Genomic DNA, 60,948 nt, shown 5'->3' with positions numbered 1-60,948 from the left:
AAACAGCTCGCCGTTATTCCCTTTGTCGTCTGCACAAACTGGCACATCGGGGGGGCAAGGTAGCACCATCATCTTGTCGTCGTGCTCCTTGTGGAACGACAGGTGGGGCTCGTCCCCTTTCTTCAATCGAAGAACTGTCCCAGCAGAATTTACTGAGGAAGTTTCCTTCAACAAAGTCGGGGTGGCCCATGGGTATAGTTTTTTATAATCTGGAGTGGGGACGGGAGCTCCTCCGGCGACCGGTGGAGTAGCCTGAGCCAGGTCAGGGCGAGAGGTTGCAGGCCTCTCAGCCTGGGAAGAAGAAGCACCAGGTGCTCGTGGTGGGTGGTGAGCTTGAGATGAAGGGTTTCGTGACGAGGGAGGAGGATTTGGGGTGATTTTTGAACGAGCCATCGCGGAAGCTGCAAAGGAAAAAGAAAGGGAAAGGTGAGCAGGGTTTGCAGAGGCTGACTCGATCGTGAAAGAAGGATGAAAAAACGAACGAACGAAGGTTCGTTGTAATGGAGACGAAGCCCTAAGTTACGAGAAGGGAGAAACAGAAGAAACAGCCCACAACGTATGCACCAGACAGTTAATGGATGATGCGAATCGGTTAAAATGCAGGAAAACTCAGCAGAAGAAGTAAAGGGAGTACCTTTCTATGATCGGAAGAACGATGAAGGAAGTTGAGAATCCAGAAGGTTGAAGAGCGTCGTGGGTTTTCGCAGAAGAAACTCAGAGCGTTTGAGAAAGCAAAGAGGTGATGGAACGGTAGAAGTGAAATGGGTTTAAGGGTTTTTCGAATGGGTTTTGGAAGCGCAAACGACAATTAAAGGTAACCGTTGATGAAGCCACGTGTCGAGCGATTGGAGGAGTGTTTGGTGGAGCGTCAGGAAAGCAGAAAGTACAAACGTTTGGAATTCTGCGCCAGCGCCACGTAGATCGGTAGTGACGTGACTCCTTTAGTCTTTTCGCTGGACAAGTCTTCGCTTAAGACTGGGGGGCTTGTGTACCGCCCTGATAGTTAGGAGTAATGACGTGGTGTCAAGCTATTATATAGGCGTGTTGGATGGGGCACCTGGCTGGCAGAAGGGGAGGAAGTCGGGGGGGTTCGCGTAGTCGCCCGTTATTAAGTTGGCGTGCTCCGATCTCCATCATACCTAAACCGACGGTCAAGTGAAGATGAAGTCGCCAGATGTGAACCTAGGCGACCAAGTGATTAGAGATCGCCGAAACAAGGACATCGCCGAAGATGAAGGCAGATAGACACTTCCCAGCTGGCCAGAGGATGAGGTCGGGGGACAGCTTACTTGAGTGTATACGGTGAAACAGGTGGTGCAGATCATGAAGGCGGCAGGCGAGACCACAGGGAAGGTGTGTACGAAGGCACCCGAACTCGCCATCCAGAAGAGATCACGCTCCAAGGCAACTATGCACTGAGTAGTATCATGCATAAGTAACTTAGCCAAAGAAGAGTCAGAAGTAGCGCCCAAGTCAAGGATGCTCCAGATGAAGGCACGTGTACAGCTGGATGCGAGCCACGTGTCCAGATGTGTAACTGCCAGGAGAGAGAAAGTGCCCAGGTATATAAGAGTTCCCAACGAACTTCTGAGGTACGCACGTTCAGATTATTTCTTTACGCTTGCGAGTCTTGAGTACACTGAGAGAGAACTGGTCACGGTTCCTTAGAGTTCTTGAGTTTTACTCTTAAGTAATTGGTGGTTAAGTCGCTGACTTGGGCGTCGGAGCGTGATCGGCCGCAGCGGCGCCGTTTCGTCTTTTGCAGGTTCTTGAGGTGGAATCGCGGTGAAGGACGGAGATTAACACGGTGCAGAAGTCGATCCAAGTTTGACGAGGCAAAGCTCCAGCGTTTTGGTCAACAAGCAGGATCAGGAAACGAAAATGACAATGCCAACGAAGTGAATAATGAATGATGCGAAAACGAAAACGAAAACGAATAAGTGAAACTGAAACTAAAACTTACAAAATGCAGAGAGAAGAAACTGAATTGAGCGCAAAACGTTGAAACGAAGAGCTGAGAAGAGGAAAGTGAAAGTGAAACTAGTGGCGCGCTTCAATTTTTTAGGGTAAAATTGTTTTACAAATGCGGTTCTAGAGTAAGACCGCATTTGTAAATCAATTCAAATGATTTACAAATGCGGTTTTTAATATGACCGCATTTGTAAATCAATGTGAATTAATTACAAATGCGGTCATAGTAAAGACCGCATTTGTAAATCATTCTGAATTGATTTACAAATGCGGTCATAGTAAAGGCCGCATTTGTAAATCATTTGAATTGATTTACAAATGCGGTCTTACTCTAGAACCGCATTTGTAAAACAATTTAATTTCAAAAATGTCACCGCGTTTTTTACAAATGCGTTTAAGCGCAAAGCCGCACCTGACATTTTCCTTTATGTGAGCCCAATATAAGTAGAACCAAAATATCTCATACAAATTTTCAAATTCAATACACAACATAAATATATCAAGAGAGTATTCTTTCCTTAGAAATAATCATGTTTACAACACATCACATGTCATATCACAACCTAATAATCCTTATTCTTATTCATATACTTTTCAACTTAATTCATTGCTCATTCCATATTATAAATAACTTACATCATACATTTCAAATTTTACGTTTCATCATATACATCATCAATCACATAATAACTTATACATTGACACATCAAATTTAGCATTCAAAATTATTTATTCTAATATATAAGTAAATACTAATAAATCTTCCATTCACCAATTATCATACTATAATAATATTCAAATATAATAGCTAGATAAATATAATAATTTAGTGAATATAAATTATTGTAGCGTTTCCAATAATTAAAAAGTATGTTATTTAAAGTTTGGAAAATACTATTTTTGGCCAGACACTAGTTATGTTTTGTTGAGCAAATTAAGCACGTCTCTAAAATAAATGGGCGTCAAATTATAAACAAAATGAAAACCACTTTTACCTCAAATCTCACTAATTATTCAAGATAATTAGATCTAAATAGTTGAATAGAAGTTTGAGATTTTCTATTTTCTTTTAAAAAATTAATAAAAAAGGAAAAATTATTTAAAAAAAATCAATAAAAAACTGACAAAAATTCCACTCCCAGAATAGTAAATTCTGGTCAGTTTTCTAACACCAGTAACATTCTTTCTCTTGTGAATTTGACTTTCAAAAAATTAAATTTTCAACCTCAACAATAAAAAAAAATATTAGAATAAATAATATTAACGCATGTTCATTTGCTGAATTACTTTTATTAAATAGATATATTACTGGGAAAAGAATAGAAAAAAGGCATGTTGTGGGGAGGTGCAGTTCCTGACTGAAAATTACTCAGTACTTTCATGGTAGTGATTGATAATGACATTACTTTTCACTTACTTCATTTTCTGAAACCAGTTAAATTGTACAAATAAAATGTCCTTATTGCCCCTGAGTTTAGGAACATAAAGAACCTCAACTAGGACACTGGGCCTTTGAAACAAATGCAGTGTCCCCCCACCCCCAAGTTAGCTCAGGATGCACTAGTTTGTTAATGCTTGCATTCAAAAAATTAATATATTTTTAAAGTAATTAAATATGTTACAAAACTGAATTTGCTTTTTGAATTGAATATTTAACACTTCAATAAAAAATAAATAAACATGGCCAAAGAAACACTAAAAGGGCTTAAAGAGTAGGCCACAGGAAAAGGGTGGTCAGTGTCTCTAGTGGCATTTCATGCAATTTTACATAAAAAGATCCAATTATGTAAGGAACTGTGGGTCACACTGACCTTCACATGTCCATAATTGATAATAAGAGTAAGTTAAAAATGGCCTTATTTTTAATACCCAAATATTGTTGTCTGCTCTTGTTTGTTTATATGAAAATATATCAAGAAAATCACATTGTTAATTAAAAAAAAACATTTTTTTCTTTAAACTTGTAAGTGGGAAAATTCTGTTTTGGGAGATCAATCATTGGGGGAGGGGGGGTAAGAAATAATTGTGATGTAAGTATTCAATATTTTGGGTAGGTTGTGTTTTTTAGTTGAACTACTCATAAAGTAAAAGAACTATCTAGATGAACATGACCTTTTGTGGTGTTTGGACCATGAATTTCAACATGTTAAAAGCAGTAGAATTTAGGTTCCTTTGTCTCTAGAATGATTAACAAAATCTTAAAAAAGTTTGGTGGTAAGTATTTTTTGTGGGTCCTAGAGAGCCTGTTCACCACACTTTTCAAATTTGTTTTATGGTAGTTCCTTACCAAAATTGAATCATGGCTCATTGAATCTCATGCCACCAAGATGCAAAATCCCAAAAGTACAATTTGATTAGAGGAGTAGGGGACAATCATGCTCTTATCATAAGCCCTCTTTGCCAAAAATATTGTCATTATTAACATATAGTGGAATGGTATATTCCCCAAAGTTTCAAAATGGCAATTTTCTTTGAAATTTCACTTATGCTCACCTTTCATTTATGATATGTTTTAGATTGTTATGATATCAATGTTACATATTTTGCAAGTTCGTATTTTATAACTTAATTAGAAAGAGTACAAAAAAAAAACTCATGTGTGACAAAGCATGTAGAGCAAGTCAAGTCACCTAGAATTGGTCTTAGTCTGGTGCAATGGCAGCTTTGTGTTGCTTCAAGAAAGAACGAAAGAGGAGTACCAACAGTGGTTTAAAAGTGACACTAGAATCCTATTACAAGCTACCTTTGATTTCATCTTCTTTTTTTGTCTTCATGTTCACTGCTCCATCTAATAACACTTTTCTTCATTGCTTCATCTATTTAAATCTTCACCTTCACATCCATTCACTAACCTCAAGTAGATAAATACAGAAGAGAAGCCTTTAAGTTTAACACAAACAAATCATACGCAAATTTAAGGAAGCAGGTATGTGACAGAAACATGAGAATGTCATGCTTCATTGTATCATCGGAGAAAAGAAGCTCTTTAATTTAAAGATTAAATATGTTTTTTCTAGTGATTTTTTTTTTTAATAATTCCAATTTTAAAATTTCTAAATATTTCATTAAAAAAATTATTAAAATAGATTTTTATGAGAATTTTGTTTACATAACAAATGAAATTAACGTATTATAATAACATCTACATTAATTATGAGAGTTAATATAAAATATTTTCAATAACAATTTAAATTATGCAAGGTTTAATGTTTTTTAAATTAATTAAGTGATTGAATTTTAAAGCTAAAAAACAATTTTTTTATTTTTATTTAAACATTTCAATTATAACTTTTATTGAAATATTTAGGAATTTATAATAATTTTTTAATATGGAATGATTTTAAAATTAATTAATAAATTTCAGTATTTTGTATCCTGAAAGTGAAAAATAAAGAATTAAGCAGCATTACCTATTTTTTACTAAAAGTAGTCTTATTTGTACGAATTGATGAATGAAACTTTTTTTAATACAATACTATGTCTTAAACTTGAATTTGAGATTATTAGCTAACTAATTCTAGACATTAGTTTTTTATTATTTTATAATTTTTTCATTTGAATTATAAGACATAACACGTGAAAGTTGAACCAAAACCAGCTGGAATGGGTGAACACACGTGCCTGCATAAAAGAGTTGTTAAAAGTGCTGTCATGTTCACACCATTTCATAATTTCCGTGTGTCGGTGTACTTAACAATAGGATTAATAAATAGTTCAATCAATCATTTCTTCAATAAATTCTAATTTCAGTAAATTTTATGACATGATCAGATAATAAATTAAAAATGAGCAAATTATACTACAATTCTTCCTATTTGCTTTAATTTCACTTCTATCTTAATTTCTTTAAAATTTTACATCATTTTGTATTTATTTTAAAAGTGTCATATTTTTTTCTATCTTGAGAAGAAAAAATACTGTAATAGTGAAAAAAATAATGTAAATATAATTTGAAAAAAAATTCTTAAATCTAATTGTAATTTACTCACTAAAAATATAAATTCAGAAAATAAATTATGATATCTTTATCAATTTTTTTACACCAAAAGTATGATCGCCGTGATGAGGAAGACGGAGAAAACTTTAGTTATAACTATTTACATACCTTTTTTCTTAAGCTCACATTACTTCACATTTTGTTTTACAACTAAGTATATTTTAATTCACTATTCAAACTCAAAACAAAGTTCACTTCTATCTTTACTATCCTCACCACCTATATTCACATATAACTTATATAATTAAGTAAATTAAAACTTAAATATGATTTTAATTTAGTTATCACTTATAAATTACTGTATATACTTATTTATTACTAAAAGATATAAATTTTGTGTCATTCCTCTATTAACCTGTTCCCATGTGTTGTAAAATATAATTAACACCCATATATAGTTTGTTTAATGTTTATTTTCTGTATATATTATGTACTTCCAATATCTATAATTTTATTACCAAATTTTATTTTATTATATTCTACTACTTACATTCAAATTTTGTTAATTTCAAAATGCTCATAGGGCAAATTAAAAATACTGTTTACCTTGTCGTATTTGTATGTCAATGACAAAACATCATAGTCTTCTTTTACAAAAGTAAAAAGGAGAATATATTGATTATTCAATGTTATATTTTACTCTAAAAATTCAAACAGAGAAGAACATTAACTATTAAATATTCATGACAAAACGTCATACTCTAAAAAAAGTAAAAGGAGAATATATTAATTATTAAATATTATATTTTACTCTAAAAATTTCAAATTGATTTTACTATAGAAGAAGAATATATTAATTATTAAAAGTAAAAGGAGAATGTACTAAATAATATAATTTGAGGCTCTTTCTTTAACACCTTCATGATTTTCACACACAACAATGACTAAAATGCTTTTAAGTAAATAGGATAATGGTTTATAACATTTATAATATTTGTTTTCTACATATTTCTCCCAAGATATATAATAACTTTGTTTATCCATTTTTAGTTATTCCTTTGTAAACTTTTTATTAGCTAATTCATATTTGATGATATAACTTTTTGGATTGAATAATTTAAAATTGATAAAATAACTTCTAACTAAGTGATATAAATATAGTTTACAAATTAATTAATGTAAAATTAATAAAAAATACTTTTCTAAATCTATAATTCTGAATAAAACAATGAATTATTATTCTCAAATAATAAATTATATAATTTAAAATATAATATCTATCTTCTAATAGGCCACAAAAAATCTCTGAAATATAAGCCAATAACTTTCATATAACAAAATAAATTTCATATATAAAAAAAAAAAACTGCACATATATATGAAAGAGATAATGATAATATAGTCTTTTTTACATGAAAAAAAAATTATTAGTACGGAAAAAAATTCACAATTTGATTAGTTTCCAAATATTATATTTGACTCTAAAAAATCAAATACATTTTTTAAGATTAATTGTTCATTATTAAACAATTATATGAATATATATATATATATATATATATATGAGGCTAAATATTTATAATGGAACCTAGTTGAATCATATTCTTTCCTTCAATAATAATTGAATATAAAAACTTATTTAAGAAGATTAAAATTCAGTATCATTTATGTTAATAATCATTGATATTTGAAGGAATATGAAAGAGAATAATGTAATAAAGAATTCTACTGTCTATATTATAAAATTGTTTTATATTATTAATCAACCCTAAACTTTAACCTTAAATCAACCATAAATATGATTTGAAATATATTTTGTGTAAAAGTTAACAATATGTAGAATTTTTTTTATTATATGTAAGAATAAAAAATATTTACATTGCATAAGACCTTTTTCACTTAAAAATATAAAATATCATCATAAAAATGAGGAAATTGTAAATTGATATCTACTTAAAAAAAACCTTTTTAACTGTGTCACTGTCCATCTTTTCTTCTTTCTTTCTTTATTCTCTGAGCCCATACCTAAAATTCTTGAAACAACATTATTGAATATATCATTGTCAAAGATAACAAAGCCGAATTATGCTATTTACCCAAAAAGGAAAAAAGCAACCAAAATAAATAAAAAAAACTTTTAAGTTGTTTATTCGATTGTATGAAACTTAATTTAACAATTTTCAAACTGAATAAATAACAAAACTCTATATAAATTAAGTAATTAATTAATTAATTAAATGTCCTTGTAGGAAAAATTTGAGAGCATATGATATGATTCTTTATAATGTCACTTAGCACTCGGGTGAGTAATATCTCTGCATACCATAACTATTACATGATGATTTTTTGAACAAATTTATGTGTTTTTTATTTTAAGTTTATATACTAGATGTTTCCATGAAATACTTACTTGACAATAAAAAATAAATAATTAAAAAAATCTGCTATCTCAAACTATCCCTTAAATATCCATTAAAATAAGTATCTTCAAATTTAGAAGATTAATTAATTTAAAAAAAATATTAGATAACCTTATTATTTTGGAACATAAAACATCGTATGTTATGACTGTAGTAGTCCGGTAAGTATTTTTTTCATGTAGATTAGTCATTAAGTAAAAAGTGATGAGAGTTTTGATTTATTAAATAAATTATCAGTTAACTACTTTGATTTTAAAAATAAGGAGTAATAAATTTTGAAAAGAAAGATTTAAAAAAGTAAAATTTAAGTCTTATTTCATTTTATAAATCAATTTGTTAAAATGAAGTTTGCATATAATTTTAATTTAAAATATATAACAAGTATTCTCACACTCAATGAGAATTCTTAAATATGGAAGTAAAGAAAATTTGATAATAAGTAACACAGTAGATCTAATAAATTTAAATTAAAGTAAAATGCCAAGTAAATTTAGTTTAAACTTAATTTAATATCATAAAACGGATTTAATAAGATAAAATTTACACTTAATAAATAATATAATTTAGTTATATTTTTGTTTGATATGAAATGGATGTAAGAAATTAGTGAAATTACAAACCATTTTAGTGTAAGATTTTTCTGTTACACAATCTTTCTCTAAGAGATATTATTATTTTAGTGTAAAGAAATGAAATGATTGAAGTTGATGATCAAGCAGCTAAATTAGACTACCAATGATTTGATTTAGTTTATCTTTTGTATGCTTAATCGGCTAATTTGGTTGGTTTATCTGAATATGATAAATTCTATATTACATCTAAAGTGGATATTAAGTATGTAAATTATTCATTATTTTTAACATTCTAGTTTTACTCATATTTAATAAAATAATATCTAATTAATATATAATTATATACAATTATTTTATTTTATATTGTATCTCAAATATAATAGAAATATTAATATATACGTCTCAAAACAAAATATTCAAAATAAAAAAATATCATTCTCCAGCTAATCAATGAAGAGCTCTATTAGTTGCAATTTCATTCGCTCCCGTGTAAATACACGATCATCACATATCAAGAAAACAAAACACAAACAAACAATAGGGTAAGTTAGGTATAAAATAATTTTATATAATTTCAATTTAACAAACATAAGTCATCAAGTCAAATACAATTTCTCAAACCAAGTGTCTATCACAAATAATCATTTGTCATGCTATCTCACTGTGAATCCACACAACTATGCGCATAAATAATCTCAATATCATATCACCTAGTATGACAAGGTTAATTCATATGATATGAAATACCAGATTTTATTTCACACGGCAGACAAAATCATATGAACCTTCTTCGACTCTCAACACTTGATAATCTTCATCTATATGACTCCATTATATCAAGAAAGTCAGGATATCTCATTTTAGATAATCTCAAATCAATGCACATCCTAGACAATCTTAACACGGTATTTTCTTTCTTGAAAATACTATGTCTTGATTAAAATTCATATTCCACATCTCACAATATCCAAAATCACACAGTTAAGTTATACCAAAGCTTATAATTTCTAAACACACAAAATTTCATCTAATACTCACATAAATATCAAACTAAAAGATTTTTTAATTAAATATACATAAAACAAAATTTTACATAAGTTATAAGTAAAAACTATAACATATAAATAAACCAAACTTTTAAAAGTAATTATAAAATTTCAGTTTAAGTTTTTTTAAAAAAAAAATAAATTTGGCTTGAGCGAAAATTTGTTCGTTTGAACGAAAATTTGTTCGTTTGAATTAAAATGAACCAACGAGCACTCCAAAATTTTCCCATTTTTGCTTAAACGAAATTTCATCTTGTTTGAGCGAAAATGGACTAGATAGTACCTAAAAAATTACTCCATTTTCGTTTAAACGAGATCTCATCTCGTTTGAGCAAAAAGGGACTAAAAAGTATCTCAACCATTTCCGCTTGAATGAAATCCCATCATGTTTGAGCGAAAATGGATCCGAGAGCACCTCATATTTTTATTCAATTTGTTATTTTATCAAATATACTAAACAAAAGTAAAAAATTCTCTGCTAGAGTTGGATAATTACTCAAAATCAAACAACAAATACTTGACAACATTATCCTTTAAGTGATTCATCAAAGTATTTAAATACATTCATTTACTTATTCAAATAAAAAAACATATACTTTTATAACATCTATACAATTTCACATTTTAATCTCAATCAAATTCTAATATGCTAAACAACAAGCAATCCTACAATAAAATTTGAGACTGGTGATCACGTCACCCCTACATTCATATCTTCTAGCCTAGGGTTCTATTGAAAATTTAAAACTAGTTTTTTTTAACTGAGCTTGAGTAAATGCTCAAAAAGAGCTCCAAACCTACCAAAAACTTAATGGTAGCTTAACCTGCACCACAAAGTCTTGATAAAAAAATCCAATTATATAATTAGGACTTTAAGCTAACAGAGGCTAGTCCTGAAGATTAAAGAGTCACATGCAACACCTAGATTAAAACAAGCCTAACAAGTTCAAAATTTGACTAAAAAAGAATAGCAAAAAGGAACTTACTCTATCAGAGATTCTGATCGAGCAGTCTTATAGTATTCACTGTCAGGAGTCTAATGGGGGGTTCCGATTATCAAACTGATGAGTGAGGATGTCAGAATCTTAGAGAGAATTGAGAGAAAAAGAAAAGAAAAGTTTTAGAGAGATGATGATTCTTTTAAAATGAAACCTAAATAACTAAATTTTCTAATTATAACTCTTTTTTTATTTTAATAATAAAATATCCAGATGTCATTTAAATTATACCACATCTAGTCTAAGATTATTTTCTAAATCCTTACCTAATATACTCTGGAAGAGAGGATGGAAGGGAAACTTACAAAGACCAGCCACATAGTATCAATACCTGTCTATTCTCCAATTTTTCAAATAATTTTGGAAAATATGGCATGTGGAAGATATTTAAAAGATGAGGAGAATGGAAGAGGTATACATTTAAAGGAATCTGGATAAAGGGGTAATAGATATGGGTTTGTAAGGTTATGTTAAGTCAATAATGGTAAAATGGAATATGTGAAGGAGGAAATGATTAAGAGAGGGTTGAGAATCTTAAGAGTAAGATTTATGAAGGAAAATACGGTGTTAATTACAGGTCAGAAGGGTGAAGATGTAGGTAGGATTATTGAAGCTAATAAAGATTAACTTGGAACCATATTTGAAATTGCAGGGAATAAGCTGGTGTAGGTAAGATGCAGACCTCTACTATTATCTTTATGATCTTTATGGAATGAACATTGTCTTATTAATGTGGTGGCTCTCATAGGCTCCCTGGTGTCAGTTGATGAAGTTACACTGCTATGTGAGACAACAACTCCTTTATTTTTAAGCTTCAAAATAACTAAGAGAACCTGGAAAATGTGTGATAGGTGGGTGGAAGTAAGTTCATTACATCATAACGTTAACTTTTAACATTTCCATCTAATGAAATTAAATGGAAAACAAAACATAGCATGAAAGGGATTATGGGTAGCATGGGGATAGGGAACCATAGGCATTGGATGATATTTAGGCAAGGAAATATAGATGTATGAGTATGACACAACTTAATGCTGAAACACAAACTTTTAGGTATTATATTTTCATATTCAGACTTGTACTAGTGCCTAGTGCAATGCTTAAAAACACTGAAATATAAACCGAGCTTATGGCACTGGTGTAGAGAAAATAAAAAGAGTGCTACAAAAGATGGAATAGTAATTTAAATCGTGAATTGGATGCCAATTGATAAGAGGTAGGAGGGGATTTGAGGTGATAAAGATTATAACTTTTGGTAATCTGAAAAAATGGGATCTTTGTGAGCATGAAATGGTTAAAAATAGCAAGTTATAAGTGACTGAACCACAAGGCTAAAGTAGTTAATTGATAAGGATAGAGAAAAGCTAGTGTGTGAAATTATAAATTTGCATACACATTAGTTAGGGCAGGGAGAGAAAGGGTGGATGGTATTTTGAGTAGTTTATTTATTACTATTGTGTGGCACTTTTCACATGTTACACAGTGAAGCAAAAGAAAAATGGTTGGTTTGGTTGAGGAGGTGTGGTTAGGAAGTGTGTGAGGAGAAAGAGAGGGACATTAATGTGATGACAAGAACATGTACTGTTACTAGAGAGTTTCCATTGAAGAGAGGAAGGGTAGGACAGGGATAGTTTGGGCATTACAATAAATGTAAAACTGGTTGGTTAGCTAGTCCCTTCAACACCCTTCAACGTCCTTTACCACACCTCCAAAGACACACAGAATAGAAATCACACCAAAACTAACCTCAACACCTTCATACATACCATAAAGCAAACCAACAACAACAAATTACAACTTCAAAAACACACATCATCTCTCTGTTATTCTGTTCTGTTTTTTCTGTTCTGTTCTGATTTTATCTGTCTTTCTCTTTCTCTCTCTCCTCTCTCTCTGCCCCCCTTATATTCTTCTTCTTCTTCAGAAGGTTCACTTCACTTTCAGAAACCCAGTTTCTCATCTGGGTTTTTGCCTGTTGAAGTGCCAAGTTTGAAGATAATATAAAAAATATGACTTGGAAGAGCAGAGGAGAATTCCCTTCTAGGAGCGTTATTTCGCAGAGATGGGCACTGTTTTTGTGCTTGGGAAGCTTCTGTGCTGGAATGCTCTTCACTACCAGGTTCCTTACTTTTTCCAACTCCTATTTCTCCATTTCGCACTTTTTTTTATTCATAAATGATTATTTCTTTTGGGTTTTTAAGTCTGATTCATTCTGTTTTGTGAAACGAGTTCGTGTATTCTGAGTTGTTTGTTTAGTCTTGTAATCACTGTTCTCAGATCTTTATGTGTTTGCGTGATTAATTATTGGCTTTCGTGTGTTTGATTCGTTGACTTGCTTGTGTGTTACTTTTCTTGTGTATCTTGCGTCCATTGAAGCTCGTAGAAGAATGGATTTAGATCTGGATTCAATTGCCATGAATAATTCTAAATCATAGTAACCTTCGGTTTAAGATTTCATCTTTACACTGTAGGATTGACTCTTATTGCTAAGTCAACTATGGCGTCTGGTCTCAATTCCTGGTTCAGTTCTCATTGCTTATGTTTTCTCAATCTATCTGAAAATTTAACCGCTATCTTTAGAGTAAAAAGCATCTATGGGTTGAGTCTAGCAAAAGGGACTAGTCTCATATTATGGAATCCAGGTCCGAATCTCCATTGAGAAAAGCTTCTATATTTAATGTCCAATTGTATTTCGTTCAAGATTGTCCCCAAAAGGATACTCGTGGGAAAAAAAGGAACAATGTTTAAAAAGGAAAAGAAGATACTTTGTATGTTACTTGGCACTTTCGTTTTTCCCCCTATGGTAGTAGTTGTGTAATAACTATATCTGTTAACTTTGAACCTGAAAAGAGGTTTGGTTAATTTTTGGATCTGGCTTGTTAATATTTCAGACAACTTGTTTGTCGGTGAGATAGATTTTAATAAATGTAGGTTCATTGTATAATCCGGTAAAGTGGTTATTATGTCATGGTACTTTTTTTTTCTGATGAGAAATGTTAATGTTCATAACAGGATATGGACTATTCCTGAAAACAACAAAGGACTAGCCCGACCAACGGCTGCAGAAGCTGATAAATTGAATGTAGTTTCAGAAGGTTGCAATTCCAGAATTGTAAGCACCGATAATCACGTGGTTGCTGAATCTTTTCTACTTTTGAAATCTGAAATTCATTAATTTTTTAATGATGTACCCTTTAGATGCAAGAATTGGAAATGAAGCGCGATAAAGACATTTATGGTGAAGTTTACAAGAGCCATAATTCCATTCAGTAAGTTATATGCAGAGCCATGATGATACTATTATAAGTCTTGTTAGTATTATTTTGTTATTTTTCATGTCAAACTTAAGGGAGAGTATTGATGTAGAACGTTGGACAAGACTATTTCAAACTTAGAGATGGAATTGGCTGCTGCAAGGGCAACTCAGGAGTCTCTACGAAGTGGTGCTCCTGTTTCTGATGATATAAGGATGAGTGAATCATCTGGTAAGAGAAAGTACCTTATGGTCATTGGTATTAATACTGCATTTAGCAGCAGGAAAAGAAGGGACTCAGTTCGTGCCACTTGGATGCCACAAGGTTTATAATTCGACTCCATTTCTCAATATTTTCAGCTTTCTTTTTCACCATTTTATCTAATTTACTGGTTACGTTTTGTGATGGATGGTTCTTTTGTTAACGTGGAAAATAGGTGAGAAAAGAAAGAAGCTAGAGGAGAAGGGCATCATCATCCGCTTTGTAATTGGACACAGGTAGATATGCCATCTCTATTTAAATGATTTTGTAACATAATTAGTGACTTTATCATGCTTTTGTCTCAATCCAAAATCAACATGCTTTAGTAAAAGATTGCATGCAATTATTAAACCTTCATGCATTCAACTATGAAGTTCAGATTCACCTCTTAAATATTCGACACCGACACTCATATGACACGTATTAATGAAGTGTTAAATTCAACAAATATTTGTTGTGTTTTTGACAATTCTAACACGATTTCAACACAATTTTAAAAATGATAAATACAGTGATTTTCTAAAAACTCACACTTAATGTATAAGCTTTTATTATGATTATATAAATAAGGATCAAATCCTTTTGAACCAGCAGTGAAAAATATCTTTCTGCCACAAAGAAAAAACCCAGTCATACTTGTTTACATAAATCTTGATTGTTACTTTATATAATTCATAATAATATAATATATATATCCGTGTCCCATATCTTACATTTTGGAGATTACACGTGTCGAAGTAACCGTGTCCGTTATTTTAGTGTACCGGATATGAGGTGCTACACAAATATGACACATCCATCAATTTATCAATCATAACCAATGAATATATTTGACGAATTATAATTGATCTTTTTTTTCTCCTTTATCTAGTGCTACATCAGGGGGTATTCTTGACAGAGCTATTGAAGCTGAGGACAGAAAGCATGGAGATTTCTTGAGGCTGGTAATTTGACACATGCGTTCCTTTTTGCTTCAGTGCTGCTACCTCCACATCCATGTCCCTTTCCACTTATTTATACTTTGTTTATGCAGAATCATGTGGAAGGATACCTTGAATTGTCAGCAAAAACAAAAACTTATTTTGCTACTGCTGTGAACTTGTGGGATGCTGATTTCTATGTCAAAGTTGATGATGATGTTCATGTAAATATAGGTATTAATAGTTCTAAAAAATCTAAAACTCTCCAACTGTATGTATAAAATTAGCATGAGGAGTTGTTGTTTTGTAATTAACCAATCCCTTTCTTGGGCGTAGAACGTGTTCAATTGTTAACAATGTAATAAAATAACTGTACCACCAAGTCCTAGCATGAGTTTCATGTTTCCATAATAAGTATGCATGATATTGTTTTAACATGTACTTTCTATTCTGAGTCTCTTCTTTCTGCTTCAGCAACACTGGGGGAAACTTTAGTTAGACACCGATCAAAACCACGGATATACATTGGATGCATGAAATCTGGGCCAGTCCTATCTCAAAAGTAAGAAGTACTTGTCTTTTTATCTTTGTTTTTGTAGAGTTGAATTGTTAAGGCCTTTTGACTTAAGCTTGTTACCCGCCTTCCTTGTTGTACAGAGGAGTAAGATACCACGAACCTGAGTACTGGAAATTTGGAGAGGCTGGAAACAAGTATTTCCGACATGCCACAGGGCAGTTGTATGCCATTTCAAACGATTTGGCTACATACATATCAATTAACCAGTAAGTTATAATTCATCTCATTTTTTAGAATTCCAAATGTGAGTTTGTATCATATTAAGTAGAAATGTGCTTGAAGAGCAATATGTAAAAAAGAAAACTCACATATCCATCAGTTTAAGGTTTTTATTGGAAGTGATGTCTTGACTTTCTTATATTAAATTTTCATAGCTCATTGGTGCTGAATTACCTCGACATTTTCCCACAAAAGAAGACCCACATAATACCCATTATAATACCATAAAATTCCTGTAGTATGAGTGTAATTACATATATAAATTGAATCAAATCAATGGGCTAAAGGGCTCTAATATTGTGTTCTCACCCCGTGTGTTAATGTTTTGTTTCAGGGATGTTCTTCACAAGTATGCCAACGAGGATGTGTCACTAGGATCTTGGTTTATTGGACTTGATGCGGAGCATATAGATGATAGAAGACTTTGCTGTGGCACTCCTCCAGGTGACTATTTTTCCAGAATATATAGATCAAATTGTGACTCTTAAAAGACTTATATGATCACACCATTACCTATATGGTTTGGTTTCAAAGTATCATCAAAAGTCAACACTTTCAAACTATTAATTTGGTCACTCTTGCTTGCAGATTGTGAGTGGAAGGCCCAAGCAGGCAACATTTGTGTTGCATCGTTTGATTGGAGCTGCAGTGGAATTTGCAGGTCTGCTGAGAGGATTAAAGAGGTACATAGGAGGTGTGGAGAGGGTGAGAATGCTTTGTGGAGTGCCTCTTTCTAGGAGGTGACATTCTCACATTGGAGTTCTTCCTAACTCAGGAAGATTATATTACTAAGGCAACATGAATCAAGCCTGCAAGATTTTTTTTTCTCTGTTTCTATAGTTTTGTGCAGTGTAGTGAAATGTTATTTTACACAAGAAATCAGTTGTGAGAGAGTGTTTGAGAGAGAATATGATGCTTGCCCCCATGGACCTTCTGCATTTTAAGAGGAGATTGACCATGGTAGCAGAGCTAGTAAGAAGAGGACGCACGAGATGCATAGTCCACATCATATCCATTCTTTGATGCTTGAAGGGCCACTCGGTTTGTTCATAGTTCCATGGCTATCAAGCTCCTAATAAATAGAGATATAATTGGTGGCTGTTGCTGCCTTTGCTTCTTCTGCCTCAAGTTCATTTTTCTGTTTTGGTTGAAATCAAATGATTCAATGATATCTACTTGTTCTACATCTAAATTTGGCACACCCAACATGTAAGTCCACTGAAAAACAAAAGGAAAAAGAAAGAATAATTTGAACTTCAACCTTCAAATAAAGATGGTAATTGGTAATTTTCTTAAGGTATATACTACTTCAACCTATAATTGTATTTTTTTTTTTAAATTACTCTTCTTCGGACTTTCTCTCATGAATAGTTGCTTTAATATGAATATTTTTATCTTATGAATTTCTAATTGCAGTATTTGTTTGACAAAATAGTTAAACATAAATTTTATTATGATACTTATTAACTGTGAAAAGTGAACAAAAGTATTGTATAAAAATATAATATATAAATTGATTAAAAAATGTTTTAATATAAATAGTATAATGTTACTTTATTCATACTTGTATACTATATTTATCATATTTTATCATTAAAGTTCCAATATTTTAAGATATTTTTGTTAAATTAAATAATTATCTGTTAATACTTTAATTCTATCACAATATTCTTAATAAATATATAAGTAAATATATGAATATAAAAAATAGTTATGATTTAATTACATTGATAAAAAAGACAGTCTTCATGAAGTTATCGTGACAAAAAAGTAATATGTATATTTTAAAAACAAAACGTTAAAGTAGCGTAGGAAGAAAAGAAAAGAAAAGTTTAATTTTAATATACGATTACTGTAATTGTATGTCACCTTACATATAATGTTTAGTAATTATTACTATAAAAGAAAATATGCTTTACTTATGCAATAACCTACACTAATTCAAATTGATGCAAAATCTTAATAACGATACCCATTTATTAAGAGAAGTTTGTTTTCAAGATTTTATATTATTGAAAATGTATTTTGAAAATTGTACTCAAATGCTAATATATCTATTGGTATTCGTTATCAATCAACCATTACAAGGAATGTATTAAGATAAGATAAAAGTAAATTAACATAAATTTAAACTGTAATGCAAATGTTAATAATGGGACATAACTTAATCTCGATCTAACATGTGTCCAACAAAATCTTATAAATATGTTTAATAGTTAAAACAAATGTATTTTATTGTTACCATATTTATTACGTTCAATTACGAATAATTTAGTGTTGAAAAACATTTTACAGATACATTCCTCACTCGAAATCAAAGGTCGAATATTAAATACAAAAATGAAGAGTGGGAGGAAATATCATTGTGATCAATGCGAGTTATTGTCTTAAAAAAAAATGTTATGATAAAAAATTGTTCTTAAACATAAATAATATGTTTTGTTAAATTTTCATATTTCTAAGAATAGTTTTAAAATTCTAAATTGATTAAAATAAATAAAAAATAAAAGTAATAATAGAGATTAAAAAAATCCTTATTCCCATGAAGGTATTCTCACCCCTTAGAGCAAAAATAAAATGTGTACAAGGACATGTAGCTTTCCTGAAAGTAAAATATATCGAAAATATTTTTTACAATGTTCTAACAAACATAAGTTTTACTTTCATTTTCTTGAAAATGAAAAAAAAAATGAGTGAAACAAATGCCTCCTAATGTTTATTAAAAGACAAAAATACCACGTTTGCAAGTTGTTTGTTTGGTCATACATAATTTTTTATTGTTAAGTCAAGTCAATTAAATATGCTCCATGATGGATTATTTGTATGTACCTGAAAATTGCAACCTATAAATTACTTGATCATCACGTAGGTTGTGGTTCCTTAAATTAAAAGGCAGGGTTGTTCAAAGTGCTCAAATAACTGGTTTAGGAATTTAAATTCTATTGAGAAAAAAAGACTAATCAAATAAACTTATATAAATATTACAATTAATGAAAATGAATATTCCTTGTCTGATGTTGTGCATCAAATGAAGCGCACGTAATCGTATGAAATCGCAAAGGAGAAAGGGAGGTTCTGATGAACCCTAATTGCAAATGAAAAAGAGACAATGACTTAAGCATAAAAGAGAGAAAAACAGAGAAAACAAAATACAAAAAGAAATTCTTATTTACTTGTGTATTAGAGAGTAAAATACATGGTGTATATATAAGAAAAAGACTAAGACCTAGCTGAAACAAAAAAGGAAAGTTGAGCCAAACAAACAAAGCTATCCTTCACTAAGGGTGCCCTTGAGGTAACACAAAATACGTGAGACAACTTGTTGATGATGAGTTGTGGGTGCAGATATGAATTGGCTTAAATTGTGGATAACAAAGACGATGTCAGGTCGTGTGTTGGTTAAGTAGATTAGACGTTCAAGGAGTCTTCTGTATTGGGAAGTTGCATCAGCATCAAGAGGGGAGCCTTGATCGGGAGAGAGACGGGAGGTATGAGTCATAGGGGTAGCCACAGGTGCATAGTCAAGCATGCCAGTTTCGTGAAGAAGATCAAGAGTATACTTGCGTTGACTTAAATGAAGACCAGAACTGTTGCGAGCAATTTCCAGTCCCAAAAAGTAAGTGAGATTACCTAAATTTTTTATCTTGAAGTGATGGTGAATGGATGCAGTAATTGTATTGATTTCCTCTGTGTCATCGCCAGTTAAGACCAAATCATCAACATAAACAAGAATAACAGTGAGTTTATCGTTATTATATTTAAGAAAAAGATAATGATCAGCAACAAAAATAAAGTAGTTATTTGATAAAAGTAGAAGCTTGCAAACATGCAAAGACCGTTGAAGCTTGCAAACATGCTGGGAAGAAGGAAGAGAGAGGCCAGGTGGGGGGGTCATGTATACCTCTTCATTGAGATCACCATGAATAAAGGCATTATTGACATCAAGTTGTTTTAAAATCCAATTTTTGGTAGTGACAATAGCAAGGAGAAGGCGGAGGGTAGTGAGTTTAGCAACAAGTGTCTAAGAAATCAAGTCCTTCAAGTTGGTTGAACCCTTTGGCAATAACTCTAGCTTTGTGGTGCTCAACAGTGCCATTAGAATGGTATTTGATTTTATATACCCATTTACAACCAATAGTTTCCTTTCCTAGAGGGAGAGGGGTAAGTTGCCAAGTATTGTTAGCAGCAAGAGCTTTAAGCTCATCTTGCATGGTAGATTGCCAAGAAGCATGTTTAGAGGCTTCGTTATATGTCCGAGGTTCAGGATGAGAATTGACAGAGGAAATAACATTTTTAAAATTGGAAGATAAGGAATTGTAAGACAAGTAATTATGAATAGGATATCTACTACTTACAGTGTTGGTTGCAGTGTGGAAATCCGTAAGATAGGCAGGTTGTCAATGAGGACAAACTGATCTTCTTGGAAATTGGGGTGAGGTGCTTCTTGGAGATGCAGGCGGTGATAATTTTGGTGGAGGTGCAATGTTGGATGCAGGAGCATAGACACTATTTGTTGGAAGATCAGAGGATAATGAGGTTGGTGGAGGGACAATATTGGGTGTAGGAGTAGAGGCACATGGCTCGTCAGGAGGTGCAGTATCAGATTAAAAATCAAAAGCAAAATTATATGCGTTAGAAATAGGGAGAGATAAAGTGTTAGGGTCTTTGGGCAAGCCACTGTCCAATTTATATGGAAAGTGATTTTCATGAAAGATTACATGTCTTGATATCTCTATGCTATGAAACTTTAAATTTAAGATAATATAACCTTTTGTATTTTGCGGGAAGCCAAGAAAAATACCTTTGATAGATTTATCATCTAATTTTTTTCCTATGTGCAGTAATGGTACTAGCATAACAGAGACAATCAAACACTTTTAGAAAAGAAATGTCATATGGTTTTCCAAACAACTTTTCATGAGGAGTGATGTTATTAAGTAATGGAGTAGAAATAACATTTATTAAGAAAACAACATGATTTACAACAAATTCCCAAAAAGTAGGAGGAAGATTTGCTTGAAAAAGTAAAGTTCAGGTTACATTTAGTATGCATTGATGTCTACGTTCTACAATGCCATTTTGTTGTGGTGTTTCAACACAAGATTTTTTTATGTATAATTCCCTCTGAAGCACAAAAATTTGACATAGCAAACTCAACACCATTATCAGTACGAATCGTTTTGATATTAGTTTTGAAATGATTTTGAAAGAAAACAGTGAAGTTAATGATGTGTTGATGCACTTCAGATTTGTTATGCAGCAGAATAACCCAAGTATAACGCGAGTAATCATCAGCAACAGTCAAGAAACGAAAACCTTGCATAGAAATTATGGAACATGGTCCCCAAATATCAAAGTGTACAAGATCAAAAATAGCAAAGGTAACAGTATTACTTAAAGTGAAAGGAAGTTTTCTTTGTTTTGCACGACTACAAGTGTCACATACATGATGAGTATCAACAGTAATAAAAGAGTATTGTTTGCTTAAGACATGTAATCTTTCAAGTGAAGGGTGTCCTAGTCTATAATGCCACGGTGTTTTGTTCGTGATATTACAATTAATAAAAGGAGCAAAACAATGTGGTTTAGAACGACTAGAAGCAGGAAAGGTAGTGACAAGGTACAAGCCAACGGTGGTTTTAACTGTACCAATCCTCTCTTGGGTGAGATTGTCGTGTATAATGCAGTGGGTTGAAGTGAAAGTTAAAGTGCATTTAAGTTGGTATGTGAGTTTAGAAACAAATATTAAGTTTAATTGAAAATGAGGCACATATAACACATTAGACAAATAAAACTTATCAGAAAAACGTATTAAACCATAATATGTGGCATAAACAGTTTGGCCATTTGGAAGACTAATTAAGACAGGTTTAATTTTAGTATATGTAGTAAAAATGTTCAAATTGTGACAAACATGATTCGTGGCACTAGAATCAATAATCCAAGATTCTTTTATAACAGATAGTGAAGAGAGAAACTTACATGTTGAAGAATGCTCAGTATTGGGGATTTCATCCGCAGAGAAGGTGCCGACTTGATTAATTTGAGTGTGAGGGGCAGGATCCTCAAGGTTTTGCTGACGCAAAATGTTGGTAAGGAATTGACACTGCTGTGATGTAAGTTGAATCTCATTTACATCTTGTTCTTTAGGAAAAAGCTCAAAAAAAAGTGTCAGTAGTAATCATATTATTGGCTTGGGATGTCCAATTGGTAAATTTGTAGTCAGGAGGGAACTCGTGCTTTTTATAACAGGTGTCGACAGTGTGGCCAAGACGATTACAAAAAGTGTAGACTTTTCTAGTAGAAGAAAACTTTGAGGTTTTAACATTACCAGAAGGAAAACTCACTTTGTGAAAACAAACAGCCTCAGTATGACCATATTTACCACAAAAATTGCATGTAATAGTGTGACTACTATTAAGACTATGAAGACTAGGGTTTTCATTCAACATTGCCTAAGAGATTTTTAAACTCAATCAAGATTTTGAAAGAGAACCGAAAAGATAACCAAGAACAACAAATGAGGGAAATAAAGATCAGAGAGAAGCGCAGCAGAGCTGTGATACCCATATTACAATTAATGAAGATGAATATTCCTTGTCTGATGTGGTGCATCAAATGAAGCACACGTAATCTCACAAAATCGCAATAGAGAAAGGGAGGTTCTGATGAACCCTAATTGCAAATGAAAAAGAGACAATGACTTAAGCATAAAAGAGAAAAAAACAGAGAAAAGAAAATACAAAAGAAATTCTTATTTACTTGTGTATTATAGAGTAAAATACATGGTGTATATATAAGAAAAATACTAAGATCTAAATGAAACAAAAAAGAAAAGTTGGACCAAACAAACAAAGTCCAATAATTTAAAACAGAAAAACTAAATATGTTAACAATAAAAAATCACGAATCCATTTTCAATTCAGAATCTTAACACAGTGAGTTTATGACTATTTTTTTTATATATTATTTATTTTATTTTACTTTTATCTAGGACGAGACTAGCAACTTATATTGAATTTTATAAAAATATTTTAATAATTTGATACATAAAGTAAAGTAATGGGAGTGTAAGAAAATGTTGCAGATTACTATAATCATTTCCCAAAAGATTACTGAATAGTGGAAAGTGAATGAGTAGCAAGAAGGCACAGAAATGGAAATGGGCACTGATTGTTCTTGGTACAAATTCATTGCAGAAAGCAGCAGAAAACACGTGCAAAGACCAATACTAATACTCCAGAATTGTACTCAAATTGTACTCAAACTATACTCATATATGAGCTTTCTAAGCACTTGCAGCTTTAGTTTTTCTGTGTCCAACTCTGATGAAACTGATCTTGTTGAGTCACCAACTGCAAGTTTTGTTAATCCCTTCTAAAAAATAGAAATACATGGCAGTTATTCCAGATTTCATGTTAATTAATAGTAACGTTAATTTATACTATATATAGGTGAGTAATTTTTATAAGATAAATCAGATATAAATTTATTTTTGAAATATATTATAAGAAAATTATGATTAATTTTAAATATTAATAATAATTAGTTATTATATTTATTAAGATACATATGATTGTATAAATTAAATAATTATTAATATTTAAAGTTATTTTTATTATTAATAAAAATTTATAAAATAATTTTTAAGTTATTATCTGATATTAGTTATTAAGATTTTAATTATTTATTACTTTATATTATAAATTAGTTTTATAATAATTAATTTATAATTTAAAGTAGTTAGTACTTAAAATTTTGATAACTAATGTTAGATATTAATTAAAAATAATTTTATATTTTTTTAGTAATAATAGATACTTTAGATATCAATAATTTTTTAATTTATAAAACAATATTTAATTTATTCAATAAAATAATTAATTATTTTTTATTTCTAAACTTTATTAATATTTAATAATTTTTTATAGTGAATATAAGTTCTTAATATAAGTGAGAAGAGTACATTACAAATTCTAGAAGAACTAAAAAAAGTTAATTTATAGTATATAAATAAAAATAATTTTTACTTTATAAAGATTAAAATTGAAGAAGAAATATTATTATTGAATATCGTATAATATATTTCATACACTATTATATCTATTGGATTATATTAGCTAATTAAAAATAGGAAACAATGGTTAAAATTCACCATAATAGTAAGTATACTCAGTCTAAAAGTTTTTCAAAATCCAATTTTAAATAAGACAATTTCATAGCTGTAATATTCTTTCTTGGGTGTTGCCCTCGATATGTCATGTTTTAACTTGATGAAGTCCAACTCGTTTTAGTAATCTAGTTAATAAGTTGCTCATAGATTAATATTTTTTTTTATATATTATCTTGTCTTTGAACTAAATCAATATTATTTTAATTATTGACAACATTTGCCATCACATGAAAAGAATATTATTAATAAAAGAAAAAATATACAAAAATATGGAAAGACTATATCAAAAACCCATATATTAAAATATACCTAAGGAAACTATACATATTTATAATAAAATCTAAGAACATACTAAATGGAAGCCTTTTATACCAGTGAAATGATTTTGTATAAATAAATTCAAAATTAACCAACTTATCAGCATACGCATTTTCTTCACGAAAAATATGACTAATCATAAATCTGATTTTCTCACTGTCAGTCTAGTTTTTTTCTTAAACTTTTGTTTCATATTAATCAATAGTAAAATAATAATTTCACACTAACATTTTGTTTTAGTATTTTTTCTACACTAAACATTTTATTTGTTATTGTTCTAGTATGTAAAAAATGTTTTCGACAATGATTATTTTTGTTTTGATTGATATAAAAAATATCTATTTTTTATTTACATAATTTTACCATTTTTGGCTTAGTGTTTAAGTTGAATTAATTTGTTATAAAGGTAAAATAAATTTGATGATATAATGGAACCATTGAAAACAAATCAAGTATTTGAGTTTTTGAGATTATTTCTTCTTGATTTTTTTATGTAAGATTGCTATTTATATAAAAAACGAATTTTCAATTAACATTAAAATATAGTAAAGTTAGAAGAAATGTAGGTTCTTTTATACAATTATTAGCAGTTAACAATTTATTAAACAAATGTCATAAGAAAATAAGAACAACAGAAATGGAAACAATTTTTTATTCAATATAAAAAATGAAATAAAAATAGAAATTGAATCAGAAATAGAAGAACCATTAAAATCATAATTGAAAGAGATAATAGATGGATTAAAACGGATCATTTCTTCATATAAATTTAATTATTAGTGAATAAATCAATTAATCTATGTAGGCGAAATTCCTATCATTAAATTTTGATTGAATTAGATTTAATCAAATAGATTTCAGTAACCTAATTAATTATAGGATCTGAATCTCATCAGTTAGAATACAAGTTCAAGCAATTTGATACCAAAATTCAATTTAATACAACAGTGTGTAAGAATTGATTTTTATATATTTAGGCTTGCATACCGGAATACACCCGTCAAGTAATATGAAATGTCACATAAAGAATACAAGAGAAAACGAAAAGACAGATATTGAAGAGAGAAAATATAACAAACAAAATTAAAACCTTTTAATTAGAGTTTACTTAATCTCTTTACATGCTCTTGTTGTAATTGTAAATCTAATTATAAAATCTTTGTTACTAGATCTCCTAAATTTGTAGTAAACTTATTTTTTTCTTTCTCTTAGTTTCAATTGAGAAAAATATAAAAGTAGTTTCAAAGATGAATTTTTTCTTTAAATCTCAAACAAAATATTTGTTTTAGTATATTTGTTTTAGTACACCTAATAGTCTTATATGGTTTAGGAGTTGAAGTCATGAGCAATTTGAATATACATTCATCATTTAATCTTTTAAAACTTCTTTTAATAACAAAACCATTATGAAGCTTCAAATTTCTAAAAGTTATCTTGGATATGGTGATTAACTGTAAGAAGTACCTTGGATGTGGTGATTAACTGTAAGAAGTGCCTTGGATGTGGTGATTAACCTTAATAATATATTTCAAAAGACTTAAGATTAGAAAATGTTATATGTGCAGATGAAGAAATGGTATGCTCAATAGTCTCATATCATTTAGAACTCTATATTAAAGATAATTTAAATATATTTTCCTTTTAACATCTTGTAGAGGATGGCAGGTTGAATGGAGGGAATATGAAGATCTTGAAACAAGTAAGTAAGCCATTGGATCTATCATGTTGTGGCAGCTAGTGCTCTATATTCGGCTTCAGAAGAACTTCTGGATATCGTCTGTTGCTTCTTTGATTTCTAGGAAATTAGTGATTCACCTATATAAATAGCAAACCCAGTTACGGATTTTATTGTCTTGGGACAAGTAGCCTAATCTGAATCATTGTAGGCTTTGAGTTTAAGAGAGCTTGTTGCTAACAAAAAAAGACCATGACCAGGTGCATTTTTTAGATAACGAAGAATGTGAAAAGTTGCTTGACGATGTGCTGTTGTGGGTGCTGAAACAAACTAACTTAGTTTGTTCACGCTGAATGCAGTATCTAGTATGGTATTTGTCAAGTAGATAAGTCTCCTTATCAAGCGGCGATACGAAGATGATTCTGTTGCAGCTAGGGGAGAACCTTGAGTGATTGAAAGCTACGTGGAATGGACCATGGGTGTCGGAACAGGTGCACAATCAAGCATTTTGGTCTCATGTAAAAGGTCCATTGTGTACTTCCCTTGTGATAGGTGAATGCCAGCACTGTTGTGGGCAACTTCTAATCCCAAAAAGAAAGTCAGATCATCCAAGTTTTTGATCTTGAAGTGTTGATTTAGCATCGTGGTAATGTGAATGATTTCCTCAGAAGCATTGCTAGTGAGGACGAAGTCATCAACATACACAAGAAGAGCAGTTATGTTAGTATCATGTGTTTTAATAAATAAGGAATGATCAGCAGAAGATAAAGTATAACCATTAGCAAGCAAAAATTGGGATAATTTTGCATACCATTGCCGACTAGCTTGGCGTAGACCATCAAGGGAACTGCAACGTAGGAAAGCGGCTTCACGTAGACCTCTTCAAGAAGATCACCATGTAGGAAAGCATTCGTCCAGTTGCTTAAGGATCCAGTTGTTTAAGGATCCAGTTGTTTAACGCCGCAAGAGCGAGGATCAGGCGCTGGGTGGTCAGCTTCACAACATGAGCGAATGTGTCAAGGAATTCTAGGCCTTCAAGTTGTGTATAACCTTTTCGCGACCAGTCGTGCCTTGTATCGATCAATCGTCCCGTCTGATTTGTGTTTGATCTTGTACACCCAACGACATCCAATAGCTTTCTTTCTTGGAGGGAGAGGCATCATGGTCCACGTGTTGTTGGCAGAGAGGGCAGCAAGTTCAACTGCCATTGCTTCTTTCCAGCAGTCAAGTTTGGAAGCGTCCTCATAATTGTGGAGTTCCATGAAAGAAGAAAAAGTAGCAATAGTATGTTTAAAATTAGAAGATAAAGCATTATAAGATATAAAATTATTAATATGGTATTTAGAACTTACAACATTTGTGGATGTGAAGTCGGTATGAAAATCTTTTAAGTAGGTGGGGACTCTCCTAACCGAGTGGATCGTCTAAGAGAACTAGGACCCGTGTTTGCAGTGGGCATCACATGGCCAGTGGCAATGTCATTATTATCACAGAAAAAATCATACATGGAATTATAAGATGGAGGAACAAGTAAAGATAAATTGTTGGGACTCTCATTAGCATCAACTTTCATTTTGTATGGAAAGTGATTCATAAAAAATAGTATGTCTTGAGATCTCAATTCTATGATTTTTAAGGTTGAGGAAAAGATAACCTTTAGTGTGTGGTTGAAAACCAAGAAAAATACCTGAGACAACCCTATCATCCAACTTCTTTCTATGAGATGTGATGGTGCTTGAGTAACAAAGACAACCAAAAACACATAAAGATGAAATATCATATAAAGTACCATTTAATTTCTTATAAGGAGTCATGTTCTGCAACAAAGGAGTGGTGATGCAATTGATAATAAGAACAACATGTAAAACAGCAAAATGCCAAAAAATAAGAGGCAAGTTAGCTTGGAAAAGCAAAGCACGTGTGACATTAAGAATATGTTGGTGTTTGCATTCAACAATAGCATTTTGTTCAGGTGTTTCTATACAAGTTTTTTGATGAATAATACCCTTTGAGGAAAATAAATTAGTCATAGCAAATTCAGCCCCATTATCAGAACGTATAATCTTTATAGTGGTTTGAAAATGGTTTTAAACATCATAAGATAAAAACACTACTTATATGAGTTTTGGTTTCATATTTTGTTCACATAGGAAGCACCCAACTATACCGAGAGAAATCAGCCACAATAATTTAAAAAAATACCGAAAACCATGCATGGAAATAATAGAACAAGGGCCTCAAATGTCCATATGTAAAAGCTCAAAAATTTTAAAAGTAGTGGAATTGCTTAAAACAAAAGGGAGCTTTCTTTGCTTTGCTTTATGGCAAGTATCACACAGATTTGTGTTTTGAACAAAAATAAAAGGGTACTGAGATCTCAATACATGTAATCTTTCATTAGAAAGATGTCCCAGTCTATTGTGCCACATATTAGTATCCCTTGAAATAAAATGAAAAGAAGAGACAAAATCGTTGTGACATGTCTTTGAAAAACAAAAGCATGGAAAACATACAAGCCATCTTTGGCCTCAACTGTACCTATCTTCTCTTTCGTTCGATTGTCCTGTATCACACATTCCTTAGATGAGAATATCAAATGACAATTTAAGTTCGAAGCAAGTTTAGAAGCAGAAACCAGATTAAAAGTGAACTCAGGTACATACAAGACATTGTTTAGATAAAATTTGTTACTGAATGCAACAGTACCAGAATAGTTAGTGTAAAAGCGATGTCCATTTGGCAAACTGATAAGAACAGGCTTAATACTTTTATATGATGTAAAATCAGACAAACAAGTGCAAACATGGTCAGTGACTTCTGAATCTAAGATCCAAGAGCCTTTAATATTAGTATAAAGATTCGAGATAATGGTATTACCAGTTGGAGAATCCTTGTGCTTGGTGTCAACAGTAAAAAAGCCAACTTGGTTAGCTTGTGCTGGAGGCTGACTCACAACATTACTTGTTGTATTTTGCTTGATTAAGGCATATAGGACTTGAAGTTGTTGAGCTGTGAAAACAGAATGCATGTCTCCATTTTCATGTTCTTGTTGACAATTCTCAGAAGAAGTACCATCTGTTAAAACAACATTAAGTAAATGAGTAGTCCTATTAATGGAGAAATTATAACCAGGGGGAAGCCATGTTTCTTGTAACATGTATATATTGTTTGACCATTCCTACCATAATGAGTACAAATTTTCCGATTGTTACTGAATCTAGAATTCTTATTTTCTTGGTTGGGAAATCCCACTTTTTTGAAACAGATGTTCTCAGTATGACCCAATTTCCCACAAAAAGAATATGGAATAACAGAATTACGGTTAGCACTAGCATGGTGAATATTCAGAATCAAAAAATTACTTGCCAATTGATGTTCTTGCTGAGCCACAAGAGAAAAGATTTTCGAAATCGGTGGAATTGGTTCCATAAGGAGTACGTGAGATCGTATGTTGCTGAACTGATCATTAAGCCCTCGAAGAAATTGCATGACTTGATCTTCACATTTTCTTTGACTAATAACAGAAGCTACAAAACACGTACACTTATATTGACAAACACATATAGGGTTAGGTCGAAAATTGTCGAGTTCATCCCAAATGATTCGGAGTCGTGTAAAATAATCAGTTACACACAAATCATTCTGACTTAAAGAAGACGCCTCTAATTGCAAATCAGAAATTCTAGAGAGGTCACCTTGAGAATACCTAGTTTTCAAATCGCTTCAAACATCAACAACATCCATCCAAATTACACTCTGTCTAATAGGGAGTGAGACTGAATGTACTAACCATGACACAACCATGTTGTTGCATCTTATCCAAGACGAATAGGTGGGATCGTTCGCTGGTGGGCAGGGATGTGTGCCCAGGACAAATTCCACTTTATTCTTTGCACTTAGCGCCGTTATCACAGATCTACTCCAAGAATGATAATTTGTCGAGTCAAGAACCGGGGAAACTAGAGATGCCGCTGGGTTTTCACCATTGTGGGTTTATGACTCACCTTTCCGTTTTCTTGTCATAATTGGGAGGTTAATTGCCACAATCAATTGCAATTAATTGGAGATTAATTGCCGCAATCAATTGCAATCAATGGGAGATTAATTGCCGCAATCAATTGCAATCAATGGGAGGTTAATTGCCGCAATCAATTGCAATCAATGGGAGGTTAATTACCATTAATTGTATTTATTATTGTTGTCTCCTAGAACCACTATATATAGTGGCTTCCTTCAAGCAATGTAACACACAACAAACAGCAACACACACTTCCTTCCCTCTCTCTTTTCCTATACTCTCTATTTTTGCTCTTGGGTGTAAGTGTTTAACCCATATAGAGAGAATTTGTTTTGGGGCTATTTATCATTAGCCTGAGATTAGCCTGAGAGGAATTCATTGTACTCCCAGTACCATTATAGTGGAAGTTTTGGCTCTCTCACCGCTGGTTTTTTACCTCTATTTAAAGGGGTTTTCCACCTAAAAATTCTGGTATCATTCTCACTTTACTTGTTACTTTAATTTCTCATAATCTTTGGTTGAAATTATCACGCTTCCGCACACGATATCCCTACAACCATGATGGAGATAGAGATAACTATTCGTAGAAATTTCCGTCGTAGCCGATCTTGTTGTTCGTTCTTCTGCCATTTTGCTGAGAAAGAACAAGAAAAGAACGTAAATACAGAAAAATCAAAAAAGACGAAGGAAGGAAAGGAAAAACAGAGCACGCATCAGAGCTCTTCTTGAAGAGCTCTGATACCATAACAAAATAGGTGTTGATCCTGTGGAAGCAAAAAGGGAGATGAAAGGGACTAGTCACCCTTAATTGAAAGTCAAGAACACAGAGAACACAAATGCTTGAGCAGAGAAACCCTAACAAGATTGATGCAGCAGTGAAAACGAAAAGAGGCGTAAGAGAACAAAAGGGAAAAATATTATTGTGTATGTATCTGATACCGGAGAAAAGGAAGGGTATAAAAAGAAGAAACCAAAAGTGGGCGTGTAGGTCAGCCCAAAACAGAGAAGGCCCAAAAGAGCCTAAATAAAATACAAAGAGTATATATTTTATCATATCTTTCAAAAATAAAATCCTCATATGCTTTGAGAAGAGTGAAGAATCAAATGGAAAAAAAAAAAACATATTGCCCAAGTTATTAGTAAAATAATACACAAATATCAATATTATTAAAAATATAAAATGAAAACATTTATCTCAAAAAAATCCAATATCTACTTTAGATAGAAAATAATAAAAATACTGAAAATAAAACTTATCAACGTCCAATTGAAAAATATAATAAAACTATCAGTAATCAATCCTAAATTATAAAGAAAAGGTTCATTTTCTACAAATAATATTCAACACTAATGTTTCTTTTGCCTTCAAACACCTAAGAAGCAAAGTCTTGATACAACCGTTAAGAAAGAAGTTATTAAAAGAAATTGAGATTGAAAAGGTTAGATGAAGCATAATTTCAAATTTTTAAATAACATCTTGCAGTACCTTTCAAAAGAACAATTACTCAGATATCTTTACTTTACCCTGGGACATGAACCTCCTTTGGGTTTTTAATTCACTTAACTCTTTTCGGATTCGAATCTAAGAAAAAGAAAAAAACCTGCAACATTTTCATTTTTTTTAACTGCAGCGTTTGAGAGAGCAGTTCCATTATTTGAACGAGTGTGAGAGGATTGTCGAGAAAATTCGTTGTATTCGATATTTTCTAGTGTGAAGATATTCTTTTTTGAGTTTTGTACTCATTTTTGTACTTTGTTGGTTTTTTTTTTGTGTTGTGTGACTTCCGAAACAATAACTAAAAATTTTAAAAAATAAAATGTTGTTTTCCTCAAAGTAATAATAAAAGTAACATTTTTAAATTTTTTTTATTATTTAAAGAGAAATAATTTAATTATTACTAACTTATATTTTTTATGATACAAATTAGCTTAAATAACTTAATACTTTTTATTTAGTTTTTCTTAGCATTTAAAAATAAACAACATCAAATAATTTTAAAAAAAAAATCAATTTAAATCGGACATTTTATTAACTTTATTTTTTATTTTTTTTATAAGAAACTTTATTTAAGACATATTGAGTTTTTAGTTTTTTTTTATTTATATATATTTTTATTTAAAAAAATATATTTTTTTTTTTAATTTTAATTTGTGCTTCAATTGGGTAGTGTTGAAATTAAAAGAAAAATATGAAAGTGGAAGAGAAGGTATGGAGGTGCAAAATTAAATAGTCTTCTAACAAACAATGGGGCTTGAGGCCTAAGCCACCAAAGACTCTTTCTTCCTACACCTCCATACCTTCTTGTGCCACCCTCATACTAAATATGAAAATACCATTTTATCCTTTTTTTTCCATCCTCTTGGATTTGAAATAATAAGCCTATGGATTATGTAATCCGGATATATTCCGTATTACATAATTCGGAAGTCAATTTCATATTTAGAAAAGACTTCCGGATTATGTAATCTGGAAGCTAATAACACATCTGAAAAAAAAGACTTTCGGATTACATAATCTGGAAGCTAATCTTATGCATAAAAAAGACTTTCGGATTATGTAATCCGAAAGCTAATCACAAAAGACTTCCGGATTACAAAATCTGAAAGCTAATTTTGAATCTAGAAAAAGACTTTCGGATTATGTGATCCAGAATATTGAGAAAGGTATTTTTGAAATACAAAAAATTTATGGGGTGGCACAAGAAGGTATGGAGGTGTAGGAAGAAGCAGCCGCCACCAAACTTTCACCTTAGCCCAAAAGTATATTGGCTAGCCCAAACAGGTTTTTCAATATAATCAAAGGGCAATTGCTTCCTGTTCCATATCACTGCACCCAATTTCAGGGGAAAAGACGAAAATGCTCTTAAAAAATTGGGTACATATATAAATACATTTCGGATCCTTTTTCCGGAACACAATAATCTCTTTTGGATTTACTTTTCCTTAATGTATTATTTTCAATTATGGATTTTCTTATCTAGAATGGAATTTTGATTTTTGTTTCTGGATTTTTATTTCCAGAACACAATAATCTCTTTCAGATCTTCTTTTCCATAATGTATTATTTTTAGTTATGGATTTTCATTTTTGGAATAAAGGGTATTTTCGAAATTTGAAAATTTTGTTGGGTGCAGGTTCAAAAATGTTGGGTGTAGGAAGTCTTTGCCTAATCAAAGTTATGTTTGCACCCTTATGGATTGTGAAAGTTGAATGTTTTTGTTTATGTTCTGAATACATAATGCTTTTTTGCAATGCTTTTTAATAAGGTAATTGCTTCGTGCATCCAATCAATTTTGACTGGCACCCAATGAAAGTTTTAAAAACCCATTCTTCCATTGTCTTCTTTATTCTGAAAAACGGTGCTTAGATGCAGAGAAAGTTGAGTTTTGGACGCACATGTCCGTAACCAAAATATAAGTTCCGAACACATATGTCCGTAATAGGAAAATGATTTCCAGATAAAATTATCCAGAATTAGATTTTAAATTTTGGATATACAAATCCAGAATAGTTATATGTGTTATTAAGCACTGCAAAAAAAAAAAAAAAAAACGTCCAGACTTAGGCATCCGCAACACAAAATGACACTTCTAGATAACACACATCCAGAAACAAAAAACCACCGTCCGGATAAGAATATTCGCAAGTCAAAACACACTTCCAACTAAAATTATCTGAAACTCACAGGCAATGAGAAAACTCACATTTTGTGTGTCGTCTCTTCTCCGATTGTTCGTTTTCTGTCGCCGTCCAAATCCCTTACCGATGATACTTCAGTGACCACAACAATTGACGTCTTTCGCTTCAGAAAAGAAAGTTTTGAATAGTAGTTGCAGCTGGATTGGGTGCACATTTAACTTAATCTAATTTTCATGTCATTAAAGACATTTTAGTCTTTTTAAATGAACAATTGGATGCAGGAATAATTAGCCTTTCAGTAATCCAGATTATAAAGTCCATATTTTATTTTCATATTAAACAATCTATCCATAATATATTTTTCAATTCAAAACAGTTTTTTTTCATTAAATAATTTCATTTTTTGAAATAATTCGTCTAGTGAAATTTAAAAGCCACAATACTTTAAAAAAAAAATACTACATTCTACATTGTAATCATACAGTGAATATAAAATGTTATTTTTTTACATCATTGGTAATATAGAATGTTATATTTAACTTAAAAAGTTGCAACTAATATAGAAACTAACACAATCTACCTTTATAAAAATTTACTTTTATAAAAAGTTACATTTTCTACTAATTATCGCCAAAACTCTCATGCATTCCATTAATAACATCAATATTGATTGATTAGTTAATATAAAATGTTAAAAATAATTTATATAAAAAACTAAGATGAGTTTATTTGACACTATTTTTTTCTCTTACTTCTACTTTACAATCCTTTTAATAAAAAATATTATATTCAACTAATAAAAAAAAAGATAAATAAAATTTTAAAATAAAATAATAATATTTTATATTGTCAAAAGTGTATGAAAAATATGACACTCTAACATTAAAATATAATTACTTTACATTTTTTTTTGAAATAACACATTATATTATAATAAAATAAAAATATTTTTAGGTACAAAGTGAATGGAAGTCGTGTAAAGATAGTCTCATCAAATTTTTTTAGCATAAATACAATATAATTACTTTTATTTCTTATTCTCTGATGAAACCTTGAGTTGTGACTTTATATTTATTTATTTAGATATTTTTTTGATAAAAAAAAGTAAGCAATTGTCATTGATTTGAAATTGTACCCTATTTTAGATTTGTTTTTCTATGTGCTAACTACTTTGATTTACTCTTCTCCTTTTTTCTATTTCTTCATATATCAATTCCTTTCCGCCATGATTTTGTATTCTTAAAATCATCTCATAAAATCTTTTACCTAAACAGCTATTCCCAGTCAGTTGAATTTGATTTTGATATTCAAATAATTTTAAAAAAAATTAAATTTATTTAAGTAAACAAAATTAATGTTTATTTTAGTAATTTTAAAAATATTTAAAAAGTTTAGCAATTTGTTTTCTGCGGACTAACTCGTTAGTTTGAAAAACTTTTTCTTCTTTTATATTAGAAAAAATTGTTTTACGGTACGATTTTGTTATCTTACAAATCATATCTCATGAAATATTATACCCAGAAATGTTATTCTTATTGTCATATATACTTGACATTGAGTAACTTAAAATAAATTTAAATAAACAAAGGAAAAATAAAAGAATATAATAAAAATAGGTATTTAATGTAATAGTAATATATATTCATGCAAAAATGTAAGATACTCACCCAGAACTAGTTTAAACATGAGAGTGTAAATAAAGATAACCATTACCTCTCACCAAACATGAAAATGTCTTTAAAGTATATACTCAACTGCATATTTTGAGATTATACGTGAAATAAACATTCCTTAGTAAGTGTAATATTTTTATATATGCAATTAAATATTGTGCATTGTGTTGGTATATATATAGAAGCAGATACCTGGTAAATATATTAATCATGATAGTGAAGAAAAACAAAGAATAATTGATAATCGAGAGAAGCATGGTCTCACAAAATGACTCCACAACATAACTCTCCATCATACTATTACAATTGCTATGATATTAAAAAAATAAAATAAAATAAAAAAATAAATTGCTATGATATGAACAATGAGAAATGTCCATGGTAAAGAACGAGACCCAGATTTATAATTCTTCTCTTTCAGCCGTATACATTTATTCCATATGCATCCATTCTTGATCTGTAAAATTAACTATAGAAAGAATAATATAATGAAAAATAGTGTCTACAAATCAAATACATGTTATAAGACATTAATAAGGGAAAGGAAAAATGTATATATCCATTTTCCATTTCAAATATCTTTTGAGTTTTTTTATTATTGTTTCAAAAACCTAATATTTAATTGTGTAATTTTTACAGTTATACTTTTATAGTTGAGTAATTAAGATGCTTTTAGTAAAGGTATTGAAAAACTACTTGATGTTATTTACAAGTAGAAAATACTATAGAATATTGTTTCAGGTATAAATGAAGCAGTTGAAAATTATATAGAAAATTACAAATCAATAAATAAGGGTAATTAATGTAGTCTGAGTCCTTAAATTAATTAAGATAGAGGATTGTTTCAGAAGAGTTGTAAATTACACAAAATTACGAAGCAATAGATAAGAATAATTACATCATATACAAATTAAATATTTCCTAAAATTATGTAAAAAAAACCTTCAACACAAAAATATTAACGAATGTGGAGAGTGAATATTTATATAAGCCAAGTTTATGTTAAAGTTCAGAAAAAACGGCTACAAATTTCAACATTTTAATAATATGTGCAAAAATTGTTTCATCCTAAAACAATCTTTGTATAAACTGTTTATATATATATTTTTCATTAACTATTTTAAAGAACTTAAATAAACAGAAAACAGTGTATATGGATATATTATAAACCTCCAAAAAAAACACTTGCACAAGCACTGTTTCTTACTATTATAAGAACCATAACTTACATATAAACAAACTCTTTCAAAGCATATATTAAGAAACAAAAGAAGAGAATAGGGTTAAAGAAAGATGATGATGGAGAGTACATAACCTGCATATGATACATGTCTGTGAATGAAAAGGCAATTGAAGAGTGCAAAGAGAAGAAGCATTATTCAGGGGTGTGAAGAGCAGTGGCTCGTGATATTGGCACGGCTCAATGAAAAAACAGGACCCTAAAACACTTTTGAGCATTGCTTTCTTATTGAACCGGACCAATATCCCGTTGAACCGGTCCCTTCTACCCCTCATTGCCATCATCTTTCTGCCATAACTTCTCTTCACATATCTGCTGAAAAAGCAACCACAAATGATGTGTGTATATATATAGCATGAAGATTGATAAGAAAAATTCAGAAGGAGACCTGGGATTTTCACTTGGGGATGGAAAGTGCTCATAAGAAGAAGAATAATGAAACATAAGATATATAAGATTCATATATAAAGAAGGCTTGGTTTAAATGAGTTGAAGAAAAGCAGGAAGGGACTGACAGTGATCTATGAATGGAGAAGAAGTTAACACCATATAGGGGTGGACATGTTGAGATGTGTTGCTGTTTATGTACAAAACAAAGAGAGAGAGAGAGAGAGAGAGAGAGAGAGAGAGAGAGTGAATTAAGTGTGGGAAGTTTTAAAGAAGGTAGTGCCCAACATGAGAGCAGAAAATAAGGGTATAGTGGTGGTGGCATTGAAGGAGTTGCATTAAATTCTCAACAACCATGGCACTGAGGAAGTTGGAATATTAATTTAAGGAGGTACAGGAATCGTGAAAAGGGTGAGAGGAGACAAATCTGTGGCTTTAAATGAGGGCATTTATGGATTGTGGTGTGGAAGGAGAGGGATGTTGGTTCAGTTGAATCAGCATTTATGAATCAAACAGTGAAAAAGAACCTTTGCTTTTGTGGGTTTAGGGTTGTGGTACTCATAGCCATCATCATACCAAGGCTCTCATGTGAGGTGCTTCGTAGGTTCAGTGATGATTCCTCTACTACAATGCAATTGATGATGCAGCATCAGCAGGAGCAGTAGCAGCATCATACATATGCATGGTTAGGTGCCTCCAATTCTTTGCCACAAATAAGGAGAAAATCATGATTAAGAACTGGGCATGGCAAGTAGGTGTGCCAAAACTAGCTAAGCAATACATGGTCTTTTAGGTTTTGAGTTTTCCTTTGCTAACGTCCTGTTACTTTTAAATTGGGAAATATTCATCACCTAACCATACCAAATCATCTAACATACATACTCTTTCTCTTTCTCTTTCTCTGCCAGATCATTTTCTACTTAACATATCCAACCAAATTTTATTGTTTATACACACTCACTCACATTTAATATACAGAAAGAGAAAGACCAAAACCAAATATGAATGCAATAAGTATATATGATGTCATAAGAAAATATATAAAAAAATTTGAATTCAAATACTATCGTGGATGTGAATATTTAATTGCTGTATAGGTAACAATAATTTTCTTAAAGTTTTAAAACATGTTGAATACTTAGAACATATTCAATACGACGCATTTATTCTTCTAGTATAAAAAGTCAATTAGGTATATGTATAGTATAAGTGTTCACATTATTCATTTATGAATACTACTGCAATTTTTTATATCAAAACTAGGATAATTTGACATGTTAATTATTAAAATAAAAAAAATAAAAAAATTATTAAAATGAATAAGTCATATTATGAAAAATCTATCTAAGGTAACACGATTTTAAGTTCCCCAAAATAAAGTTAGCCTGATTTTAAATATTTGAACTAAAATTGTGTTACAACTTATTTATTTTGATATTTTTTAAAATTTTATTCATTTTAATAATTAACCTATCAAATTACATTAAATTAATAAAAAACCTGTGTTCACCTATTATTATTGAAATTATAAGAATCCTTACAAATTTTATATCTAGTGAGTAATTTTCCATATAAAATGGAAACTTTACCTAAGTCTTTTAAAAAAAATTAATGCATATCTTCATTAGTATAATTATTATAAAGTTCTAAAGTAAACATGCTCTATAGAATCAAAACAAGAGAAGAATGTACCAAAAATAAACTTGAGATTATGTACAAGTGTAAACATGGGAATTGGATATACTAAATGGGTGAACTTTGTGTAGTTAGACGACAAAGAGTTGCACATGTTTTTTATTTCATAATTCCCATAATCCTTTTGAGAATACTAAAAAGAACACAGGTAAAGAAGGCTGAATGAGGAATCTTGGAATGAAATTTAGTCAATGATTGATTAATTTTTAGTAATAGCAATATCCTAAGCAAAAATAATCCTTGTCTAATTTTTTATTTTATTTTGCTAACTAATGATTATTAAATGAGTGATAAGAAAGAACTTGCCAATATATTTATGGTTACTTAAGTCCTATTACATGCATACAAATGATAAGCTAACATCATCATGCCACCAAGTTCAGCTTCAGAGTTTTATGTTAGGTAATAGGGAGATGACTTGAACACTCATAGCAAGAGTGCTATGTTGTAAAAGGTTCCTCCGATGATTAGTGAAACCAAATAGAAATTGTAGCAGAAGTAAAAACTTCATTCTTATATGTTTCATTTTAGAAGAAAGGGTATAAAAAAAACCTTTAACTCTTTAGATTTTTTTTGTTACCGTGTTGTAAAACATTGTAAAAGGAATTTATGCTTTTTTGGGGTTTAATCTAGTTTTGATACTTGTGGGTGTTTGGGAGACTGTTAGGTTATGCACAGATCTGCATGGAAAAAATCAAACTACGCTTACCTATGAAGAATTTGTTTTTGATTCAGAGTTGTTGGAGGATTAAGGGACTAAAATCCTCTTATTTATTATCTAAATTAAGACTTTTTATAATGGGTTGAAATTTCTCTAATATTTTCATTTATTTTATTAGAAAAACGTTAAATCTATAGTAATTATTAAATTAAGAACTTTTAAAAGTATGTGTAATAACTAATATTTCTTCTTTCAAATAATTTCATTTGAAGATAAAGTGATATGTTACTCTTTATTTAAAGATATAAATATTCGAAACTCTAGTTTCAATCATTTATATTTTAAGTTATTTAGCACATGAAATAATTTAGGTTCGTATAATTAATATAAGAAAATCAATAATTTATATAAAGTTAATGTATACTAAGGACAATTCATATAAAATAAAATAGATATGTGCAATTAATAAACTGGAGAAAGAGATCCACGTCTCTTTACATCTTAAAAAATAATAAAAAGGAGATATAGAAGAGGTTAAATATAGTATATTTGTTATTAAAATATTATTTATTGAGGAGAGGGAACAACTACCCCTCTAGCATGTAACCTAGTAGATCTAACCCAACTCCACAGGTCTCCCATATATAGTTATGGTGATTTTTCCTCTTTTAGTTATTCGATCAATTTAACATATCTTACAACAACAAAAACGAAGGGTGAAAAAAAAATTATGCATATGTATTATTGCTTTTAAATTGCTTATATAATTAATTAAAAATGAAAAAGTTACAATAGAAAAATTAACATTTTTATAATAAGTGATTAGGATGAAAATAAAACTATATTTCTTTTATATCAAACAGTTCTTCGTGAAATCGTTAGTTTGCTTCAAAATAAATTTATCACACAAATATTTTGAAGGTTGATATGAAAAATAATAAAATCCATAAAGTTACAGAAAAAATCTCATTAATTACTAAACAAAACTGTTAAAAGATTAAAAAACAACATCACATGACTAATTAATGTAAGACATAAGAAAAAAAATTGAAATGTGAAATTGATGAAATGACCTAATAGGGTAAAGAGTGTCCCTCTGCAAAGTATGTTATCCTCTCCCATAATTATGGTAACTGAAGGGCAGGAACAAGGACAATACACAGTATAGGCTTAAAACTTTGGATCCATATTACACACACATATAATGTTAGTAGGTAGACACAAACATGTGAGAATGACTACACTACACCATTAAATTGTGGTGTGAGGTTTTGATGAGAAGAATGGGAGCACTTGAAAGAGAGGGGAATAAAATTTACCAAATTTAAATCTGCCATCACCAAGTACAGTAGTGTGACAAGGCAATAAGCATCTTTTCTGTAATTAAACCCTACCCTTCTCCTCTTTTGACATTGTCAACCATGGTAAAGTCTTCCCTCACACAAAATTTACCTCTTTGGTTTTAAAGTTTTACATACGTTTTTTAAGGAATTTTTGCTCAATAAGTGGTTTAGTTATAACTTCGAAGCTATTCTAAAAAGTGCTTTTTGTAATTAGATTCCCAATGTACAAGACTTACGTGAAAGAGGGAGAATAAAGATTTTTGAGTTGTCAATCATCATTATTTCAGAAAAAAAATAATTATAAATTCGATTAGAAAAACATTCCAAATCAAAATAAAGTGACATCTCCATTGAAAATAATACTTTATATACATTATATAACTGATGCACATAATATTATCATAGATAATGTAGTATATTTATTTTTTACATAAGTTTTTCTCACAAACCAATGACGTTCGTATATATTATTTTTCAAAGTAGATATTGTTTTTATAATTTTCCCACATGTTAATTGATTTTTTTTACAATCAAACAGTACATAACACGTGTGTATATATATCCGTTAAATGAATTTTAATAAAAAAATTTATAATAAATACTTAAAAGTTCACCATATTATATAAAATTTGTGGTTACAAAAATAAATTAATCTATAATTAAAACCTTAAATGATATCTAAGTTACTATAATTTCTAATTTGTAATTTTTTTTTGTTCATTTATATTTAATTTCTTTAGTCATTGTGTGTTTTATTGATTTCTAGTCAGTAAAAAACTTGTAATGTAGATAGCAGAAATTAGTTTTCTATTACAATAAATATTTGAAATAAAAAAACAAGAAATTAGAGTTATTATGTTAACTCAAGAATAGTAAATAGTTACATAAGTTATTATCAATGCATAATACACACTAAAAAAGTAATTAAATAAAAATTTATTATAAAAATAAAATTTTATTTTATTAACTAAATTAAATATTATTTTAAAAATTAAAAAAATAAAAATATTGAACATAGTTTTTATCATTAATAAATAATTTTTAATTAATATCTAATTAGTTACGAAAATTTTAACTAACAATTAATTCAATTTTTGTTAATTCAATTTTAAAGTTGATAGCTAATTAAATATTTAAAGTTCAAACTATTTATTAGATCTAAAAAATTATTTTAGATATTCATAATTTTTTTATCTAAAATAATATCTAATTCAATTAATATAATGATTAATTATTTTTTATCTATAATTTTTATTTAACGATTTTTTTATAATAATTAATAATACTCAAAGTTACTAAAATAATATGTAATTTAATTAAAAATAATAATTAATTATTTTTTACGGATAAATTTTATTTAATAAATTTTTTTATAGTGAAGTAGTAAAATACTTTGTTGCTTATTATACTAGTGTATAATATTTAACTAAGTCAATTCAGTAAAAACATAATCATGACTGCTATAGTTTTAATAAAAAAGTTAAATACCTTAATATAAATTTATTATAGACTGTGTGACTGTTAAATGAATTTACCAATCAAGACTTTGCATACATTCATGTTACTTTTAAAAAGAAAATTGATTAGTTAAAGCTTTAGATAAATGAAAAAATTTACTTAAGACAAATTGATCATTACTAAAATATGTAATATAGATATTATTACAAGAAAAAGTTATTTTTAATAAAATTGTATTTAATTTTTTAGTGGTTTAAATCCTCTTAAGTATGTTGTCTGTAATTGTTTTTTTTCTTTCTGAAAGATTCAACGTCGTTAACAGTTTATTGATGGTTTTTACGAACCTGAAAGAATATTACTTTTCGACGGTGCTTTGAAACCTTCTTTTGTTCTCGGGGTTTCTAAATCCTGTTATTTCCAATGGTTTTCAAACTCCTATTATTCCCGAAAATTTTCAAACCTCCATTATATTCAAGGATTTTCAAACATGGTGCATATATAAAAAAGTAGGTGACAAATAAAAAAAATGTTGGACCAAAATAATGGATCAGGCTCTTCAAAAAAATTCGCTGATACACTAAATGTACTAATTCATTGGTAAATAACCTCTTTACTTTTGTAGAGAGAATGGTATAAACAAAGAAAACAGAAAAAAAAATGAAAAAATAAAATAATAATATTTTTTGTTATTATTATGTTATTATAAAAATTAAATTTTAAAAAGCAACCATTATAAGTGTTTCATAATTGATTATATTCTTATTATCAAACAATTTTTTAAAAAAGTTTTGTTAATATAATCTATTATTGACTAAAAGAAGGAAGTGAAAAAATTAGAACACATGTGAACCAAACTTGCTCTTATTTTTGTAGAGTAAACCAAGAAAACAAAAAAGGATTCCACACATATTTCTTTGCAAATCCACTATAATAAGCTTAACCACTATAATAACACTAGACACCCGCTTTCCTAATCTTACATTGTTCTACGTGTTACATTTTCTCACATTACAATATTTTTTTACTTTAAGTAACGTTAAAATAGGTCACGGGTATAAAAGTGTTGTTTAAACATAATAAAGACTACGGTTTTAGAAAAATGACTTAAAATATATAAGAAACCACGGTCATAAAAGCATTGATACTTTAGACCATGGTCATAAAAGCCTTAACACTTTAAGTCACACCTAATCTGGAAGGTGGGAACTGGGAAAGAACTTTTGTTCTGGGAAGATAATTGGGTGGAGAGAGGGGCCTTGAAGACGGTTTTCCCAAGGTTGTATTCCCTGAGTGTATCAAAAGCTTCTGCGATGGCAACATTCAGGGGGATGAAACAACAGAAAGTGGGTATGGAATTTCGTCTGGAGAAGGAATCTATTAGAATGGGAGAAGCAAATAGCGGAACTACTTTTTCAGGAAGTCCAAGGTGTGAATTTCGACTTGGATAAGGAGGACTAGTGGGTGTGGAAGGAAGGAAAGGAGCTCGAGTACACGGTTAAATCGACATACCTTCGTCTAAGGGAGGATGGAGTAGGGGAGAATGAGATGGTGTTTAAAAAGTTTTGGAAAAGTAAAGTCGTACCTACTGCTTTAGTTACGGCTTGGAGGGTATTGGAAAACAAGTTAGCCATTAAGGCTAACCTGGAAAGACACGGGATCACAATTGCAAGCTCCACGTGTAGTCTTTGTGGGGTCGAGGAGGAGACTAGTACCCATTTGTTCTTTTAGTGCAAAATTGCTTGGTTGTTGTGGAACCAATGTTGTGCATGGTTGGGCCTGCAACACGTGTTTCACAACGTCCCACTGTAAAAAAATTCCCAGTTTAGGATGAACAATGCACGGTGAATGAGGTTTGGGGAGTGATTTGGATCGCAGTAGTCAACGAGGTTTGGAAGCATAGAAATACGATAATATTTAAAGGGGAGTAGTAGATGTACTGGAAGCTTATACTTTGGTTCAATTAATGACTTGGTTATGTGTTACATCCAAGTCAGTCTGATTGGTGCCTAGATCCGTTGGTTTGTATGAGGATGATCTCATGATATATTCATTTAAGTTGTATTATTGTTTGCCTAAGGTGCTTCCTCTGGGTTAGCTAAGAGAGTTATGTATAGGCAGACATGAGAGTAAGTATAGGGAAGGAGGTTATGGTTAAGTTCATGTATAAGGGTTGGATCACCCCTAAAGTGATTCATATTTATTCATTTTGTATTGTCGATAAAAAACGAACTAGATGAATATAATTAGTTCCTAAATTCAATTTTGTCATATCTTCATGTTTACATAGTCTTCCACCAATATTTGTAATTTTTAGTTCATTTAATCCAAATATTCTTCATATATTTACTATATTTGTTTTTATTTTTGTAGTCATATGTCTCAAGATATTACCATTGATGACTCAATTTAGTTTATATCATTCTATTTTTTATTTATAATAGTGTTTACACTATTTTTACTTAATTTTAAATTTATTGAAAATATTTTAAAATAAAACATAAGATATTCTTATGTAATGGCTATTTACATACTGAATTAAATTCATACGTAAATATTTGTACGTAAATAGTCCAAGTGTATTTGAATCTATCCCTTCGACTCATGGTGGAACATCGTTGTAAAAGGGATCGAAAAAAGAAAATCAAAACCATTTTATTTGTCCAAGTAAAAACAAGTTAATTGATAGTTTTTCAATTAGTTAAAACTATATAATTTAAAGTTAAATGTGTGTGAGATAAAAGAGAAAAAAAGTGCTGGCAAGAAAATAAAATTATAAATAATATAACAGAGAAACAGGAAAAAATTGTCACGATTGAAGTCCAAAATAACAATACAGAGGAACAGGAAGCATCAATTGAAGAAATTGTCACGATTGAAGTCCAAAATTAATAGACTAAAGTTTGGAATGACTTGATTCACATATGAACTAGATGAATATAATTAGTTCCTAAATTCAATTTTGTCATCTCTTCATGTTTACATAGTTTTCAACCAATATTTGTAAATTTTTAGTTCATTTAATCAAAATATTCTTCATATATTTACTATATTTGTTTTTTTTTTTAGTCATATGCCTCAAGATATTATCATTAATGACTAATAGTTCTGTTTATATCATTTTATTTTATATTTATAATACTACGTACATTATTTTTACTTTATTTTAAATTTATTGAAAATATTTTAAAATAAAACATAAGATATTCTTATGTAATGGCTCATTACATACTGAATTAAATTCATAGGTAAATATTTGTACATAAATAGTTCAATTGTATTTGCATATATCCCATCGACCCATGGTGGAACATCGTTGTAAAAAGGATCGAAAAAAGAAAATCAAAACCATTTTATTTGTCCAAGTAAAAATAAGGTAATTGATATTTCAATTAGTTAAAACTATATAATTTAAAGTTAAATGTGTGTGAGAGATAAAAGAGAAAGAAAGTGCGACCAGAAAATAAAATTATAAATAATATTACAGAGAAACAGGAAACATCTGAAAAAATTGTCACGATTGAAGTCCAAAATTAATAGACTAAAGTTTGGAATGACTTGATTCACATACGAAATAGATGAATATAATTAGTTCCTAAATTCAATTTTGTCATCTCTTAAGGTTTACATAGTCTTCAACCAATATTTGTAAATTTTTAGTTCATTTAATCCAAATATTCTTCATATATTTACTAAACTTGTTTTTATTTTTTAGTCATATGCCTCAAGATATAACAATTAATGACTCATAGTTTTATTTATATCATTCTATTTTTTTTATTTATAATAGTGCGTACACTATTTTTACTTTATTTTAAATTTATTGAAAATATTTTAAAATAAAACATAAGATATTCTTTTGTAATGGTTATTTACATACTGAATTAAATTCATATGTAAATATTTATACGTGAATAGTTCAAGTGTATTTGCATCTATCCCTTCGACCCATGGTGGAACATTGATGTAAAAGGGATCGAAAAAAGAAAATCAAAATCATTTTATTTGTCCAAGTATAAATAAGTTAATTGATAGTTTTTCAATTAGTTAAAACTATATAATTTAAAGTTAAATGTGTGTGAGAGATAAAAGAGAAATAAAATGCTGGCAAGAAAATAAAATTATAAATAATATTACAGAGAAACAGGAAACATCTAAAAAAATTGCCACGATTGAAGTCCAAAATTAATAGACTAATGTTTGGAATGACTTGATTAACATACGACCTAGATGAATATAATTAGTTCCTAAATTCAATTTTGTCATCTCTTCATGTTTACATAGTGTTCAACCAATATTTGTAAATTTTAGTTCATTTAATCCAAATATTCTTCATATTTTTACTAAACTTGTTTTTATTTTTGTAGTCATATGCCTCAAGATATTACCATTGATGACTCATAGTTTTGTTTATATCATTCTATTTTTTATTTATAATAGTGCGTATACTATTTTTATTTATTTTAAATTTATTGAAAATATTTTAAAATAAAACATATAATATTCTTTTGTAATGGTTATTTACATACTGAATTAAATTTGTATCGTCCCGTCCCCGGGCGTTGACCAAAGTCAAAGTCAACGCTTAAGTCAAAGTTACATATATAGTGGGACCACTCGAGGAGTCCAAGGAAGGAAGTCAACAGACTGACCGCTTGAGCCGTCGCCAAGATGAGGCGTCGCCAAGATGAGGCGTCGCCAAGACGAGGCATCGCCAATATAAGGCGTCGCCAAGGTGAGGCATCGTGATGGCATTCTCATGGAGCTCTTCTTGGATGTTGTGAAAAATGGTGCAAAAGCTATGGTGAAAGTGGGCAAGATCCTCCTAGGAGTTGTGGTGATCTTGAAGGTGCATGAAGTGTATGGAAAAAGGGAGGTTCGGCCAGCCCTTTTGGTAAATGGTGAAGAGAAGATTAGGACCTAGAAACTAGGCAAAGGCAATGTATGGCACAATATGAGCAACATAACATTACTCTCATTAATCTTGCAAATACATGAGCCAAGCCCTCTTATTTATAGTGTTTAGAGGGCTGGAAATTCAAAAGAAAGTAGAGGGAAATTCAAATGAGAAGCATTTGAATTTGGAGCATATTCCTAGTCACAAGAGAAGTGTGACTTGGTTTCTATTTTTGGCACCTCCTAAATCTATACCTACACCTTCTTTTGTGTCACATGGAAGGTGTGACTTAGCTTTATACATTTGCATCTCTTATATTTATATCTACACCTCCCTTTATGTTCTACTAAAAATACTCAAAAGTAATTACAAAAGAAAGACATCCAATGATGCTTAGTTTGCCCATACCTTCTATTTGTTGGGCTTGAGTTGAAGCTTGAACTTGTATTTGGGCTTGGGCTTGGGCTTTTTCTATCATGGGCTTGGGCCTCTTCCATCATCCCCTCCCTCTTGAAAAAGGATTTGTCCTCAAATCCAATGCTTCTTCTTCATCATCATTATGTGGATGTATGTGGCTGGATGGTTTCCATCATCCCCTCCTTCTTGAGAGGATCTGTCCTCAGATCTACAGGTTTGATCTTGAACAACAACCTTATTCCTATTTTGAAAACTAGACTCGTCCTCCAGGATCAAATGTCCATCTCTGTGAGTCATCAAACAAATCAAATGTGTTAGTTTGAGCAGTTGTGTAAACATTAATTTTAGGAAGTTGCCATTCCTTTTGTTTTTCTATTGTTTTTGGCAACTTCTCATAATATTTCTCTATTTGTTGTTGTATTTGTTCTTGAATCCTCTCATGCATTTTCTTAACAAAATCATCTTTTGTAACTCCTTCCTTATGCACAAAGGTATGTGGATTAGGAAGGGGTAATAAATCTAAAGGAGAAAGAGGATTAAGTCCATATACAACTTCAAATGGGAAAATATTGGTAGTTTTGTGAACTACGTTATGGTATGTATGCTCATCTCTAGAGTTGTGTTTGTCCTTTATGATTATTCTAGGCATAGTAGAAAGAGCTAGATTTTCAAATGTATTTTGACCATGCTTTTGAGGATGATAAGAATTTAAAGTGTACAACTTAGTTGCAAGTTTTCCCAATAGAATCCTCAAATCATGGTTTGCGAAATTTGGAGCTCTATCCAACACTATGCTTGAAGATAAACCATGAGGATGTATCACTTCTCTAGAGAAGAGTTTACCCATATCCATGAAATTGGAATCAAAACCTTTTGTTGTCCTAGGAAGCTCTAATATGAAATTTGTGTCTTCCCAAGGATCATTTGCAAAAGGTGAAGGAGTATAGAGTTCTTGAGACATTGCCTTAGGTGTAGTTTGAAAACAAGAATTGTACCTAAGGTAATGTCTTTGAACCGCTTTTCTCATTGGGGACAAAAGTTTTCCTTTTAAAAGCGCTAGAGTTTTATCAACTCTAATTTGACCCATGAGTTCTCCTTCATGAAGACTTTCTCTCTTATGTGTAAAGATAGTCTCGTTGTTACAACCATTGTTTATGAGAATTTGTACACTTGGCAATGGTTGTCTCAATAAGACATGACAAGTTTCTTTAGGCACTACCTCACATAAAAATTTGTTTTTGTAGATGCTTATAGATAACTTGACATTCAATTGGTGATATCCTAGCACATATGAGAAATAATCTACTTTATCTTTATCTATGCAAGCTTCTTTTAAAGACTCTTCTTCTTTGCTTATGCTTGCAAGTGTTCATTTACAAAAGGTAAGGCTTTGAAGTTGTTCAACAAGACACATATTTTCAAAGGTATTTTTAAATCTTTTGTCTTGTTGAATGACCTTGTGGGAAGGAACACTCTTCTCCCACGCCTTTTGTTTCTCAAGGGTCTTCTCATGCTTTTCTTTTTCTTTTTCTTTTTGTTTAGCTTCCCTTTCGACTTCCTCTCTTTTCTTTTGTATTTTTCTTTCCTTTCTTTCTTTATGGGAAGCAAACAATTTTTCTACCCTCATTTCCCAATCTAGGCAAGCTCCTATATTTTCTTTTCCATGGAAATGGGGTTGGTCTACCCTAACCTCTCTTGGGTTTTCTTGTTCTTTTCTATCTCTTCTATGTCTTCTAGGGGGTGCTTGATAATAATAATTTATTCTAAGGCTTCCCTCCCCAAAAGAATCATGATCTTTAGAGATAGGTGCATGAGAATGTAATTTTTTTAAAATGTGAGACTTCTCATCCTTTGCTTTAGTCAATTCATTAGTTTTAGCCTCATTCTCCAATTGTTTAGATGAAATTGATTGCATATCCTTGGAAAGTTGTTTCAAAAGAGATTTCAAGGATTTCACCTCACTTTTAAGAGATTTAGAGGAGTGAGAAGACATGACTAAAGCTTTGTGTTTAGAAATGTTTTACTTTTAAGAAAGAGGAGGGAAGCTAATGAAGGTAGTTTTCCAGGTAAGAGAGGTGAGTCACAATGGACTACTTAAATACCAAGTCTTTGCCTTAGCCAAAAACTATCCCTCAAGACCTTCACACAAATCTTTCTTTAGGTAAATCACTTGAAACACAATGAGGATGTAGAAATCAAATTTTGAATGCAAGAAAACAATGCAAACTATTTAACAAACAAAACAAATAATCAAAGCTTTAAACAAGACTAAACAAAAGCAATTAACAAAACAATTAACAATTGCTAAACTAGATAATTCTACACTAGTCAGCCCTAGGTGAGGCTTCTTGGACACTTGGAGCCCTTGAAGACACACTCACCGTCTAATCACGTAATTAAAGAAGTAATTAACAAAAGTTAAGTTGCAAAGAATAAAGAAAAATCTTTTTTTTTTTTTTTGCTATTGGCACTTCCTTGGTTGTCTTTTCTTTGTTGGGCCTTCCAATGTTTGTGGTGTTTTTGGTAGGTATTTGTTTTCTGCCCTTGCCTTTGTTCCTCTTAGAATTAGGGAATTAATTCTCCAATCCAGCACCTATCAAGCAAGCTAGACCTCACTCAAGTCAAATTTCCACTCAAATAAGCACCAATTGAGAAACAATCCAGCACCAAATTTAGAGGCCAAAGAATTAAAGCAAGAAACAAATTAATTGGAAAAACAGTACCACACAAATGGAATTAAATTGTGACAACTAGAAAGAGTTCCAAAGAAATATTAGACAAGCAAATAAAGGTACTCAAAGAAAGGTAGGCACACAAAATGGATCCTAAGAATAGCACTAGAATTGATTTCAAAATCAAAAACAGCACCACTGAAAAATTGTTGTGGGCCAGAGAGCGTGATTTTCCCCGATTTATGCTGAGCTGCCCTTTTAAGATTTGTTTCTGAAAATTTATATGCAAATAATTCAAGATCTCAACTAAATTCTGGCGTTGGTTCCACTCCAAACGCATCAACCATTTGTCTTTAATAAATTTTCTAAAATCAGTGTTCAGTTACACCAACTGTAGCGCCAGATTTGCACACTGTTTTTATAATATTTATCATTTTTTTTTCTATTGACTCTTTTGAGTTGATTCTTTTTTTTGTCTTTTCTGTAACACCCCAATCTTGCATAATCCAGAGAATCAGAAATTTCCTATGTGGGAAAATAATTCTCTTAAACAAAACAGCCAGCACAGAGTTATGTAAAACAGGGGATTCTGTAAAAACTGGAAAAAAACAGCAAGATACCAAAAGACAAACACAATGGAATTGATGAAAAGGAATTTGTGTAGATCTAAACACAAATATGAACTCAAGCTAAAAATAAAAGGCACCAAAGGATAAAAAACACAGCAGATTCAAAACATATATTTAGACCAAAATCAAGAAACAAATAAGCCAAACAAAGTACTACTATGATTTGATGACATTTTGGAAAAACATGACTGGACAAAACACATATAGATTCAGAAATTAAAAGACTCAAAGAGCATAAAATGAACCAAAATAAAATTGCAATAAGGACTCAAATACCTAAAATAAAAACAGCAACTCAAAGTGTATGGAATCCTACCAAAAATTGCACAAGGATTGCTCAAGATCAATTGAACAAGATGCACCGATTGGAATTTCCAAACAGCACACCAAATCAAAGCAAAAATTAAAAACAGCAAGACAAATATGAAAACAAGATGAACAAGATGAAATAAAGAAGGACTCAAAATGAAAATGACCAAGAACTACTCATCTTTGAAGAACCTATGCTCTGATACCAAATGATGGCATTCTAATGGAGCTCTTCTTGGATGTTGTGAAAAATGGTGCAAAAGCTATGGTGAAAGTGGGCAAGATCCTCCTAGGAGTTGTGGTGATCTTGAAGGTGCATGAAGTGTATGGAAAAAGGGAGGTTCGGCCAGCCCTCTTGGTAAATGGTGAAGAGAAGATTAGGACCTAGAAACTAGGCAAAGGCAATGTATGGCACAATATGGGCAACATAACATTACTCTCATTAATCTTGCAAATACATGAGCCAAGCCCTCTTATTTATAGTCTTTAGAGGGTTGGAAATTCAAAAGAAAGTGGAGGGAAATTCAAATGAGAAGCATTTGAATTTGGAGCATATTCCTAGTCACAAGGGAAGTGTGACTTGGTTTCTATTTTTGGCACCTCCTAAATCTATACCTACACCTTCTTTTGTGTCACATGGAAGGTGTGACTTAGCTTTATACATTTGCATCTCTTATATTTATATCTACACCTCCCTTTATGTTCTACTAAAAATACTCAAAAGTAATTACAAAAGAAAGACATCAAATGATGCTTAGTTTGCCCATATCTTCTATTTGTTGGGCTTGAGTTGAAGCTTGAACTTGTATTTGGGCTTGGGCTTGGGCTTTTTCTATCATGGGCTTGGGCCTCTTCCATCACGTCGCCCAAGATGAGGCTTCGCCAGGAGAGGGTGTCGCCAGGTTAAGACGTAGCCCAAAACAGTAACAAAGAGAAGAGAAAGGTGGTTTCAAAGCCATAGTTCTAGTACCAATAGGGAGTAACCTGACTCGTGAAGTACTCATGCCACCGCTGGGAGGCCCCTGGGATAGATACGACCCATGAGAGTGCCACGCCCAGGGGCAAACCACGTGTGTAGTACGAGAGGAAGGTAGATACACTCCCAGGGGAAGTGACTAGAGGTTGGGGCGTCTGAGTTGGCACCCAGAAAGTCACCCCACGCGCCAGATGCACTTCGAGGAAAGATGACTCGCACAATGGAATAACCCTAAGTTGGGTTACGGCGCTGTGAGGCTCTCTGCGTAGAATAACGATCAAGTCAGAAGAACACGTGGCAATAAGTACTGAAATATCAATATTTTCCTGAAAGTTCGCTAAGGTATGCGTTAATTTAGTTTACGTATCAAATGTTTCAAGGCACATTTTGATACACTTTCAATGCGCTTTAACGCGCTTTAAATGCGGGAGGTGTATAAAAAGGGGCCTTGGGACGTTTGAAAGGGATCGGAGTTTTGACCTAATTCTCGCAGTTTCTTACACACACGTAAACCCTAGTTGTTTCGCTGCGCACCCACTGTTCGCACAGACAATTAGGGCAACACGGTATTAGTTACTTAGTATTTTCGATCACCTTCATAGCATCCAGTCATGGTGTTCCGATACGGAGGTGTGTCACCTTTGATGTTTCTCGCTAGCTGACTTGATCGTCGGAATGCAAACGGCCGCGAGGGCGCCCCTTTGTTCACTTCTTTTCAGGTACTCACAGACGGAGCAGAACGAAGGCGCCCTAGCTCGCAAGGACAAGCCACGCATAAAAACGACCCTGGTCAACCGGCCAGAACATTTATTAAATTCATATATAAATATTTGTACGTAAATAGTTCAAGTGTATTGGCATATTTCCCTTCGACCCATGGTAGAACATCGTTATAAAAGGGATCGGAAAAAAAAATCATTTTATTTGTCCAAGTAAAAATAAGTTAATTGATAGTTTTTCAATTAGTTAAAACTATATAGTTTAAAGTTAAATGTGTGTGAGAGATAAAAGAGAAAGAAAGCGTTGGCCATAAAATAAAATTATAAATAATATTACTGAGAAACAGGATATTGTTGTACCTAAAGATATTAACATTGATGACTAATGTACCTAAAGATGTGAATGAATATTGTTGTACCTGTAGAGGTGTAAGAATACTATTGTACCTGAAGAGGTGGAGAATATTTGTGTGACCTGAAGAGGTGTAAGAATACCTGAAAAGGTGGATAATACATTGTGAAAGACTCCTAAATGGGTTTCTTAAGGAGACTAGACATAGCTCTTGTTGTTGGGTGAACAAATATAAATTTATGTCTGCTTCTTTCACTCTACTCTTGTTTAAGAATTTTTTTTATTATTGTTTAGAATCCATTCAACACCCCCTCATGGAGCCAATTGAACCTTCAAATATAAATGACAATACCTTTTTTTTCTTCTATGAAGTATAGCATATTAGGTGTGCATGGCATGCAATGAATATTCTAAGTCTTTGTCCCACTAATTGAACTTCCTTTGTAGGTAGGAAAACTAAAGTAGTGGCCTCTCTGGCATATTCAACCACCATTCTTGTATAATTAGATTGCATGACCAATATGTGTATGGTTAACCCTCTAAAATATACTCTTTCGATAGCCACTAGACGAGAAATACTGTGTTTGCCTCTTATTTTGCCTCATCTTCATCATCAACACAAATACCTCTTGTGATAACACATGTATGAGATGGTCTTACATATGCCTCAATTGGAATAGGCTATTGGGAGATACCTATGAATTCCAACTGTTAACCAAATTTAAGGCTTAACTCAATTGTAATTTTATTTTATTCGTGAACTTGTTTTCTTAGTGATTTGAGGAGTCAAAATTTGTGTTAAGGTTTATACTAATTTTTCCATTACCTTTAGAGGCACAAATTCTATAAAATAGTTAGGGCAAAAGGTTGTCTCAGAACACTATCGTACACCCACACCAAAACCACTAGTATGCACCTGACTAGGGTGTTCTAGTCAATAGTCATGACCAATATGTCCTGATGACTATGGGAGACAAATGCACCTTGCGATGTGATAATATCCTTTAATACAAAATTTAGTGACATGAGTATAATGAAAGACACAAAACTAATAAAATATGTACAAAGAACAAACTTACAATTTGTTATGCAATCTCTCTTGACCTTTGAATGTCATTATCCTTAATGTTGTAGTGTGACCTATCGTACACTTCTCATGCCAAATAAAAATGGATGGAGAAGACATAACCTCATCAACGGAAGAAAGTTCTTTTGACCTCTTCACCTTCTTATCCATTATGTGTTTTCCCAAAATGTCATAATAGTCTCCTCGAGACAATATGCAGAAGTATGAATATCTTGTTGAATTGTTGAACATTCTTCCTTTTCCTTGTGAATAAATAAAATATAAAATAATTGAATATTTGTTTCAGTGAGTAAATGAATAAAGTATATTGCATAATAACAAAAACAAACATTCCATATCATTTTGGCTTTGGACAAATATTTCTCATATCTCCTTGTTTATACCATATTTATGATATGGAGGCTTGTCTTGATATTTGCAAAAGATATAACATTCGGTCAAATTAGTCAAAATGATATTTTGACTTTATGCGGGTACCACTGGAAGCTAAGGAGGTGCAGGAGACAACCCATCCTTAAAATATGAGGATCGAATTATATAGTTCAACCCCCCAGTCTAACTTATCCCATTTAATCCAGTAACTTATAACAGATTTGTCACATCAATCTACATTTTTTAAGAAATATTTATTTTATTAGTTTTAAAAAAATTAAAATATATTTTTGTTATTATTGTTAGGGTTTGGATAAACTGGCCCGATTGCCCAGATCTAGATAACTTCTTAAGGCTTTTTCTTCCTGTACCCCTACGTTTTTCTTCATGCACCCCCACAATTTTGTAAATTCCAAAACTGACCTTCACCTTTTATTTGAAAAAACTAGAGTTTTTTAGGTTACTGGATATCGGGATCCGGGAGTGTGCTACGGATTCATCAATCCGGAAGTGATTCGTGTTCTTTTTCAAATAAATGGGTGTTTCGAAAGCAACTTGTTGATTTTTGGATTGCTGAATCCAGAAGTCTAATTTTTGTTACGGATTGATGGATCCGGAAGATTAACGGATTCACCAATCCGGAATATTTATGGATTTTCCAATCCGAAATGCAAAAAAAATAAATGCGGATTTCCCATTCCGTAAAATTACCAAATTGCATTGTCCGGAAGAAGAAAGAGTAGTGTAGGTCTTATGTGTATTTTTGGGTTTTTCAAAAATAGTAGGGATATTTTTGTCTTTGCATTACATTGTGGGGGTGCAGAAAGAAAAATGTAGGGGTGCAGGAAGAAACTGCCACTTCTTAAATATTCTAGGTTGTTTTCATACCCCTATAATTTTTATGTACACTCCCATAATTTTCATGTGCAACCCTTTTCTGTTACCAGTCTTTTGTCACCACAGCCTCCTTGCCATCGCATCATGTATTGTGTTATGGATAAATTAAAAAAATAATTGAATTATGCAATTCAAAAGTGTCTCATATTATACAATTTTGAAACATTTTTTTTATGATAAAATGACTTTTAAATTAAGAAATCTGAAAAAAAAAATTACAAACAAAACATGAATTCTAAATTTCTACAATTTAGAAATAAAATAAAAATTCTAATTATACACTACAAGAAAATCATGAAATAGAAATCAATTTTAGAGATAAAAAATAATTAGTTGCTATAGTGACTAATTTAGAGACCATTTTAAAGACTAAAAATATTTTTGGTTTATATTATTTTTTAAATAGTTTCTAAATTGGTATCTAATTAGCTACCAAGATTTTAACTACCAATTATTTAGATTCTAAATTTGGTAGCAAAAATCTTGGTAGCTAATTAGATACCAATTTAGAAACCATTTAACAATAATAGAAACTAATTTAGAAACCACAATTTTTTTTAGTTTCTAAAATGGTGTCTAATTTAATCACTATAGCAACTAATTATTTTTTATTTCTAAAATTGGTTTATATTTGATGATTTTATTGTAGTGATACAACTAGAAGTCAAAAAGTTTTTAGATTATACAATTAAGAAGTTAATGAATTTAGGATTGCATAATTAAAAAAAATAGATTATACAATTTAAAATCTTTTTTATCTAAAATTATATTGTACAATTCAAAAATTAAATAATTTTTTAATTGCACAATTTGAAATTCAAAAATACTTTTGGATTTTATAATTTATAAGTTAAAAAAGTTTTCAAATTAAAGAATTTGAAAATCTTATTTTACTTTCGTACTGTAAAATCTAAAAGTTTTTTCATGAAAAAAAAAAAATTGGATTGGAGAATTGAAAAGTTATTTTTTAGGACAGAATGAGAATTTTTATATATGAAGTGCAAAGGAAAATTATGCAGGTGCAAAAAGAACTTCCCAAATTCGAAAACGGCCCGTTTGCATGGTAAATTGAGACAAACATGGACTTCATATGCTGTCGTTGTTTAGCTTAGTCTATATTGTTCTGAACTCAATCAAAACCAAAAATATCAAATTCTACTGTGTTTTATTGATAAAATATTTATTGTACTTTGGAATTTTCAATTTGATATATTAGGTTATTTATAATCTAATTGTTTATAAAAAAAATGAACAAAAATTTTTGATTAATTTTTTTATTGTAATGATTATATAATAGAAGTACTTTTAATTTTCTATCAAAATAAAAAATAAAATTATAATAAAATATGTAATAAAAAATAGTTATGAACTATTTTAACCTTTATTAATTATTGTAATTATACATTAAAATAGTTTTATTTTTCACTACAACACTAACTATGAGTAGTTTAATAAAAGTAAAAGAGATATATTTTTTTGTTTATATACAAAATTCGATCCTCGTTATTATTTTTTATAAATATCAACTTACTTGTTTTTAAAAAAATATGTACGTGACAAATTGAAATTAATAACAAACAATTATTTGATGTATTTATATATATATATATATATATATATACTAATAGTAAGGTTTATAAAATTAAATTAAACCTATATTTCAACAACAAGGCAATTTTGTGTGTAAAATTCTTAAAATTTTTATAGTATTGCATTATCCATATGATTAATATAAACAAACTCATTTAAATACTATACATAATCTCAATTACAACGAGATACATTCAAATCAATAATCACTCATTTAATATAATATTTAAGACATATAAATCAGACCATAACTTGGTTATATGTTTTATTATAAAGTCCATTTATATCTTATAATAACTATTTGCAGAGTTCTCTGCATGCATTTGTGGATTCGCTTCCGCCAACCAAATTGGAAGAATTTCATATGGACGAACAGTTTCATTATACGAAACCGTTTTCTCCGTTGACTCCACGGTAAGACGGCTTCAGGTGAGTGAACTGTGGGTCTAGGTAGTGCGGGTAGAAAGCCTCTAAGCTGAGTTCCGTTGGGTAGAGACCGCTGAACATCATTTGGGCAGGCCATCGGCTATATGGGCTTAGACTTTTTGATGGTTGTCATTCTCTGGGTGGGCTCTTGCTTTTCTTAATAATTTGAGTCCAACTAGACTTATAAATAGGTGATGACTCTTCCAATAAGGGGATACCCAACTGAAATCTCGTTCCCTGAGGAACACGTAGTCATTGTCGAGTTGCACTCCTCAAGTTCAATTTTGGTAGGAACATTTGGTGCCCACTATGGGGCCCTGGTAAAACTTTTCCCCGAGACTACCATAGCAACTAGACGTACATCAACATCAGTTCTTCACAAAAACTACATGACCACCCAGTTCGAGCTATCCTCCGAAGAAACGAGGAAAACATGAAAAAGGCAATAGAGAAAGTCATCGAACAAATGCAAGACAAGATTGAAAAGGATGTAGCATCCCTGAAAGAGCAACACAGGGTGGAAGCTAAATAGAATCGAGCTGAGATACAAGTTTTACAAGATCAATTGGTGGGAAGAAATGACGACCATACTCGGAATCTTACCCAATATATGGCAGAGTCTCAACAGTTATCGCTCGAACCATATATTCAAAAGAAGGTACTTCTCCTTACTCATATACTCCAACATCATCTTAGAGGGAGACTCGTTATACTCTGACTCCAATATCATCATGAATGGAAACTCGAGGACACGAGCAAATACCATTCAAGGAGATACCCAATCCCCCTCTCATTGAAACGATGAAAGATAATCTAGAAGGTTTCCACCCTTTTACCTCCGAGGTCATGGGAGCTGAACTACCCCGAAAATGGAAGTGGCCGAGCTTGGGAAAATACAGCGGAACTTTTGACCCCGAGGCTCACATCAAAGCATACATGACCCAGGCGAACTTGTTCTCAAGGAACATGGTCGTACATTGCATACTCTTTCCAACCACGTTGATGGAGGTGACCTTAGAATGGTATTATTCCTTGCCTAAGAATTCCATTGACTCTTTTAACACACTCTATGCATGGTTCTTAGCTAGATTCCCTGACAGCAAACCAATAGTTGTGAGGTCCGCTTCATTGCACAATGTGGTTCAAGGTGAAGAAGAAGGCCTACGATAATATATGGCATGATTTTCAAAAGCAATATCAAATATTCCTTACCTCCATCCGGCTGTAGTCATGCACGCCTTATTGATAGGACTCTGTTCAGGGAAGTTCTTAGACACCCTTTTTGCGGATCCTCTCGCTAAAACAGATGAACTTTGCAACCGAGTTGTCTGATACATTAACATTGAGGAGAATGTTGATGCAAGAAGAAAAATAATGAAAACCTCAGAAGTTGCTACTTCGAAACAATATCCCAAAAGAAAGAGAGTTGGGAGATTTGAAGATTATATTCCCTTGAATACAAGTCGGGATGTGATCCTACACAAAGTGCAACCAGAGGTTGGTGCAACTTCCGCCTCCGGCAACCAGTCATCCATCAGCTGACTCGACAAGGAAGTGCAATTATCATCAAAACCTGGGTCACACTACGGAAGAATGCTTTAAGATACGAGATCTAATTGATGAGCTTATCCGATCAGGTGCTTTTGGCCACTTCGTACAACAGGCATAGCCTAATTTTGGAGGACACTCCCCAAACATCTATTTGAGAAACACCTTTCTGATTAATACAAGATGCAAACTCTATGGTTCCCTTTGAACGTGATGAAGTACTTTTTTTCTTACCTCAACTTTTTATCTCCAGGAAGGTTTTTTTTCAGGTAAATTTTTAATGAGGTTTATTCTTTTGAAATAAAGTTCTTTTTTACACATAAAGGTATACAATGTTCTTTTTTACACGTAACAGTATACAACGATACTTATTGTAAGCTATTATCCAAGTTCAAACGAACATCGAAAAACTTCCATCAAACTTTGATACAACCCAATTAGTCAAGCAGATGACCAAGGAAACAAGAGGCATTTCACAGCTTGATAAGTGATCTCAGCTTACAAGACAAGGCCCCACCAAATATCAGAAGAACCTCAGCAAAAGAAGAATTGGGCATAGACCAGAGCATCAAATGTTTTTTCTTTTGATTTTCTTACAAGACAAAAATATTTGTAAATAAATTGGGCTCACTTTGGGGGTTCCAAATAAAAGAATAAACTAGAGTAGGGTGTGCTTAGTATTTTTAGTAGGGTGTGCTTAGTATTTTTAGTAGGATGTGCTTAGTAATTTGAGTAGGGTGTGCTTAGTAATTTGTGTTTGTGCCAAGCCTACCTCCTTCTCCAAGTGGCATGACAACCCTATTCTTTCATAAGCTTTTTTCATCCCTTCCTCTTTTTATCTTTCTTTTTGTACCATCCATTCCATTCCTCTTTATGATATCATACTTGTCTTTTAATTTTGGTTATCACTTGTCTTTCTTCATCTTATGATCCTTTCATTTCCGCAATTTACTTTATAATCACCATATTGTGTTTTTCACTTTGCCCTCTAGAAGTGAACCTTCACACTTACTTAACCACTTGGTTAAGTTCGTGTCCAGTGTGGATCTTCTTTAGGTTCTCACCTTAAATTGTTAATCTAAAAAATCATAAACAAAAGAGGAACCTCTAAAATGTGCCAATATAAAATCAATTCACATCAAACTTGAACCAAATAGTCAAGTCATAATCCGAGTTCAAACGAACATCGGGAAACGTCCATCAAACTTGAACCAAACGATTAAGTCACAATCCGAGTTCAAACGAACATCGAGAAACTTTATTAAACTTGAACCAAACGGTCAAGTCACAATCCAAGTTCAAACAAACATCGAGAAACTTTATTAAACTTGAACCAAACAAACGGTTAAGTCACAATCCGAGTTCAAATGAACATCGAGAAACTTTATCAAACTTGAACCAAATGGTCAAGTCACAATCCGAGTTCTTGAACCAAATGGTTAAGTACTATTATTGTGCTAGATCCAAGCGGGTCGAAACAACTGAACTCGTTCATCCTTCAAATTGATCAACCTGTACATTTTTTCTAATTTCGAGTTGGGGGGACTTATGTACATACCCCCAGTTACAATCAGATACATTCAAACCAATCACCACTCATTTAAT

At 31.1% G+C, this 60,948-nt stretch overlaps 1 protein-coding gene and 1 long non-coding RNA gene across 2 annotated transcripts; one reads left to right on the top strand and one right to left on the bottom strand.

Annotated features, from left to right (window-relative positions):
* The first annotated feature begins 12,362 nt into the window (after positions 1–12,362).
* LOC137823521 (probable beta-1,3-galactosyltransferase 2) lies at positions 12,363–17,359 on the top strand. Its single transcript, XM_068628701.1, has 11 exons — positions 12,363–13,063; positions 13,957–14,056; positions 14,143–14,213; positions 14,311–14,522; positions 14,635–14,695; positions 15,331–15,403; positions 15,493–15,613; positions 15,854–15,941; positions 16,037–16,162; positions 16,510–16,619; positions 16,764–17,359. The coding sequence occupies exons 1-11, from the start codon at positions 12,954–12,956 to the stop codon at positions 16,910–16,912; spliced, it is 1,221 nt and encodes a 406-aa protein (XP_068484802.1). The 5' UTR covers positions 12,363–12,953; the 3' UTR covers positions 16,913–17,359.
* Positions 17,360–35,846: 18,487 nt separating this feature from the next.
* Positions 35,847–37,554, bottom strand: LOC137823492 (uncharacterized). Its single transcript, XR_011083136.1, has 2 exons — positions 36,987–37,554; positions 35,847–36,140 (listed from the first exon to the last, which is right to left on the bottom strand). It is a non-coding gene; the product is annotated as an uncharacterized lncRNA (long non-coding RNA).
* Positions 37,555–60,948: the final 23,394 nt, after the last annotated feature.

This window comes from Phaseolus vulgaris, chromosome 11 (genome assembly GCF_000499845.2).
Source record: "Phaseolus vulgaris cultivar G19833 chromosome 11, P. vulgaris v2.0, whole genome shotgun sequence".
Lineage (NCBI taxonomy): Eukaryota > Viridiplantae > Streptophyta > Magnoliopsida > Fabales > Fabaceae > Phaseolus > Phaseolus vulgaris.
Note: the sequence above shows the minus strand (reverse complement) of the source record. Positions and strands in the feature narration are given on the sequence as shown.

What these genes read in the sequence shown, in the direction of transcription:
- LOC137823521 (XM_068628701.1), top strand. Translation starts at nt 12,954, where the DNA reads ATGACTTGGAAGAGCAGAGGAGAATTCCCTTCTAGGAGCGTTATTTCG. An exon ending in TGATGTTCATGTAAATATAG is followed by an intron (nt 15,614 to 15,853) that starts GTATTAATAGTT and finishes TTTCTGCTTCAG; the next exon opens with CAACACTGGGGGAAACTTTA. An exon ending in ACATACATATCAATTAACCA is followed by an intron (nt 16,163 to 16,509) that starts GTAAGTTATAAT and finishes GTTTTGTTTCAG; the next exon opens with GGATGTTCTTCACAAGTATG.